Source organism: Telopea speciosissima, chromosome 1, assembly GCF_018873765.1.
Source record: "Telopea speciosissima isolate NSW1024214 ecotype Mountain lineage chromosome 1, Tspe_v1, whole genome shotgun sequence".
In the NCBI taxonomy this organism is placed as follows: Eukaryota; Viridiplantae; Streptophyta; class Magnoliopsida; order Proteales; family Proteaceae; genus Telopea; species Telopea speciosissima.
The window spans coordinates 60,855,111-60,927,199 of NC_057916.1; the positions used below are offsets into that span (position 1 = coordinate 60,855,111).

Here is a 72,089-nt window from a genome sequence, read left to right on the forward strand (position 1 = left end):
AGTTGGCTTGGAAGCTATGGAGGTTCCCCTCCTCTCCTTGGGCTACTTTTATGAAGCAGGTGTATTTTCCCCACTCGGATTTTTGCAAGCCAGGATCGGCTCCAACCCCTCGTGGGCTTGGCGGGACATCTTAGAAGGTCGCAAGTGCCTTATCGATGGACTCCTCTGGATTGTAGGGAAGGGGGATCAAATTCACATTTGGGAAGACAATTGGATTCCTACTTCTAAAGATTTCAAGATTCAGTTCAAGTCAAGACGATCTCCACAGAGTCCCTCGCTTGTATCTGAGCTCATCGATGGGGAAAAGAGAGTGTGGAACACAGCTATTTTGAACCAGTTCTTTCATCACCAGGACGTGGCAGCCATCTTAAAGATCCCTCTTGGAGTAGTCCCTGCGAATGACCTTCAAATCTGGGGAGCCTCTAGAAATGGTCTATATTCTGCTAAGTCCGGATATCACCTTCTTTGCAAACAAAGGGATGCTCGTGAGCAGATGGCAGCTCCATCTTCATCGAGTGGCCCCTTACATCTTGTCCCCCAATGTGTGTGGAAGAAGATCTGGTCTTGTCACACTCTCCCTAAGATACGAACTTTTCTCAGGAGAGTTTGCAATGATGCTCTTGCTGCCGGCGACTTACTTCTCAAGAGACAATCCTCGATCAACCCTTCTTGCCATAGATGTGGTGCCCCCCGGGAAACGGTGAACCATATCCTTCTTGAGTGTCCCTTCTCACAGGCTGTTTGTTTCGGTTCCCCACTGTCCTTTATTCCCTCTTCTTCTTCGCCCTCGATGGTGTCCTTTATTGGAAAATGGGGAGAGCTAGGTGGGAGAAACAAGCAGGAACACAGGGAGATCTCTTGTCTTTTGTCCTTCCTTTGTTGGGGCATCTGGTGTGTTCGCAATGAACAAGTCTTCAATGGCGCTTCTAAGTCGCCATCAGACGTGATTAAACATGCTCTGCTAGCGTCCCGGGAATTTCTAGCCGTCGGAATCGGCCAAGTCCAGCCTGCCATACACTCCGGCAATTCTCCTGAAGATACCTTGACATGGACTCCCCCCCCCCCCCATCTCCTCTCTATAAACTAAATACGGATGCGGCTTGGCGCGATGGAAATGGGGGAATTGGCATTGTGATTAGGTCACATCAGTCGAGTTGTGTGGTGGCTGTTTCTAAGCCTGTGTCCTTTTCCTCTATCTTGCAAGGTGAGGCCTTGGCTATCAGAGATGGCCTTCTCTATGGGATCGCTGAGTGCATTGATGATATTGTGGTAGAATCCGACTGCCTCGCCATCATTTCAGTCCTAAATGATAGGGTATCCCCTCCCCCAATCGAAGTCATTTCAGTAGTCCAAGATATTTGGGCATTTTCTGGTTACTTTCTTTCATGTTCTTTTCATCATATTCCAAGAGAGATTAACAGCGTGACTGACTCTCTTACTCGGAAGGCCGTGTCTTTAGCGTGTGAGACATCGTGGCCTACTTCCTATCCTTGGATTTCGGACCTTTGTACTTCGTACTCCTTGCACTGGACACGCTTGCATAAATAAACCTGTTTATACCAAAAAAAAGACTTTGTTGTAAGAATATACCACAATTTTATGAATTTCATGCCTTCAAGTACGACCACCATCGATCATTTTCTTTGATATATGAATGTGTCTCTATAGACGGTTGGCCATTGATAAACTGATCTTGCATATCGAGAACAAAATCCAAAACCATATTGGAATACCAACTAATAGTCTCTCCTGATCTCTTCCAATATTGTCTATTGCAGCGGTTTTGAACACCAAATGCAATAGTGTGTAAAAACATAGCCACATGTTCTTCAACCCTACAATAAGTTGTGTCACGGAGCCCTCTGATTGGGCCATATTTATGCATAAAAGTGTTATTTAATTTTTTTTTTATTAGAAATTTAAGATTAAATTGATTCCACTTTGTTATTTTCTTCTGATCGCAGGATTCCAACAGTGATCGAAAATTTTGAGATAATTGGTTGCAATTACGCGTGCATGGAACTATTTATGAGATTCCAGAGATTTTGGTACCAATCTGGCACAGAGGAGATGTGATTGAAGGGTAGAACTGGATTTTCCAAGAAAGAAGAAGGGAGTTAGTTTTGTTTTAGGGAAGAGAAGAGAGGGTCGGTGGAAAGTATTCTCCATGTTTTCTCTATCCCAAATCTTCTAAACCTCTCTTTCCTAAAATCCCTCCCTCTAAAACCCTCTCATTCTATCTTTCCTAATTCCTCTAAAATCTCTCTTTTCTCTCCTAAGAATTTCTTACGGTTATCTCTACTCTAATTCCCCTAAAATATTTCCCTCCCATTGGCCCTCTAATATCTCCACGGTTTCTCTCTCCCATTTCTCCTAAAAATTCAAAAAGCCCATCTCTATTAACTTCCCTCCATGTTATCTCTGCCCCCATCTTTCCAAAAATCCTATCTTTCCTAAATTCCATCTCTCCTAAAATCCCTCTAACTTCTTCCACATGCTGCCCACATATCTCTCCCATCTCTCCTTTAAAATACCACCATGGTTTCCAATCCGAATCTAACTCCCTCTCTTGGTTTTCTTTTCTTTTCTTTTTTTTTTTTTTGGATTTTGGGTTCGGCAAGGGAAAAAGAGAGTGATCACCGAACCAGCAGCCTTCTCATCACGTTACGCACAGTCTCATCACGTACATCAACCGCATCCATCATCGCATCGCCATTTTAGCCGCTCTATCAATCCTGCATCACCGAACGGCTGCGCATCACGTTCCATGGAAGATCACCGTTTCTGCCCCTTGTCAATTAGCCCCGTGAGTGGCTAAGTATCTTCTGTCTTTAGATGTAGACAAAACATTGAACTTTGTTAATTAAATTCTGGTTTGTAGTACATTTGATTGCTTGATGTGTAGACCATTCCATGTGAATGATTTTAATTTATTAATTTAGTTTAGAAGATTTATGTTTGTGATTCATATTTTATATTCAAGCAATGGTTTTTATTGTGATTATGGTTGTACCGATGATAGTCTATATCTGATTGAACTGAGCGTGCTAAGCATATACGAAAGACGATAATGATCGGCAAGATAAGTTATAACTAGGATGAATTATAATTATCATTATGTGGTTTCATTAGGCTTGTAGCTGTAATGAACCGAAGTGTGCACCAATAGTTAATTAATAAAGATCAATGCAGACTCGAAACTTAAAGACAATCTTCTCTCGTCGTTTTCTTCTCCTTCGTCAATTTTTATTTGTTCAGTAGTTCATAGTTTATTTTTAATTGCATTCTAGGTATTGTTTTTTAAATCACTTTACATCATCTTAAGTAACTTAGCCTTGCAGTTCCCCATAGATTCGATCCCTTCTTATCACTGTCCTAGCAATAATTTAGGGTTTATTTTTTATCTCTTAACGACACGATCAAATTTTTGGCGCCGTTGCCGGGGAACCGACTCACGGTTTGCTATCATTGATTTAGTTGTTTCGTTTTATTTTGTTTTAGTTTTAAATTCAGAATTTTTATTTTTATTTTCTTTTTTACTTTAATTTTAGTTCAGCCTAAGTTGCTTTTATTTTGTGTTTTGCAGGCAGCCAAGTTCGCAAAGTAAGGAAGAGTGCACCATCTTCGGCCCAACTTGTTGAACTCGCATTCAGCCCTCCTGCGGATCTTGGTTGTGAGTCTTTTTGTCATTAATTTACTTTCTTTTTATAGTTTTTAGTTTAGTTGATGCATGGTCGTTGTTCCTGTCATCCTAAATTGACCGATTTAGATCCTGAAATCAAGAGAACTCTAGCACTAATTAGGAAAATTAAAAAAATGGGGGACAACGAAACCAACCAACGCCCATTGTGTGAACACTTCACCCCATCGACTTATACATCAACCTCATATATTAGGGTAACTACTGTTCAGGCAGCCCAATATGAAATTAAGTCTAGTGTATTCAAATGCTCCCATCTTTTTATGGACTTAACAATGAGGAACCGTATACACATCTGGATGATTTTTTAGAGATATACTCAACTGTTAAAATCCAGAATTTTTCTGAAGATGCTCTTAAATTGACCTTGTTCCCATTTTCCCTCAAGGATAAAGCCAAACAATGGCTCAATTCCTTGGATGCTGTAATGATTACTACTTGGGCACAAATGCAACAAGAGTTTTTGAAGAAGTATTTCCCCATAAAAAGAACAAATCAGATTAGGCGCGCCATCACCAGCTTTTTGCAAATTGATGGTGAGCAATTTCATGAAACCTGGGAAAGACTTAAGGACCTGATTCGTAAGTGTCCCCATCATGTTGTACCTAAGTGGCAATTAGTTCAATGTTTTTATGATGGACTGACTGATAGACATAGACAGATGGTAGATGCTTCTTGTGGAGGTACATTTATGCATAAGAGTAAGAATGAGGCATGACAACTGTTTGAGACCCTTAGTGAAAATTCTTTGCATCATGTGTCAGCTTCTAGAACTGCAACCCCCATTATTGTACCCCAAAAGAAAGTTGGCCTCTATGAGGTAAGTCAATCTGTGGCCATAAACACTAAGGTGGACATGTTCTCTCAGAAGTTAGATCGTTTGTTGTCCATAGGGCAGATTCCTAGGCAAACTGACTCACCTCAAACCTTTCAGGATGTGTGCACTCTTTGCTCCAATCCTTCCCATTATATGAGTGATTGTTCTTTAGTCATGTAATTCCTTAAATATGTTCAAGAACAAGCCCAAGCTGCGTAGAGTTTCTCTAAACTGGGTAATGATCCATTTTCTAATACCTATAACCCTGGCTGGAGGAATCACCCAAACTTTGGATGGAAACAACCTAATGGCTTCCAAACTCCACCCTATAGGCAGAATTTTTTCAATCAGCAGAATTCCTAGAGACCCGCAACAACCACTTCCTCCACCACTATTTAGTTCTTCGTTAGAGGAAAAAGTGTTGCGCGCTTTGAATGGGTTGGATTAGAACACTCAACTTCTCCACTCACATACCCAATCTCTCTCCAAGTTAGAAACACAATTGGGTCAGCTAGCTGATGCCATTAGTAGGAGAGAAGGCCAACTACCAAGTCAAGTAGTAGGTAATCCTAATAGTCAGCCTAGTAACAAGATTTTCCATGAGCAAGCTATGGCAGTCATGACTTTAAGGAGTGGCCGAGTGTTAGGAATCCTTGATAAGAGCTTCCTTGAAGAGAGTTTTGAGAAAGAGGCTAGTCAAGAGCCTAGTCTTGAAGCTCTTCAAGGTTCCAAGGACCATGAGATCGAACAATTTGGGGAGGGCGATAAAACTGATTCTTACATACCCAAAGCTACTTTCCCACCTTGTTTAGATTCTCCATCATCTTCTTTATTTGGTAAGAAGGGTGCAAAGATGGAAAAATGATGGAACTATTCAAACAAGTCCAGATCAACGTTCCCCTTCTTGATGCCATTAAGCAAGTCCCAACTTATGCTAAGTTTTTGAATGATTTATGCACTCATAGCATAAGCTGGAGACCCACATTCCTAAGACTATCCATCTTACTGAGCAGGTGAGTGTAGTACTTTCCAATCGACTTTCCCTTAAGCTTAAGGATCCAAGAGCCCCTCTTATATCTTACACCATTGGAAACCTTCCCATTGAGCAAGCGCTTCTTAATCTAGGGGCAAGTGTCAATCTTTTGCCTAGCTCAGTGTATGATCAATTTGGGTTTGGAGAGTTGGAAGACTACAAAAGTCATTCTCCAACTTGCTGACCGTTCCATTAAAGTGCCTAGAGGTTTCATTGAGGATATGTTGGTTAAAGTAGATGACCTCTATTTTCCTGTGGATTTCCTAGTCCTTGACATGTGAACATCAACTAATGGGAAACCACAATCGATTATCTTAGGACACCCATTTCTGGCTACCGCCAATGCATGTATCAACAATAGATCAAGTGCAATGGACATTTCCTTTGGTAACAAGAAGCTCTGTTTAAATATCTTCAATACTTCCTTAGGTCCCCAATGTGAGGAAGACTGTTTCTCCGTAGATGTCATAGATGAAGTAGTAACAAGCTGCATTCCAGCGATTTTAGAAGACGACCCATTGCAGTTGTGTTTGACCTCCTTTAGCGGTAACGATTTGGATGTTGAGGCTTACACTGTTGAGGTCAATGCTTTATTAGATGCCCCTATTTCATCAGATTGTCCCACTTGGACTGTCAAGTATGAGTCACTTCCTCCCCTGGCTGAGAAGCCAACATTGAGTTTTGTTGAGTCCCCACCGGTGTTGGAATTGAAACCATTGCCTGAATCATTAAAATATGCTTTCTTGGGATCGAATGAGACGCTATCTGTTATCATTGCTTCCAATTTGACATTTGATTAAAAAAAAGCCAACTGTTGGACGTTCTCAGAGAACATAAGGTTGCCATTGGGTGGTTTGTGATGGATTTGAAAGGAATTAGCCCATCAATTTGAATGCACTGTATTCATTGTGACAATGGTGCTAAGCCTTTCAGGGATGCACAGAGGAGATTGAATCCTAATATACGCGACGTTGTCAAGAAAGAGGTAGTGAAATGGTTGGATGCATGTATTATCTATCCCATCTCAGACAGCAAGTGGGTGAGTCCTACTCAAGTTGTGCCTAAGAAATTTGGCATCATTGTCGTTGAGAACATCCAGGGTGACATGGTCCCTACTTGCACAACCATAGGTTGGCATGTATGCATTGATTATAGGAAACTGAATTCCATCACCCGCAAGGATCACTTTCCATTTCCTTTTATTGATTAGATCCTTCAGAAATTAGCAGGCTAAAGCCATTATTGTTTCTTAGATGGCTATTCAGGTTATAATCAGGTGCCAGTTTGCCCTGAAGACCAAGAGAAAATAACTTTCACATGCCCTTATGGTACATTCGCTTTCAGACGAATGCCCTTTGGGTTGTGTGACACACCCGCCACCTTCCAAAGATGTATCATGTCGATTTTTTATGACATGGTGGGGGAGTTTCTCAAAGTTTTCATGGATGAATTCTCTGTTTTTGGCTCTTCTTTTGATGATTGTCTCTCCAAATTGACTAGAGTTTCGAAACGTTGCATGGAGACAAATCTTATCTTGAGTTGGGAGAAGAGCCATTTTAAGGTTCAACAAGGGATTATTTTAGGCCATATTATTTCCCAACGTGGAATAAAGGTTGACAGGGCCAAGGTTGACTTGATTTCTAAACTTCCATCTCCCACTTCGATCCGTCAAGTTCGTTCTTTTCTAGGCCATGCAGGTTTTTATAGGCGCTTCATTAAGGACTTCAGCACTATATCTAGATCCTTATGCAGTTTCCTTGCTAAGGATGTTCATTTTGTCTTTGATGATGCTTGCCTTAACACCTTCCATACCCTTAGAGATGCTTTGACTGTAGCGCCTATTATGCAGCCCCCAGACTGGTCCCTACCCTTTGAGATTAGTGTGATGCCTTTGACTATGCTGTTAGAGCAGTTTTAGGTCAAAGAGTGAACAAGAAATCCATTGTAATATACTATGCTAGTAAGACTTTCTTTGAAGCTCAAATGAATTACACTACCATTGAGAAAGAGTTGCTAGCAGTAGTGTTCGTTCTTGATAAGTTCTAGTCATATATGTTAGGATCTAAGGTTGTGGTATTCACTGATCATGTCGCCCTTAGGCATTTGCTTGCCAAGAAAGATACCAAACCTAGGTTGATTAGATGGATTCTTCTGCTTCAAGAGTTTGATTTAGAGATACAAAACAAGAAAGGTTCCAAAAATGTGGTAGCAGATCATCTTTCTAGGATCCTACTTGAGTCTCCTACAACCACTGAGTTGGTTAGAGAATCATTCCCTGACGAACAATAGTTCGTTTCCCATTCATGTACTCCTTGGTTTGCGCACATTGTGAACTACTTAGTTGTTGGGAAGATACCCGTTGGATGGTCTAAGCAAGAGAAAGACCACTTCTTTTCCCAGCTACGGTTCTATTTTTGGGAGGGCCAGAAATTATTCCGATATTGCCCTAATCAGGTCATCTATCGTTATGTCCCTAAGAGTGAGTTTAGTAGTATCCTTACCTTTTGTCACACTCTTGCTTGTGGTGGACACTTCAGTGGCAAGAAAACCGCTGCCAAGGTTTTTCAGAGTGGTTTCTTTTGGCCTACACTTTTTTAGAGATGCACATGAGTTTTGCCGCCATTGTATTCAATGTCAGAAAGTCGAAAATATGTCTCGTAGGGACACGCTACCCCTGAATACGATTTTAGTTGTTGAGATTTTTGATGTGTGGGGTATCGACTTCATGGGCCCTTTCCCTTTATCATTTAGGTTCGAGTAAATACTTGTAGCAGTAGACTATGTGTCTAAATGGGTTGAAGCAGTGGCCACTAGGACCAATGATCATAAAGTGGTAGTCAAGTTTGTGCAGAGTCACATTTTCAATCGATTTGGATGTCCCCAAGCTATAATCAGTGATGGTAGCTCTCATTTTAAGCAATGGAAATTTGGGGCATTGTTGACGAAGTACTCCATCACCCATAAGATTGCTACACCTTACCATCCGCAGACCAGCGGTCAAGTGGAAGTATCCAATAGAGAGATCAAGCGCATTCTTGAGAAAACGGTTAGGCCTGATAGGAAAGATTGGTTTTTGAGTCTTGATGATGCATTATGGGCCTATTATACTACATACAAGACTCCTATTGGCAGGTCACCATACCGCTTAGTGTTTGGCAAAGCTTGCCACTTACCGATTGAGTTAGAGCACCATGCTTATTGGGCTATTAAGAAGTTCAATTTTGACTTGGCAAAAGCAGGTTCCAACCGCCGTCTCCAAATCTCGGAGTTAGAGGAGTTGCGTAATGAAGCATATGAGAGCGCACAAATTTACAAGGCCGGGACCAAAGCATTTCATGATAAACACATTGTCTGCAAGTCTTTTGAACCCAATCAAAAAGTATGGCTTTTTAACTCTAAATTGTGCCTCTTTCCAGATAAGATGCGTTCTCGATGGGATGGTCCCTTTGTTGTCACCCAAGTGTCACCCTATGGGGCTATTACCATTCAAAATTCGCAAACAAGGCACACTTTTACAGTTAATGGGCACCGTCTGAAGCCCTATGTGGACGGTATTACAGATAGGCAGGTCATTGAGTCTGCTGACTTGATTGACCCGATTTATTAGTTTTCTTGAATTCGCACTCTTTGTCTAGCTGAAGACAGTAAACTTAGCATTTGGGGGAGGCAACCATTTTACTTCAGTTTTTGTTTTTCTTAGTTTTTCAGGTAGACAGTAGATAGCTATGGCAGCTGCAGGTTGCTGGTCATAGTCCTCCACTTCACAAGGTTGTATGTTCCTTCCCTTTGTTTTTATTTGTTTCAACTTGTTTTATATTGTCATAATCATTGGCATGCCATTGGGGACAATGTCATTTAAGTTGGGGAGGGAGAACAATGAGAACAACTCTGATTTTTTTTTTCTCAAATTCATGCTTAATTCTTCACCTTTAGAGCATACAATGTTGTTGTCAAGAGTCATAGCATGAGATTCTAAAAGTTTGTTGATCACTTCAACAGTTAGTTAAACATAGAACACTATTTTTCTCTCATTGTTTGTTAAATTTTTAAGATATAAATTTTCCATCTTTTGTGAATGCTAATGATGATTCATGTGTAACTATGCAAGCCCAAAATTTTAATTTTTATCATGCTTTTAAAAAAATAAAAAATAAAAAGGCAAGCACCTGCGACTTCCTTCTTAGAAACCGGGCCTCTTTGCCACCAGCATTGAGTTTCTCGTCAAACGGTTGGAATGTCCAAAAAAAAAATTTCGCTCTTTAATCCAGTCTTGGCTTGTAGCCTATTTAGCTAGAGTAAGTAAGCCCGATGGGTGTTTTACACCTAATTCCTTAAAACCATCTGATTTGAGAGTGATTGGTCTAAAGCTCGTTACAAGAGCTTGCTAGAAAGCTTAAGAGGTCCAGACATTGCACGGATTGGAGTAGTATGCTAAATTTACAAAAAAAAACAAAAAACAAAAAACAAAAAAAAACAAAAGAAGAAAATACAGCTTGACAATGGTTGCATGTATAGTGGGCTTTTATAGCGCTTAGACATTATGGCTTAGCTTAAGATGAGTGGACTTGAGTGCATCGGTGGAAATTGGTTGATTGTGTGAGAATTTCTTGTTCTTTGTTTAACTTTGTGTTAAAATTGGATTAACATTCTAAGGGATCCATGTTATAGATTTATTGATAGAATTTTATCTTCTTTGAAGTAGTTGAATTAAGATGATTTTTCTTGAATGAGCAGAGTAGTTTTTATTTTCTTTCACTTGGGACAAGCAAAAGTGCAAGTTGGGGAGTGTGATCGGGCCATATTTATGCGTAAAAGTTTAATTTTATTTTTTATTTTAATTACAAATTTATGATTAAATTGATTCCACTTTACTATTTTCTTGTGATCGTAGGATTCCAACGGTGATCAGAAATTTTATGATAATTGATTGTAGTTATGCGTGCATGGAACTATTTATGAGATTCCAGAGATTTTGGTACCAATTTGGCACAAAGGAGATGTGATGGACGGGTAGAACTGGATTTTCCAAGAAAAGAAGAAGGGAGTTAGCTTTGTTTTAGGAAAGAGAAGAGAGGATCGGTGGGAATTATATCCTCCACGTTTTTTCTATCCCAAATCTTCTAAACCTCTCTTTCCTAAAATCCCTCCCTCTAAAACCACCCTCTCATTCTATCTTTCCTAATTCCCCTAAACTCTCTCTTTTCTCTCCTAAGAATTTCTCTACGGCTATCTCTACTCTAAGTCCCCTAAAATATTTCCCTCCCATTGGCCCTCTAATCTCTCCACGTACGGTTTCTCTATCCCATTTCTCCTAATAATCTAAAAAGCTCATCTCTATTAAATTCCCTCCATGTTACCTCTCCCCCATCTTTCCAAGAATTCTATCTTTCCTAAATTCCTTCTCTCCTAAAATCCCTCGAACTTCTTCCACATGCTGCCCACGTATCTATCCCATCTCTTCTAATATCTCTCTCTCCCATCTCTCCTTTAAAATACCACCACGGTTTCCAATCCGAATCTAACTCCCTTCCCTCTTTCGATTTTCTTTTCTTTTCCTTTTTTTTTTTTTTTGGATCTTGGGTTCGGCAAGGGAAGGAGAGAGTGATCACCGAACCAGCAGCCTTCTCATCGCGTTACGCACTGATAAACATAACTTCACCCTGACCAATCAGGGAGCGCCACGTGACAAAGCCCAACCACACATGATCACCACATGCGCGGATCGCGGTCAGACCATGGACGCAGATCGCCGACGGGCGCAGATCACCACAGGCGTGGACCACCCAACCACGGGCTCAGACCGCGGTCGGGCCACGGGCGCGGATTGCGCTACCACGGGCGCAGACCGCGGACCCGGGCGTGGCATGCCCGAAACACGTCGTGCCCATACATGCCATCCTCAAGCACAAGCTCCCGCGGATCACCGTCAGCAAGGCAACATGCCAAGGACTCTAGGCCACTGCCTATCGAGTCACATAGTTTGAACGGACTCATTTACTAGGAACCTCATCTATCACATAGATGAGGTCTATCCACCAAGGATGCCAAGTCTATCAAGGACACTACTTCTTACAGGAAGACAACTACCAGGTCTACCGTGACACCACGTCTCACAGGAAGACAACCTATCAAGGAGGAGCCCTGCTACTCAGGGACTCTATCACCCACGGCAAACACTCTACATCAACTAGGACTCTCCACCCCGCCATACACTGCTATAAAAGGCAAGGTACACAACCCCATAAGGGACCTCTTAACTCATATTGAATACCACTATTCATCTGTTTGCTCAGAGAGATCTAACTTAGGCATCGGAGAGTCCTAGGCCGGAACCACACCGGTTCTCCTTTGTCACCCCAGGGTCTTTTGCAAGTTACGGCACTCGAAGGACCGCTGAACGATTTCTTAACGCAACAGATTGGCGCCGTCTGTGGGAAAGACGCTAGCCATTACCTTTACTAGCTTGTTTCCATATTTGATCAACCATGGCACGCAGGAAGACCACTCCCTCCGCCAACAATGCCCCAAGGGAGGGGAACGGATCACCTCCTCCAGAGAGCTCACGTCGCAGAGCCACAGACCATATCTCTCAGGAGAGGGAGGTCCCAGAGAGCCAACAGGTTGAGGGAGACAACCTCAACCCCGAAGCAGCCGCTGAAGGTGTCGTGGAACCAGTACCTGATCCCAATGCACCAGCGACTGTAGGTCAAATCAACGACCTGCAATGTCAGATCCTCGATGACCAACGACTCTTCCGCGAATATCTAAGGCAGAAAGCGGTCACCCATCGTCGTAAGCAAGAGCAGAGGCGAGAGCAAAGCCCTAGGAGATCACCTCCCAGGGGTGATAGATCCAGAGGGCACACTAGGCAACAGGGAGAACTCTCCCAACATCCAAGGAGAATGGCAGACCTCCCAAGCACGGTCGGACGAGGAAGAACACCATCACACCGATCCGGGGTACCTAACCCTAACGGGTCCATGCGGAGGTCGGTGTTTGATGGTCGACTAGAAGGAAGTCATGTACCAGAGCGAAGCCAGACTTACCGTGCAAGAACCCCCTCGCGGTCAAGACAAGATTCGTCACGACGTGACCCTTCACCATCTCACCAACAGTCAAGACGGGAAGGGACTTCCAGGAGAGGATGCAAACGAGCTCGCAGCGAGCGACCAGCAAGGCGTGGGGAACAAGCACGGGATGAAGAGTTAGACAAGAGACTCCGAGAGTTGGACGAGAAACTGGAAGGGTTGAAGAAGCAAACCAAGGGTGAGACACACTCAATCCCTGGACAACACCCCTTCTCAGAAGAGATCATGTCAGCCTCACTGCCATCCAGATTCAGGTTACCTACCTTTGAACTCTACAGCGGTACCACCGACCCTAATGACCATATCAACTACTTTAATGGCATGATAACTCTATATGGTGGATCAGACGTGGTATCTTGTCTAGCATTCCCTGCATCCGTCAAGGGCGCAGCAACTTCATGGTTCTCCTGACTACGACCACGGTCGATTGGATCGTTTGCAGAGCTATGCGAACAGTTCGTGACCCGCTTTCAGAGCAGTGTCAAGCAGAAGAAGACCACGGTCAACTTGCTGAACGTGATCCAAAACCCTGAGGAGTCTCTCAGGGAGTATGTCAGCAAGTTCACCAAGGAATCCCTGAAGGTCCGCGACCTAGATGACCAGACCCAGCATGCCGCCCTAGCGGGGGGTATCAGAGACATAGAACTAATCAAGGACTTGGCACGTCATCAGACCAAGACCATGAAAGAGCTCCTGGAGCGATGTAACCAGTTTGCCAACATGGCCGAAATAGTATAGTCACGGACGAAGGCAATTAAAGGCAAAACCCAAGACAACAAGAGGTCAGCACCAGATGACCGCAAAGATATTAAAAGATCGAGGACTGAGCGGCGACAAGAGAAAGGTGATCGACCACCCGGAAGGGGTGACCATCAATCAGAAAGAAGTGAGAGGGCAAGCAGCCCCGAGTTCACACCCCATAACACCACCAGGTCACAGATCCTCATACAGATACAAGACCGTGACCTACTCAAACGGCCACGACCTATGCTGGCAGGACCTGAGAAGCGCAGCACTAACAGGTACTGTCTCTTCCACAAGGACTACAGGCATGACACGGAGGAATGCTACCAACTGAAGAGAGAAATACAGAACCTTGTGAAAGTCGGAAGCCTAGACAAGTACGTGAAGGGAAGGCGCAATGGCCGTTCGGGCTAAGGAGATCGAGATCGAGGTCGAGATCAAGGTCGAGATCGGGAAAGAGAAGAACCCAGGAGAGAAGAAAGGAGAGCGGATCGAGATAGAGAAAGAGACCGCACTGACGAGAGAAGAGATGCAGCAGAACCAAGTGGCACCAAGGGAGCCCCCATCGTCACCATACTTGGAGGACCGGGGCAAGAGTCAACAAGGAAAGCCAAAGCTCATGCCAGGTTCATGGGAGTAGCAGAGAAGCCAAGCAAAATAGCAAAGACCGAGACGGTGATCTCCTTCTCGGATGCAGACTTGGAAGGAGCAAGCTTTCCGCATGAGGACGCCCTGGTAGTGCAAGCGGAGATAGACACAGGGGCATCCGTGGATGTACTCTCACTGGAAGCCTACCGCCAAATCGGGTTCGAAGACAATCAGCTCAAGCCAGAGGCTACCTACCTCCATGGATTCTCGGGCGCCACAGCCCCCATTAGAGGCACTATAGAGCTACCCGTCACCTTTGGGGAATACCCTCGACAGTTGACCATCATGGTAAACTTCATGGTCGTCAAGTCCGTGGTGTCATTCAATGGCCTCTTAGGACGACCATCCCTGACAGCCCTTACGGGCATCGTATCTCCAATCCACCTGAAGCTGAAGTTCCCCACTAACAATGGAGTGGGTGAAGTACGAGGCGATCAGAAGAAAGCCAGAGAATGCTATGCCACCTTCGTAAAGAAGAACAATAGCAACACACAAGGGATGGCACTATGTATAGAGAATCAGGTCAGTGACCAGAGAGATGAATTGACAGAAAAGAGAGGAAGACCAGTCGAGGACCTAGTTCCATGGCCACTCAGTAAGGATGACACTTCCAAGGTCATACAGGTTGGCTCACTGTTGAGCAACGAGCAGAAAGAAGAACTGGGGCACCTCCTGCAGACGAACATGGATGTCTTCGCATGGTCGACTGCAGACATGCCAGGCATACCCAAATCCATAGCAGAGCACAAGCTCCATGTCGACCCAACCAGGAAGCCCGTCCAGCAGAAGAGAAGGAATTTCGCCCTCGACCGACAGGCAACCATCAAAGAAGAGGTCGAGAAGTTGAACCGAGCAGGGTTCATTAGAGAAGAAAAGTTCCCTACCTGGCTCGCAAACATGGTCATGGTACCCAAGCCTAATGGCAAGTGGAGGATGTGCGTCGACTACACTGACTTGAACAAGGCATGCCCCAAAGATGAGTACCCACTACCCAAGATCGATCTGTTGATCGACGCTACTGCAGGACATGGGATGCTAAGTTTCATGGACGCCTACTCCGGCTACAACCAGAGCCTCATGCATGAGAATGACGAGTCTTACACCGCCTTCCGAACGGACAAGGAGAATTACTAATACCGTGTCATGCCGTTCGGACTGAAGAATGCAGGGGCCACCTACCAGAGGATGGTCAACAAGATGTTCGAGGAACAGATTGAGCGCAACATTGAGGTGTACGTGGATGACATGCTCGTGAAAAGCGTCCAAGCTCATCAACACCTCGTCGACCTAGACGAGGTATTCGCCGTACTGAAAAGGAACTAAATGAAACTCAACCCTGCGAAGTGTGCTTTCAGAGTAACGTCCGGAAAATTCCTAGGTTTCATGGTCTCAGTACGAGGAATAGAAGCCAACCCCTCCAAGATCAAGGCCATCCAGGAGATGGCACCCCCGCGGACAATCAGGGAAGTATAGAGGTTGAACGGAATGATCGCCGCCCTATCAAAGTTCGTGTCACGGTCCGGAGACAAGAGCCTGCCATTCTTCAATACGCTGAAGAACCTCCGAAGTCCAAAAGACTTGGAATGGACTGAGGAGTGTCAGAGGGCGTTTGAAGAGTTGAAGCTGTATCTAGAGAACCCACCATTGCTTGGGCGCCCAGAGCCCAATAAAGAATTGCAAGTCTACCTGGCAGTGACTCCCGTCGCGGTGAGTGCGGTACTGCTAAAAGAAGAGGGTAAAATGCAAAGACTCGTCTACTATGTAAGCCACGTTTTAATTGATGCAGAGACCAGGTACACAAGAATAGAGGTCGCATATGCACTGGTGATTGCGGCAAGGAAGCTCAAACCATATTTTCAAGCCCATACCATCACAGTCCTCACTGACCTCCCACTAAAGAAGGTGTTGCACAAGCCAGACGTCTCAAGACGATTGATCGCCTGGGCGGTCGAGTTGAGTGAGCATGACATCAAATTCCAACCCAAGACAGCCATCAAAGGCCAAGCTCTGGCGAACTTCGTCGCTGAGTGCACTCTACCAGAGACAGAAGTACAGGAACCGGAAGAGCAGGATCGAGGGTCGTGGGAGATGTTCGTGGACGGTTCAAGCAATGCCACAGGATGTGGAGCTGGTTTCATGCTTACCAGCCCTGAAGGATTCCAAATACAGTATGCTCTCCGGTTCACCTTCCCAGCATCTAACAATGAAGCAAAGTACGAGGCACTATTGGCTGGACTCCGGATGGCAAAAGCCATTCAAGTCACACACTTATCCATCCGGAGTGACTCCCAGCTTGTAGTGAACCAGGTGAACGGGCGAATATGAGTCGAAAGATGAGCGCATGGCATCATACCTAGCACGTGCTCGGGAATTGATTAGGCAGTTCGTGAAGTTCGAGATGGTTCGAGTACCCAGGATAGAGAATGCCACCGCAGATGCACTGTCTAGGCTAGCCAACAATGAACTCAAGAACCTAGCCAGTGCAGTGTACGTGGAAATATTACATGAACCAACGTATCAAGAGAAACTGGTCAACGAGATCGAGGAAGGGCCTAGCTGGATGGACCCTATACTCAACTACCTACAGAACGACGTCTTACCAGAAGACAAGGTCGAGGCAAGAAAGATAAGGATGAGAGCTGCAAAGTACACCGTCCTGGACGGAGTACTATACAAAAGGGGGGTCACAGCACCACTGCTTCAGGAAGGACCCTATATAGTTTCCAAGCAGATATGTCTAGGGACTTACCGCCTGAAAACTCCTGGCGGCAAGAAGGTAGACCGCACCTGGAACTCGTAACACACGAAAAGGTATTACAAGAGAAGCAATACAGTAGAAGCATTGTGAAGAAGCACAATGTAGCGATCAAGTAGAAGCAGAGTGGTAATAATAGTAGTAGTAGATGATGATGCAGTAGATGGCATCCCTGTTTCAAGTACAATTTGAAAATTTTCATTCAAAATGAAGAGGTGTTTCAGAAAATACGTTTCTTCTACTACTTAATTAAATCATTGCCACGACATCAAGGCAGTCCGCCACCATCGAGGCTTTAAGCCTAAGGCAATCCGCCACCACTGAGGCTTTAAGTCTAAGGCAGTCCGCCACCATCAAGGCTTTAAGTCTAAGGCAGTCCGCCACCATCAAGGCTTTAAGCCTAAGGCAGTCTGCCACCACCGAGGCTTTAAGCCTAAGGCAGTCCGCCACCATCGAGGCTTTAAGCCTAAGGCAGTCCGCCACCACTGAGGCTTTATGCCTAAGGCAGTCCGCCACCATTGAGGCTTTAAGCCTAAGGCAGTCCGCCACCACTGAGGCTTTACGCCTAAGGCAGTCCGCCACCACTGAGGCTTTATGCCTAAGGCAGTCCGCCACCACCGAGGCCTCATGCCTAAGGCACCATGCCACACCCGAGGAGTTATGCCACCAAGGTCCGCGGACCACCCAACCAGGGCATCCCTATGGACCACCAGCTACATGGGGTTACATAGTTGAAAACCATCAAAGCAAGTGGAATCAAATGCATGTCATACCAACATCACCAGGAGAAAATGTCAAATACATATAATCCAAGGAAAACAAAAAGCAAGCACCACAATCCGGAAGTAAACATCGTCATCCAAAAAGTCACAATCCAAAAGCACAATATCCAAAAAGTCATCATCCAAGAAAGAACATCCATAAAATCAAGGAACATCTGGGGGAGGAGCAGCCTCTGATCCAAAGGGAGAGATCAAATCAGCATCAGCAGAAGGAGCAGCCCTCTCCTCTGGGGCGACCACACCCTCCTCTGCCACCGCCGAACCCTCCTCCGGGGAGGCACGCGCCACCGTACCTACCCCTGACAGCAACAGGACAACCTCTGGGAGCCCCGAGAAATCATAGTCAGGGGTCCTCTCCAAGATGCCAACCGCCAAGGCCCTCATACCACCATCATATATCTCCTGGTTGAACTGGTGGAAGTACACAGTAATCTCAGGAGACAGCTCGTATGCCGCTACGGCTCGCTCCTCGGCCTCAGACAACTCTGCCTCATGCCTCTGCCTCAACATGTTGAGCTCCTCCTCTAACTCCAGAACTTGGGAAGAACTTTAAGTAGCAGCAGCAATGGCCGCCTCAAGCCCCTCCAGCGCCTTCTGCTTACGGGCCACAGCATCCTCAAGGGCAACCTTAAGCCCCTGGACCTCCTTCTCTACATTCTGCAGTGCACGCCGTATCTAATGATCATGGTGAGCATGACTCTCCAGTCGGAGCACCGCCTCAGTAGCACGGTGCTGAACCTACAATCAATGAAACAAGTAATAAACATCCCAAGTACAAAAGAAACGATAGCATGGAAGGAATGAGGAGAAAAACTTACAGAAGCCATGTCATAATAAAGACTCTGAGCGAGCAGGGCGTCACTGATCTGGCGAAGGGTTGAACGCTTCGTGGGAAGCCTACCCTGGTCTAACCACTCTCGGCTCACACCCTGGGAGGCCAAAGTAGCTCCCTCCAGAAGATCCCACGCCAACACTAAGGGCGAAGAAGTCGGCAGATCGACGGCAGAACCAGCACGAGCAGAGCTCACCCCTTTCCCCTTCGCAGAGGGTGAAACAACGGGCCTAGGAGTGGAAACAGGACGAGATGTCCGGGGAAGAATAATGCGGGGTCTAGTCCTCGTCGAGCTGGGGGGACTAGGACCCCCCTTCCTCTTGGTCCCGACAACCGTAGAAGGAGAAGAAAAAGCCGGGGGTACAACACCCGAAGAACCACCCCCAGAAGCAGCAGCCAGAGCGCCCCTCCTCTGCAGGTTGGAGCTGAAAGTACCAAGGTCCGGCCTGATATCCACTATACAACAACCAACAACACAGAGCAGGTCAAGCCATGAGTGCATATAAAGACAATATGTGAACAAACACCCAAGGAATCAAATATCTTACCAGGACTCAACTTCCAAAGGCACAAGAAGGCCTCAGAATCCAATAGGCGGACGTTGAACGGGTCGCATCCCTGACACCGCTGAAGGGAATTGCGCTCAAAATCGCTCAACTCAAGAAGGCGGTTCACCCTCTTGATATCAACAACCCCCCAAGTGGACCGCAAGACACATCGAGGGACCATGGCAAAAAAGAAGCGATCCCTCTAATACTTCACCGAGTCCGTGATCCCCACTAGAGGATCAAGCGCGGCAAGTAACCCCTTGGGAAGACGACGGGCGAAGTGGTAACACCCCCCTTCCCCCTTCTTTAACACATAAAAGTAAGAGAGCAATGGCACAGTCGCAGCACGCCCCAATAGGGCGAAGAACACATAGAAGCCCAAGATAACCCGCCAGAGTTGGGCAACACTCGCCAAGGGTAAGACACTGCATTTAGTACCAACCCCACGAAGCTGGGATAGGGAAGCGAAGGCCATGAACAAAAAAAATGCGATACAAGCAAATCTCATCTTCTCCATGGGAGTAGGCACGATCGTCCGGTCCGGGGACCCGAAGCACGACCTCAGAAGGAATGTAGAACTCCCGACGAAGAGACACCAAGTCCGCAGAAGACAAGATGCTGGCAATATGAGCCAACTTACTCCTACGGTCACCAATAGAAGTGGAAGCTCTAGAAGCTCGACGACCTCTACTAGGAGCAGAACCCCCAAAGACCTCTTCCCGTCACTGGCGACGGGAAGGTGGGGGAGAAGAAGTACCAGTGGAGGACGACCCCGTAGAAGATTCCTCAACAGATCTAACCTCGACCGAGGCTGGATCAGAGTCATCAGATGAAGACATGAAAAGATAAGGAAGTGAACTGATTACTTACTCAAAAAGGCAATCTCCCAAAACCAAGCAACCAGGAAGGAGAAGGCCCACCTGCAACCAACAATGCAAGGCCAACCAAAAGAAAGAAAAAAAAACAAAAGAGAGAAGAAAGGGGAATACAGAGGCTACAAGCAAAAGAGGAAGAACAGTACTCACCAAGGACGACGACCGAAGCTGGGTAGGCGCGGATGGCCCACGGGCGCGGACCACCTACCAAGCAACAGGCGCGGACCGCCGACCAAGCAACAAGGCGCGGTCGCCTACAGGCGCAGACCACCGAGACCAAGCGATAGGGCGCGGACCGCCAACCAAGCGACAGCCTATGGGCGCGGATCGCTGCCAGGAGCGGACCACCGTCAGACCACAGGCTCGGATGGCAGTGCACGGGCGCGGATCGCTGCGAGGCTCCAACCACCCAACCACAAGCGCAAGCCGCGGTCTACCTCGGGCTCAGACCGCCACTAGGCGCTGGTTGAAGAGCACAAGAACACGAGCCGAGGGTCAAACCCCAAACAAGGGAGCCACAACAAGGCACCAAGCCAAGGCAAGCAAAGAGTATATGGCACAATAGGCAAAGCCAAGGGCACCAAGCCAAGGCAAGCAAAGAGTATATGGCACCATAGGCAAAGCCAAGAGCACCAAGCCAAGCTAGACACCAAAGGCAAGGCTAAGTGACAAGTGAAGCAAATCTCATTGTGGCAAAAAATCAAGCATGTGGGGGGCAAAATCAAGAGCCACAAAAGCTAAAGATCAAGTCAAAAGGTGAAAGAAGAAAAAGCAAGGGAAGAGAAAAAGTTAGAAAGAGAAAGAGAAGATGAAAAGCAAAAAGTAAAAAGTGAAATGAAGACAAAGACATATATATCTACAAAAAAGAGTGGGAAAAGACAAAAAAGATGAGAGTGGGGGGTTTTAAACCCCCAACCTCCACATCATCAGATAAACAGCATGGACACCCCTAGTAAGAGAATTATTCACGAGACACCCCTCGATAATACATGAAGACAGGGAATACTCTCTTGAGCACGTTGTTCCAAGAGAGTGGGGAGCAAGTGATAAACATAACTTCACCATGACCAATCAGGGAGCGCCACGTGACAAAGCCCAACCACACATGATCACCACATGCGCAGATCACGGTCAGACCATGGGCGTGGATCGCCGACGGGCACGGATCACCACAGGCGCGGACCACCCAACCACGGGCGCGGACCGCGGTCGGGCCACGGGGGCGGATCGTCACGAGCGCGGACCGCAGACCTGGGCGTGGCATGCCCAAAACACGTCGTGCCCATACATGCCATCTTCAAGCACAAGCTCCCGCGGATCGCCGACAGCAAGGCAACATGCCAAGGACTCTAGGCCACCGCCTATCGAGTCACGTAGTCTGAACAGACTCATTTACTAGGAACCTCATTTACCACGTAGATGAGGTCTATCCACCAAGGATGCCAAGTCTATCAAGGACACTACTTACAGGAAGACAACTACCAGGTCTTCCGTGACACCACGTCTCACGGGAAGATAACCTATCAAGGAGGAGCCCTGCTACTCAGGGACTCTATCACCCACGGTAAACACTCTACATCAACTGGGACTCTCCACCCTGCCATACACTGCTATAAAAGGCAAGGTACACAACCCCATAGGGGACATCTTAACTCATATTGAATACCACTATTCATCTGTTTGCTCAGAGAGATCTAACTTAGGCATTGGAGAGTCCTAGGCCAGAACCACACCGGTTCTCCTTTGTCACTCCAGGGTCTTTTGCAGGTTACGGCATTCGAAGGACCGCTGAGCGATTTCTTCACGCAACATGCACAGTCTCATCACGCACATCAACCGCATCCATCACCACGTCGCCGTTTCAACCATTCTATCAATCCTGCATCACCGACCACCTGCGTATCAACTGGGACTCTCCACCCCGCCATACACTGCTATAAAAAGCAAGGTACACAACCCCATAGGGGGCATCTTAACTCATATTGAATACCATTATTCATCTGTTTGCTCAGAGAGATCTAACTTAGGCATCGGAGAGTCCTAGGCCGGAACCACACCGGTTCTCCTTTGTCACCCCAGGGTCTTTTGCAGGTTACGGCATTCGAAGGACCGCTGAGCGATTTCTTCACGCAACACGCAGAGTCTCATCACGCACATCAACCGCATCCATCACCACATCGCCGTTTCAACCATTCTATCAATCCTGCATCACCAACCACCTGCGTATCACGTTTCATGGAAGATCACCGTTGCTGCCCCTATTAATTAGCCCCATGAGTGGCTAAGTATCTCCTACCTTTAGGTGTAGATGAAGCATTGAACTTTGTTAATTAAATTCTGGTTTGTAGTACACTTGATTGCTTGATGTGTAGACCATTCCATGTGAATGATTTTAATTTATTAATTTAGTTTAGAAGATTTATTTCTATGATTCATATTTTCTATTCAAGCAATGATTTTTATTGTGATTGTGGTTGTACCGATGATAGTCTATATCTGATTGAACTAAGCGTGTTAAGCATATGCGAAAGACGATAGTGATCGGCAAGATAGGCTATAACTAGGATGAATTGCAATTATCATTGTGTGGTTTCATTAGGCTTATAGCTGTAATGAACCGAAGTGTGCACCAGTAGTTAATTAATAAAGACAAATGCGGATTTGAAACCTGAAGACAGTCTTCTCTCATTGTTTTCTTCATCGATTTTTATTTGTTCATTAGTTCATAGTTTATTTTTAATTGCATTCTAGGTAATTATTTTTTAAATCACTTTACATCATCTGAAGTAACTTAGCCTTCCAGTTCCCCGTGGATTCGATCCCTTCTTACCACTATCCTATCAGTAATTTATGGTTTATTTTTTATCTCTTAACAACACGATCACCTACCAGATGCTCTGAACAAGAATGTGAACCTATTAAAGCTATTTAGGTTCATCTGGAGCATTTCAAAACATTGTGTGTTGCTCCTTTCAATGTCTTCTAAAAAAGTCCTTGGAGTTAAGTATTTCTAGGTGGTGCTTCTTCCTTGTCCTAGTCGTCATAGTCACATCATCCAATATGACAAGTATGACATTTATGGCAGCTATAGCTGCCATACAACAAGCTGCTGCTGCAGCTCTTCTTTGCTGCTGATATATTGCAACATCCATAGCCCATATCTGAAGGAACAAACACTGTACGCAACACTATTGAAGTAACACCATTTCACTAGGAAGTATGTAAACTTAATTAGCTTTATCAATAGGATAATGTATTACACAATCCATTTATAGATAAGTCACTTGTCAGACCCCTAAATGCCAACCATTTTTGACTCATGAGAGATAGCAGGATTTAGAAATGGATAATGAGCCATATGAAATTAGTTCTCTCACAGTGTTTCAAACAATCCTAACCATTAAGCGTACATCAAAGATGCTGCTATAACAATACAATTTCAATGCAACTAAAAAGCAAAAAATGACCATTAAATATTTAGCTCCTTAATCTTGATTTGATAATACTATTGTAGGCTAGGACTTCTGTTGTAGGGAGATTAAACTCTAACAAGGCTGGTTGTTGAAGGATGGTTTGAAGGATTCATTTGGTCAAGCAAGCAATTATACTAATACAAATTGGAAACAACAAATAAATCTGAAATTGAAAGACTGTAATAAGACAATGTTTATCTAAGTGAAATCAAAACTCTTAATCACACACTTAGCCCTTTATATAGCCAATAGAGAAATTAAAAGTGAAATCGAGTGAAAAGTGGACGTGTTTGTAGAAAACTGGAAATACTCAGAGTATAGAGGAGAAAAAGCATGAACTCACCCTTTCAGAAAAATGGGCAGCACTTTCTTTTTCGTTCTGAAGAGGTGAAACAATGGGAAGTTATTCAATCTGTCAAACCCAGAGTAAGACCACTACATTAAAAAATATATAGTTAATTCTATTATCTCAAATAGAATCTCAACCATTATAAGAAGATTAGTGTGCAATGAAAGAAATCTAACAAGCAAACAACCACTAAAGATAAATATCATTGTCAATGTCATTGAATGAAATTTTAAAAAAAATTGCATGGTGTTAAACATATTAAGAAATGGTGACCCCCACTAACAACAAAATAGAGTTAGGAATTAGCCAAATTATTATCCAGTTGCAAATGATGATGAAGTTGAGCTTTAGCCTAGGCAAGCATTACATCAATGTGGAGTGTAACAATTCTGATCAAATGTATGCAGCCTAAGCTAGAAACTAGAGACTGGTTTGCAAACACAGGATCTGCAATAACAGAAAAAAAAAAAAGATAAATTGATGTTTAGAGAGAGAAAATTATGTTATAACAACAGCTAGAAGCTTCAGATTGACCTGAAACTCAAGTTGAGTGTTCAACATGATGGCATTACTTGACTGCAAAATATTTCAGAATTCTGAGTTTTGGATGAAAGTTTTACAGGCCACTCAAGGCAGTGATACTAGAACTGATATTCTAGCTAATCAAACTGAGGAACTCACACCAGAATTCAAGAGAACAGATATGCAGGAACTTAGGTATCAAATCCGAAGCAACTCTAACCTGTTACTAGAAACATAAAACTACTCGAAGCTAGTTGAAAATAGAAACTTAAACAGGGCTTTGTGGGCTAATTCTAGTGAAAGACATAAATTAGAAAGCAGAAGAAGGAATAGAAGACCATGAAATCCACCTGTGATGCTATTGGAATCCCACGTTCATGGAACATAAAAAGTGAATTAGTTCCCATGATAAATTAATCAAACAGTTCCATGGAAATTAATCACATTTTTTTGTAACACACTCATTGATTCATGCATGCATGAAACAAGATTTCTATGGCAAAAACGAGAATCCCATGAATCTGTAGAGAGAGAGAGAGACTCTGTTGGGGAGTAATCCAGCCTCTCCGGGAAACCAGAGGCTCAACAAAAAATAATCGCATAGGCTCTTTCTTTGCAAAGTCTTTGGTTGCTGTTTAGGAAACTAAAATAGGGTTTTGAAAGAGGAAAATGAAAGAAAAAAAAGTAGTTGAAGATGCTAACGACCTACTTACCCCTTGCTGGTTGAAGAGGACGACCAAGGTTGAGATGGTTCTATGGAAGAGGGTTTTGACAGAAGAAAACCAGAAAGGGAAAAAAGAAAGAAAAAAGGCATAGTTGAAGAAGCCAAAGGTTGGAGAAGATTCTGTAGAGAGTGGTTTTGAGAGAAGAAAACCAATGTTGCAAAAATAAAAACTTAGTTGAAGATGCCAAGGAATGTAGAGGGTTTTGAGAGAGGAAACCCAAAAGAGGAAAAACATTGAAAGAAAAGAGCATAAATTTGAAGGACTTTGAAACCACAGCTGAATATGTTACCATAGATGATGAAACCACAGTTGAAGAGGACGACGAAGGTTGGAGACGATTCTGCAGAGAACGGTTTTGAGAGAAGAAAACCAATGCTGCAAAAAACAAAAACTTAGTTGAAGATGCCAAGGAATGTAGAGGGTTTTGAGAGAAGAAACCCAAAAAAGAAATAAATTGAAAGAAAAAAGCATAAATTTGAAGGGCTTTGAAACTACAGTTGAAGATGTTACTACAGATGATGAAACCACAGTTGAAGAAGAGGGCAACGAAGGTTGGAGACGATCAGTTCCCAACCGTTGGAGATGCACCATCAACTTCCTTTTACTTTCTCACAGGAAATCTGAAGGATTTTGAGACGAGAGAGGCGGAAGAAGCAGCGACCCGATAGGAATTACTGACACATTGAACGTTTTCCTCCCCTACTATCCAGACATCCCAAACTTTGATCTCTCGTGGAAATGTTGTCAGAGAACCCCCACAAAATTATTGGGTAATTCACACATACCGCCCCTGAGGTTTGACGAAAGGATAATTTTACCCCCCCCGTTTTGAAAAATTTTATGTATCCCTGAAGTTTGCAAATAATAACAAATAAGCTCATTCTGTCAGTTCATGACTAACAGTGTTAAAAATAAGAGGTGAACTGACAAAATTACCCTTGTAAAAAAAAAAAAAAAACCTGCAACTCATCTTCCCCAAATCGATTGGGGAAGATGAGTTGTAGGTTTCAAAACCCTTTCAATTTGAGATCCTGGGGGCACGACTAAACAGGCAAGTTCACAATGGATTCAATCATCCTGGTCATGCATATTGTGGCGGCGCCAATCTGAATCGTCTTATTCTGCTCTCCTATTGCCTCAAACAGTCACCTCTATTTCGCAGTCTATGGACTCTGTAGCTGGGCGTGCTTTTTTCCCCCTTTTCCTGGAAGAACACTAAGTTCCCAAAAGCCCGAAAGGACCTACGGTGACCACCTCTCTCTCTCTCTCTAGTCCTTGATAATGCTCTTGTTTCTTGCCTTCCCTTCCACCGGAATCCCCATAATGTAAGTCCGAACCATTTCTTCACCGTGACGATGAAGACTTCGATCCTTAGACACTGATAAGGGTAGATTATAGATAAAAACAAATTCTTGGCATAACTGAGGAAGTAATTTAGCCTGTCCCATTGATAGATAGCAATTATAGCCCCGTTTTCATATCTACCAGAAACCCTATTATTAAATTGCATCTGTTAGCAATGGACGTTTAGGGTTTATTTTCAATTGCATTACATATGACTTGAAAACTGATATCCCAAACATCCCCCGTAGTATGTCAATCAAAATCAAACTTATCAAAACATGTAATTGATTGCTTACTTTTGATCTGTCGGTACTGATTGAAGTTTACATTTATCTGTGTGATTATCTCCAAAGCAGTTTCCTGTCTTTCAAAGAAGCTTTGATGGCATTCACCATGAGTTTGACCTCTTCAACCCTCCTGAACCTCAGCCTAACCCCAAGAATTACAGTCTCACCTGGGAGGTGCAGAGCAATCAATTCGAGATCCTCACTTGGGTATCTTGGGTATCTTGGTACCCGAGCGGTACAAGACAATTAGGGGCCAAGGAGGCTGGTTGATATAATCTGGTTTGTGCTTGACCTCTTCAACCCAATTTGAAATCCTAAATTCCTTAAGGGTTGAAAGGGTTTTGAAACCTGCAACTCATCTTCCCCAATCGATTTGGGGAAGATGAGTTGCATTTTTTTTTTCTTTTTGTAAGGTTAATTTTGTCAGTTCACCTCTTATTTTTAACACTGTTAGTCATGAATTGACGGAATTGACTTATTTGTTACTGTTTGCAAACCTCAGGGGGGTACACAGGATTTTTCAAAATTAGGGGGTAAAATTATATTTTCGTCAAACCTCAGGGATGGTATGTGTAAATTACCCAAAATTATTCCCACCCCATCAAAACCCCATCAAACAAAGGTGGCCTAAGAGGCTTGCACATTTGGGAAAGGAAACAAAGGATTATTTTGAAACACTCATGCATGCTTAGGTCGTTTGTATGTTACGGAAATACCCAATTGTATTACCCAAAAACAAAAAAGAAGAAGAAATACCCAATTAGTACCTCCAGAGCATAGTTGGAAAACCAGGATTTCTGACTCGACTCACCTTTTAGAAAACTTGGTGACTCGGCATGGATAAACCTGGTCAAGCCGAGTCATGTTTTTTTTATTATTATAAAATAACAATAAATGCTACATTGTTATAGATTGGATGATAAAGACTGCAATATATATATATATATATATATATAGAGAGAGAGAGAGAGAGAGAGAGAGAGAGAGAGAGAGAGAGAGAGAGATGGCTTCTTTTCACTTATATATAGAATTTTAAATGCTACATGGCAATTTCCAAGAAGAGAGAGAGAGAGAGCGAGACGATTTCTTTTCATTTATATATAGAATTATAAATATTACATGACAATTTCCAAGAAGAGAGAGAGAGATCCAAAACGTTAGTTTTGATAAGATTTTTGGATTTTATTGTAAGGGGCAGGTATTAATACACATTTAGTTTTACTTTTATTAGTGGTTATTTATTATATTGATTGATATGTTGACTCATAATCTAGTATTTATATTACCAAAAACAAAAAGTCAATTTACATTTATGTATTTAAAAATTGACAAGACTCACCTAGTTAAAAGTGATTCGGGTTAAAAAATAGAGCCTTGCTTGACATAGGCGAGTCAATATCGAGTCACGTCATTTTTCATCATGGCTGGGCCTATATGACTCTTGATCAGGTTTTCCAAAATTTTTACTCGACTCGGGTGATTCGGCCGAATCAAAACCTAGTTTTCCAATTATGCTCTAGAGATCAGAAGTTCATAATTTCATATACGAATATCTGATTCCCAAAATACCCTCCAACAAAACCCCAGCCATCGCTCCAAAACACGAGATCCCTTCTCTCTCTTCCCCTCTTCATCTCTGTGCCCGTGATCCCTAGATCTCGCCGGCATCGGGCAAGCTGAGAATATTTGTAGCGGAGAAATTCAAGAATCTCTCTGGCGAATCTTTCATACAGGCATAGCTCTCTCTCTCTCTCTCTCTCTCTTCAAATTGAATGATTAGTGTTCACCGTTTCTGTCTGTCTCCTCTTGAAATTTCTTTTAAATCTTGCAACTTCACAGCAGTACCAGTATAAGTTTCTAAACGTCGAGAAACGTTGTATTGAATTAGGAGAGGAAGTATACAAATGTAAGCAAGCCTCATCCAAAAATAAATAAATAAAAGCAAGCTTTTCTCTGCCATTTATGCTGTTTTATGTTCTCTGATACTGTGTTGAGAACCATGATGCTGTGTAATTTGAATGACTGTATCCCGTTTATTTAAGTAGTGCCCTAACTTTGATCTACCATTGTCGTGGGGTTGGTGGTTACCCTTGCCACTCGTGGGTGGACTGGTGTTGATTAGGGACTGAAGAATGGTTTTTGTTTAGATTATGCCCAGCCCGAGTCTTATCCAATGTTGGATACCTATTTTATGACATGTTCTGTTCTGTAACACCAAAGGGATGTTGTTGCCACCAGTATGTAACATATCTAAGCTCATTCTAAACAGATAAGATGCTGCTGGTGACAGAGGGCAGAAAGTGTTAAGCTCGTTTGTGACATGCCCTGATAGAAACTTGAGTTTTTAAACCTTGCAAGGTCACAGCTATCCGAAATTGAGTTTTGTTCTAACCGATGGGGGACAACCTCCCTTTCAAAATCAAGTGGTAGGTAATTTCCCTTGATAGAATGATTTTATGTCAGTTTCTCTTCCCCCCCCCCCCCCTCACTCGAATGGTTCAGAAAGAGAAGAAAGTAGAGAAAGAAAAGGACTGATGTGGTAGGACTGTAGGATTACATCATATTCCAATGTTCTTTTCAATATTTTTGTCCCAAAACTTATAAAACAATGTTGCAGTGTGTGAGTGGGCGAGACGGGAAGAGGATGAAATAGGAAGGGGACTGGGAGATGAATGTTCCTACCTGTGAATTATACATATGTAAGAAAAAAATATTTTTCAAAAGGGGGGGGGGGTTAGTTCCTATTTTCTTTCACTTGTAAATTAGGATCAAAGCCTTTGAGTTGAATGTATCCAGTCTCAATTCACTCAAGGGTTCTTCTTATTTTTTTGAATTACAAAAAGGAAAGCTTAATCTCAATTTATATCCTAATCAGCTAAATTGTTTTCATTTTTAATTTTTTCTTTTCTATAGAGGATACAAGGAATCTTAGTTTGGATCAATAATCTCCGGCTTGTCTCCATGGAGAAGGGCAGTGGATGGTGCTTCCCCACAATGTGTCGAGAGTCCATAATTGCTCTTATAATCATCACGCTTACCACTTTTGCAATTCGTATGATTTATGTCATATACTGGAGTGGCAAACCCCTCCCTACCTCATCTTCTAAGCTTAAGAGCACCCTGATTATCCTGGGTTCAGGTGAGCTTATGGTCCCTATATCGTCTTCATCACCGTTGTGATCATCAATGCTAAACGCTATGGTGATTATGTAGGGGGTCATACTGCTGAGATGCTTAATCTAGTCTCTCTTCTTCAGAAGGACAGGTTTACACCAAGATTTTATATTGCAGCTAAGACTGATAACATGAGTCTTCAAAAAGCTCGTGTATTGGAGGACTCCCTGGTTGATCAGGTACCTTGTTTATGACTTGAGAATTTTTGGTCCTTATGAGTGTTTATCGATTCTTATGAGAGACCTTTTTTAATGGTTATCATCACTCTTATTATGCCATAGTTTTTCTATGTAAAGCTTTCATCTTTGCATAAGCAAGTGTCTTTATGTGCTGAAATATTATTACCTACTGAATAAATACATGTTAGCGTATATGATGGGGATAGGTATGCTGAACACAAGGGTTCAGAAAACTCACCCCTTAAAACAAACAAACAAACAACAACTCAGCCTTATCCCAACTAAATGGGGTCAGCACATGGATCATTGCCCTCCAATCAGCTCTATTCGAGGTCATACTTGATCCCCTTAACAGGATCACAAATAGCCTCAAAACCAGAATTAGAGAGATGTATAGAAGTCAAAGTCAAATTTCCAGATGGGGCTCCAAATCTGGTCGAGTTTAGTAAGCCAACAGTATATCAAATCCCCAAAATAAAATTATAATCCAATGGCTGGATTTAAAACAGTGATTAAATCTTCAGAATCTGGTCCCAAAAGAACCAGATTTGGAAGATTTAGAATAACTTCAGATCAGAAGATCTGACCTCCTCAAATCCCTAGTCGAAGGACACTTTGAGGCAGCTCTCTAATGCCTTGAAATCTCTCTACGATCTGATAGCTAGATTCCCTTTAATGGGGAATCTCGATTCTGCTCAAAAGACCCTAAAAAAAGAGCAGCCAGTGGTTGCTCTTGTAGGGATTCTGATATATAATAATACCTGAGTAAACTCACTATGTAAACAGCAGCTTATTTAGAGATTATCCTACTGAAATCACAAGTTTAATCATATCACAGCAAGGCCAATCAATGTTAGGAGAAACAGCAACTTACTTGTATAAAAAAAAGAGCAGAGGATGGGATATGACCTTTGTTTCCCTCTAATGGTCTGGATCTGATTCTCTCCAATCGTGCAGAGTTTCTCACTCTGTCATTTTATCTCACAGCACACTGAAACTCTCAGTAGCAAAGGCACAATTCCAGAATTCACTCATCAACATAAAATCTTGGGCAAGCCCTTACAAGCTATGTTTTTAAATAAAAAACTCCCTAACAGTTTAAGTTAACTGTCTACCCACAATAACAACTCAATTAGGAAACCCAAACTAAAAAGAAACCTCAAAAACAAACCCCCACGCATGGTAGAGGAGTTCTCCACAATAAGACCCAAATATAAAAGCTTAAACAACTAATTTTGTAGGCCTATCTTCCACCCCTATTATAGGCCCAGGCCCATTACAATGAAAACACATTGGATCAAAGGCTCAACACATGCATACTGATTCCATTCAAATGGTTCCCAAAGACGTTAAAGGTATCCTCTTACAATTTCAATTCACTTCGTTTTTACTTCAAAAAGAGAGACTTGTTCTTGCTTGCAAACTCTGGAAGAAGGAAATTGTCCGTTGGGTTGGTCCGACCAAGAAAGGCATGGGACCCAACCCAATCTTATTTGTATTAGAGTAAGCCCATTTGTGTTTTATCTGCATCATTACCGTTTAACCAATGGTGGGCACATGTTCACTCATAATTCTTTTCTAGTCTTGTTAGAAATTCAATGTTTCTAGCTGAGTTTTTATTTGTTTGTTTGTACATGAAAGTGATGGATTTTTTCTTTTTGGTAGACGTAATGAAGTTCATTGAAGAGAGAAATGCTTCTCATTGAGGTAAAAAAAGAGGACCATCCTCGATGTTATCTCTCAATCAGAGAAAATAAAAAAAAAAGAAGAAAGATTAAGGGATACAAGGAGGGTAAGAATAAGATGAGTTGAATGACTTCACATAAAAAGAGACAGTTGAGCAAGTTCATTATCCGCAGGATTTTATTTGGTTTTAAATCATGTCTCATCCTGTGAAGGTGGTCTGGATCTGTAAACTTCATAGTTAGTTTGCATTGACCTCATTACTGTCAATAACCTGATAAATAGAGGACTCATTATTCTTATAGATGTTTCCTTTTAAGTCTGAGTTGAAATGGGTATGTGTCATCTTCTTATCCACTGCCTTTTCTTGAAATCTGTTTTTGGTACTCTCTGGATTTGTTTGCTATCAGCCATTCCTTTCCCTTTTATGTTCTAAGAGTTCCTCCACAAGGAACATTATGGAGCTCTACTCCCTGGACTATAAACTTCTAGGGTAGAATAATTTGATTGGAATGAAATTTGGGTGGGTACACTTGATACCCATTAATGCAATACGGGGTTCCAATAACCTGGTTTGGATCACTTATGGGCCCATCCGAATACTACACAACTCAAATAGTGAATGGATGGTGTTGAGGATGAAGGATAGTTTTGTCATTGTTATTTTGGGTTTTTGGGGTTCTATGTTCTTTTCTTTATTTTATGTCTTTATTTGTTAAGATGTAATAGGTGAGGGCTTAGGGGTAATTTCATTATAAACCCCTAACCAACTTACCTAAATTTACATGTCTCTTTTATAAATAGAACCCAGAACCTGCGATAGAATATATCTTCTATTGCAGGCTGCCTTTCCTTCTCTTGGCACTGTGCTTCATCTCCTTTTTATCTCTTTTGCTGATTAGTTAGATTCTGATTTCTAACATGGTATCAGAGCTCTTCTAATCAGCTGAAAGTTCTTCCTTGATCTCCTTCTGCTGATTCTCCTATATTGTTTTTGGGTTTCTGGTGTGCTGCAACCTATTGCTGCTATTTTTAGTTGATGGATTGAAGACTCCTTTTCCATATGAATGGAGTGTTTATTGGTGATAGTTGTTGGTGATGTGCAGACCTTCCCTTGGAGTTTCAATTGGAGGAAGGGAAGGTTTCTATTTTCTGCAATAGTCATGCTTCTATTTTCAGAATTCAAAAGAATGGAGTTTCTTCAAAAATTTTGGATCTCCTATTTCTGAATTTTGGAGGACTATTTGTACCTGCATAAAGGGAGACTCGACCTGTTTTTCACTCTGGTTTGGTGGCCTGATCGATTGCTTTTGGTTTTTCTCCATATACACCAGCGGCTGCTCTGTTTTCTGAGCCATACAGTTGGCTTCACAGTTTCTGCTCAGCTTACTTCCTCAACCTGATCTTTTGGGGTTTCATTCCCCTCTCCAGGTACTAGCTTCGATCATCATATAGGTCCTTCTACCTTGCTGATTGTAAGTTCTGCAAAATCTCCCTTATAACTGCCGCAAGTGCTCTGTTTTGGGTTATTTGGTTGGTTCTGCTGGTTCCAAGCTTGAATTTGGGTCTTTTTTTATTTTTCTCTACTGCCTATTACTCTGGAATCCTGCTCCAGTTGGTGATTTTTGTTCCATTATTATTGTGTGATTGCTGCCCTATTGTTGGCTTGCTACAGTTGGTGATCTGTGCCTATTATTTGGTTGCTGCCCTATCGTTGGCTGGCTGTTCCCTTGTGGTATTTTTTTTTGACTGGTTTTATTGGTGCTATGGGAGAGAATAAAAATAATCCAGTGGTTACATCTCAAACTGACACTTTGAATGTCACTATTACCTCTACCAAGCTGAAAGGGAGTTCGAATTATTTGTTATGGGCTCAAGCTGTGAAGGTTTACATTATGGCCAAGACGAAACTCAAGAATCTTACCTCCGATCCACCTGCCTCCGATTCAAAAGATTATGAGGATTGGATGCAAGACAATGCCATTATTTTGATTTGGTTGTGGAACATCATGGAACCAAAGATTGTTGTAAATGTGATGTTTCACACCACTGCTAAAGGTGTGTGGGATGATTTGAAGGATACCTATTCACAAGAGAAAAACATGAATCGAGTCTATGACTTATATAGGAAATTCTTTCAGCTCCGGCAGTCCAACAAGTCTTTCCAAGAATACTACAACACTTTTAAAGGCCTTGTTGAGGAATTAAATGTTTTTGAGCCCATCACCACCGATATTGACAAATTAAAAGCATAGCGGAATGAATTTTTTTTGTTTAAATTTCTGGCTGGGCTAGATTCTGATTTGAAGTCTGTCAAGGGACATATTCTTGCTGGAGAAACTGTCCCTACTCTTGCTGACACGTTCTCTCGCCTATAGCGTATCTCTTCTCCTGAAAAAACTGACTCTACTCTCAAGGAGAATTCTGCCTTTGTGGTTGGTCGTGGATGTAACTCAGGGGGAGGACGTGGTGGTGGTGGTGGCACTGGTGGTCAGTCAGGTGATAAACCTTTTCAGAATTGTACTCAGTGTGGCAAAACTGGTCACACTGTTGATTTTTGTTGGGACAAGCATGGCAAACCCGATTGGGCAACTCAATCTGCCAATCATGCAGCGTCTGAAGGAGGTAGTGATTGTGCTGCCCATAGTGATTCTTCACAGGTTTCCCTACCAGGTAGTGGTTCTACTACAACTCCTCGCCGTGATGATATCTCCCAGATATTTTTACAACACTCGGAGGCATCCAATTTTACATCCACCAGACCCTCATCTTCTGCAACTCTAGCTCATGCTGGTACACCTGCTCTTCTTACCACTACTACTCTATCCTGGATTATTGACTCTGGGGCCTCTGCTCATATGACTGGTGAGTCATCATTATTTGCCACTTATTCACATACACATTCATCTTCACCTGTTATTCTTGCAAATGACTCTTCTACTCCTGTTTATGGGCATGGTACCGTCTCACCCACTCCCTCAATGAGTCTCTCATCTGTGTTACATGTTCCTCTGTTACCATTGAATCTTCTTTCTGTTAGTTAAATAACTAAAGCTTTACATTGTTTTGTGACTTTCTGTTTTTCCTTATTGTGTTTTTCAAGATCTTTACATGAGGAAGAAAATTGGTGAAGGGTGTGAAAAACATGGACTTTACTACCTTGACCATGGTGCTCTTGCCTCGTCTGTTGTTGCTGCTTCTGTTGGTGGGGTGTCTTCATTCTAGTGGCACTGTCATTTAGGCCATTTGTCTTTAGTTAGATTAAAGTTGTTATTTCCTTCTTTTAAGTCTTTGTCTTGGTTAGAGTGTGAAGCCCGTGAGTTGGGAAAACATCACCGTGCCTCTTTCCCTTCTCGTACTATGGCTCGTAGTTCATTTTTATTTTCTTTAGTCCATTTGGATATTTGAGGTCCTTGTCGTGTTAAGAATCGGAGTGGTTTCATGTATTTTGTCACTTTTGTAGATGACCATTCTCGTCTCACATGGTATACTTAAAGGATTGTTTCGAGTTTCTCTCTGTATTTCAAAATTTTAATAATGAAATAAAAACTCAGTTTGGTTTATCTATTAAAATTTTTTGTTCTGATAATGCTTTGGAGTATGTTCAGCGTGATATTTCTGACTTTGTGTTTCTCATAGAATGATTCACCAAACTAGTTGTTCTTACACTCCACAACAAAATGGGGTGGCGGAATGTAAGAGTAGACATTTACTTGAGGTTGCCCGTACTATAATGTTCCATGTGCATGTTCCCAAGCAATTTTGGTGTGAAAGGGTATTTACTGCATGTTACCCGATTAATCGAATGCCTTCTTTTGTTCTTACCGACAAGTCTCCTTTTTCCATTGTTTTTCCTGGTCAAGCAATTTTGGTGTGAAAGGGTATTTACTGCATGTTACCTGATTAATCGAATGCCTTCTTTTGTTCTTACCGACAAGTCTCCTTTTTCCATTGTTTTTCCTGGTCAACTAAGTTTTCATTTAACTCCTTGTGTTTTTGGGTGTATTTGTTTTGTTCACAATCTCCATACTCATTTTGATAAACTCTCTTCCAGGTCCACTAAGTGTGTTTTTCTTGGATATTCTTGTACCCAGAAAGGGTACAAGTGTTATGACCCTGTTGCCTATAGGTATTTTGTGAGTGCTGATGTCACCTTCTTTAAGGACCATTCTTATTTTTCTTCATCCTCCTCTATCTCTGATGATGAGTGGCATGTTGATGCCCCTCCTGTCCATGCTCTTGTTCCTTTCTCTACACCACCATTACAGGTTTATCAACGGTGTGACAAGTCCGTACCACAACAAGAGTTCCCACCGGTTCCACCTGTTTCACCACCTTTGCTAGCTTCTTCGTCTAGTGAAGCTCTACCTTCGTCTTCCACTGATGACTTACCAATTGCTTTTCGTAAAGCTACTCGCTCTTGCACTCAAAAGTCCAATGTTTTATATTCTATTGATAAGTATGTGTCCTTTGCTCACTTACCCTCTTCTATTCATAACTTTGACTTATCCTTGTCTGCCAACCCTATTCCCAAAACTCATACTAAGGTTGTTCGTCTTCCTGGTTGGAAGAAGGCCATGGATTTAGAAATGGCTGCGTCACACTTGGAGTTTGGTAGATCTGCCTCCTGGGAAAGAACTTGTTAAGTGTCTTTGGGTTTACACAATTAAATACCTTCCGGATGGTTTTGTTGAGCGGCTTAAAGCTGGTCTGGTTGCCAAAGGGTATACACAGATTTATGGTGTGGACTACTTTGAGACCTTCTCTCTTGTTGCTCGGCTGAATTCTGTTCGCCTTCATATTTCTGTGGTAGTTAATTTTGATTGGCCCTTGTTTCAGTTGGATATTGAAAACGCCTTCTTGTATGGTGATCTTCATGAGGAAGTGTATATGGAGCAATCTCCTGGGTATGTTGCTCAGGGGGAGAGTAGTACTCGGGTGTGCAAATTGCATAAAGCAATCTATGGCCTCAAACAATCACCCAGAGCATGGTTTGAGAAGTTCAGTGCCACAATTGTATCGTGCGGTTTTTCGCAGTGTTACTCTGATCATTCTGTGTTTGTTTGTCGTCGTGGTGGCAAGTTGGTGGTTCTGGTTGTGTATGTTGATGATATTATTGTTTCTGGTGATGATGTGTCAGGTACTGGTGAGGTAAAGGCTTACTTACAATAGAATTTTCAGACCAAGGATTTAGGTGATCTTCACTACTTTCTTAGCATTGAGGTTGTGAGAAGCAAAAATACTATCAATTTTTCCCAAAGGAAGTATGTTTTAGATCTTTTATCTGATATTGACATGCTTACGTCTAAGCCAGTGGATATTCCCATGGATCCTCATCAGAAGTTTGGTGTAGATGATGGCGATCCTCTCAAGGATGTGCATTGGAGTTTGGTTGGAAAGTTGATTTACCTCACTGTCACAAGACCAGACATTTCTTTTGCCATTGGCGTTCTGAGCCACTTTATGAAAACTCCTCAGAAAGCTCACTGGAATGTTGCTATTCGCATACTCCGTTATTTGAAGGGTGCTTCTGGTAAAGGATTGGTTTATCATCCAAATTGGCATATGGATCTGGTTGCTTATTCTGATGCAGATTGGGCTGGGTCGGCAAGTGATCGTCGTTGCACTATAGGTTATTGTACATTTATTGGGGGTAATCTTGTCTCGTGGCATAGTAAGAAGCAGACTACTGTTGCGCGGTCGAGTGCAAAGGCAAAGTACCGGGCTATGGCCCACACTACAGCTGAATTGATGTGGCTTAGGTCTCTTCTCCTTGAGATGGGATTTTCTATGTCTACGCCGATGAGGATGTATTGTGATAACCAGACAGCGATATATATTACTAGTAACCCGGTTTACCATGAGCGGACTAAACATATTGAAGTAGATTGTCACTTTGTTCGCGATGCCGTCTTGAAGAATCTAGTTGAGACTCCGTTTGTTTCGTCTTCAAATCAGCTAGCTGATGTCTTCACCAAATCTTTGTTTGCTTCTAATTTTCGCACCTGTTGTAACAAGCTGGGCATGGGAGACCTATACGCTCCAGCGTGAGGGGGAGTGTTGAGAATTTGGGGTAGTTTTATCATTGTTATTTTGGGTTTTTGGGGTTCTATGTTCTTTTCTTTATTTTATGTCTTTATTTGTTAAGATTTAATAGGTGAGGGCTTAGGGGTAATGTCATTATAAACCCCTAACCAGCTTACCTAAATTTACATGTCTCTTTTATAAATAGAACCCAAACCTACGATAGAATATATATTCTATCGCAGGCTGCCTTTCCTTCTCTTGACAGTGTGCTTCATCTCCTTCTTATCTCTTCTGCTGATTAGTTAGATTCTAATTTCGAATAGATGGCAATATTGTAAATTAAAGAAGTCAACCTAACAATGAAAAGTTGCAATTCATGGGTGTAAATCGAGACTCTGCAAGTCTCGCCAGTGCTAATACCGAGATAGGTAGGGGTAGTTTAGGTTGTCTTTTTGTTTCTTATTTTCTTATTTCCATTTATGTCCTTTGTTGCTTTTAGTTATTATATATATTGAATAGAGTTGGAGTTTCAACCAAGGTTCTAAAACTCGGGTCTCGGAGGCATCTCGGCCCAGCCAAAAACCGAAACGAGTCGAGATCTCGGCGAGTTATTGCATTTTTTTGTTTTGATTCGGACTCCCAACTTGGTGGGTTTTACACATATTTTGGGTCTGAAACTTGGTATTCAGCCTATTTCAGGCCATTTAAACATAATGTCATGCCCAGATTTCCCAAAAAACAAGTCCAAATATGAGTTTCACTTTGGACCATAGGTTGGTAGGCGACGAGTCGTACTAAAACAACCTACTCTACACATAATTTAGTAATACATAGCAAATTAGCAATCAAAACATTCAATTTAGTACATATCAATCAAAACATTCAAATAAAAAGTACATTACATCAATGTTCTCTGAATTTGTTACATAAAATGTGATCGAGTAATAAATTCTTCCCCGTATTGATCCACAAAGAATTCCCATGTCATAGAATTGCTGAAGTGTTGCGCATAGTGTGACACAGCCTTCATATAAGTGTTGTCATCAACATATACCAAACTCCCTATCCTAGGGTACATGGGAGGCTATTGGTATGGCTGGTTTGGGACTAGGAATATGTACCCAAAACCGGACCCAGTGCTTTGATTGTCAAAATCAACTGCTGACTGCCCATATTGACCATAGCCACTATATTCAGAACCGGTACTCTCCTGGCCATAGTCATAGCCATGATGATGCTGAGATGAATGCCATGACTGATGCTCACTAGTAGTATCTATACTCATGCTTCCGAAACTTGCAAGCATGGTGTTCATACTGCTGTCATCATCCTGAGCATGTGAGTGTTTACAACCCTTCTTTCTGTTGTATGTTTTAGTGTGGCCATCATGCCCATGGTCTTGATCTTGAGTGGCATGCGTAAACTGAGACTCACCTGTGAAACGCATAGGGTCCTCTTGTGTTCCCACTTCATACTGGTACTGCTCGCGTATCCCCTCATGACGATCATCATAATAACCACCACTCTGCATGCCACCACCACCACCACCACCACCATCACCACCATCACCATCATCACCACTGTCGTCATCACTACCATCATCATCATCAGCAGGACTTCCTACAGCAGGCTCAAAAGGTCTCGGTGAGTCTAAATGTGCACGCCCCTCTTGCGATACATATTCTTCAACATCAGTACTGGTTACAGACGCAATGGTGGGGTTGGGCCTACCCCCAGGCTGATCCATATCGGGTGTACCACGATCTCTCACCCACTAGAATAGGGGATCCTCATCCTCATCAGAGTCCTCCTGGAAAATGTTGGACAGTTCAATGGGTTCTTTATCATTGGCTTCAATTCCTTCACGTATGTGCCTCATCCTTAATCTCATATTGTAGTGCACATACACAAGCTGCTCCAGTCGTTCGCTACCCAACCTGTTCCGCCTCTTTGAATGTATCAATAAGAATGTACTCCAGTTGCACTCACATCCGGAGGATGAACAAGTTTGTGAGAGCACTCTCATTGCTATCTTCCTCAGGTTGGGTGAACTTGTACCATAAAACACCCACCAGTCAGCTGCATTACAAATATAGAATATTAAGAATATGTACATTCTAAAGGGATAAAATTATAATTCATAAATGTAATATCATTCCACCTACCAGGGTCTGACTTTTGTCTACCCTCCACTGCAGCTTGTCGACCGAAACTTGCTGAGGCCTCTCTGAAGTTTTTGATCTATTTTCATTTTAAATTTCAAACAGTGTTAGAGGCATTAGTATTTGCTATTTAGTAATTACATTCATAAACTAACTACCGAAGTACCAAAGTCCCATACTCTCACCTCATCATTGCAGGTAGCTTGTATCTTTGGATTGGGCTCCAACTTCTCAATAACAGCTTGAACTGCCACTAACAAATCTGTGTCTAACCCAAGATCATGGGAGTACTGATACTTTGGATTCAAATAGTATGCTGGTAAAGTAGACACCACAAATATAATTTTTTAGTGACTTAATGCCTTTGGGCTTTGAATATGTAAATGTTAAAAAGTTTTAACATTTAAAGTGTAAAGTATGTTGAACTCACCAGCTTTATACAATGGATGACTCAAGTGCTTCTCCCACTGCTAATCAATGATGTTAATGTAGGACTTTGCACTTCGAGGTATAGCAGCTCTAACCATTTCCTTCATTTTTTGAATGGCAGCATAAATGTAGGCCAAGGTAAGCTTCTTCTCTGTATCAACCATCCTCAGTACTGCCACCACTGGCTCTAATATGGCAACCACTTTATGCAAGTCCTTTCAAAATCCATCACTTGCAATGGTCTGTTGTGCTGCCTTCCCTTCTTCTGACGTAGAACCTTGCCAACCAAATCATTGTTCACTTGCAAACATAGACCTCAGACCTATCACCTTCGTCTGAAAATTCTTCAATGCAATGTAATTGGTGGCAAATCGAGTGACACCAGGCCTCACTAAATCTCCATTACATTTGTCCCTTAACAAGGCTAAAGCATAACCATGGTTACACACAAAATTGGTTACTTGTCTTGCCATATTTACCACACTCGCCACCAAAGTCTTTTTCCCCATGTCCTTCAGCATTAAATCAATAGAATGGGCTGCACATGGAGTCCAAAAGAGCCGGATCCTCTTACTCTTCTTATTCATCAACTTCTCTCCAGCCTTTTTAAAGTTGGAACCGTTATCCGTCACAATTTGGATAACGTTCTTTGCTCCTACCTCCCTCCACTACTTGCTTCAACTTCTTATACAAGTATGATGCATCCTTTACATGCTTTGATGCATCGACAGACTTCAAGAATATAGTCTTCCTATTGCAACTCACCATGAAATTTATGATGGACAGTCTAGTAGGTCCAGTCCAGCCATCAGCTATAAGAGTAATCCCATATGTCTCCCACATTGGCTTCAAACCATCAATGTAATCTTTCAGCTCTTGTACCTCCTGAGGCAAATAGACATTGTATAATTCATGTGGTGAAGGCCCCTTCCATCCTGGGCCAGCCCTCCCTGCAGCATTAAGGAATGCATTATAGTATGTTCCTTGTGCTACATTAGCTGGAATGCCATGGTAAAGCATGAACCTGTTGAAGGCTTTTCGTGCTTCTTCTTGTTTACCACCAAACATTTGCGGGATGGTTGGCTGGTAGGCATCTTGTCGCCTAAAAATTGTTGGATCCTGCTAAAAAATGGGATATGGAGAATGTGCTTGTAGTCGGGTTAAGGGTCGTGGTATATTTCTTGTCCCGGTGCTTTTCCTCCTCTCATCTTCTTGCATTGGTGTAGCTGAGCCAGATCCACCAGCTCCTCTTGCCTGCTCATATCTTCTTACATTCTCAAAATGCAAACTTTGTCTACTCTCTGCCAAAGTTTGCTGGTAAATTCTCCATTCAGCCTCTGATTGAAACTCACCAGGTGGAGGCCTAAAGTCAGTATTATCTCCTCCACGGACCTCTATACCAGGCCCCTCTAGTACTGCTTCATCAAACTGTTGTTGCATTCTTTCCCTCTCAGCTTTCTTTATTCTTCCTCCTTTCAAGTGTTGTGCCATTGCCACTTTTACTTGGGTAGGAGCAGTTGGGCATGAGGCAACATCCTTGCTTGTACCAGACAAATGTTGCTTTAACCTGGTGGCTCCTCCAGATAGCAACTTTCCACAATAATTGCATTTAGACTTCTTTTTGTCTTGGGACATTGGGACTCCATGTTGCCATGCTATATTAGACATGGTGTACAAAATGTCTTATATTTTACACTGTTACATAAAAAATCATATATTAATAACCATGGTTCACTTAAAGTAATGTATCCAAGACTTAAAGTATGCTATTCATAACTGTTAAACATAATGTCAAGTTACTAGAATTATGAAATAACTATCTCTTATTTATCCCCTAACCCTAGTATTTATTTCTTAATTAAAAATAATATTTAAAATTTTTATTAAAAATATTTATACCTTAAAGTATAAGAAAAATATAATGTAATGATGTATTTGACACCATTTGAAGTTGAACATTATATACATATGTTGTACATAATTTTTCATAAACAACAAATATTTTTCCTTAATATTATATATAGTTTTTTAATTTTAATAATATTTTTATTAATCTGAAAAATAAAATAATTTTTTTAATGGGTGAAAATAAAAAACTGATCCATGAGGCTGTAGAGCATCCCAAGTTGTTCAACATATATGAAAATCATTGTCAAACAATCATTATTCATCCTATTTTTTTCAATTTATTTTTCAAATAAATCATTTATTTTTTCAGAAATTATAATAAAAAAAAATAATAACTGAAAAATAATTCCGACTCCATCAAGTGATAGATCGGCCAAAGATGTTTAACATATCTCAAAACCACATGAATCTATCAAGGATTGCACAAATTTTGTTGAAAAAAATAGATTTGAGGAAAACTAGAAAATGCCTTCAAAAAATCTTCAGATAGGTGATGATTCTTGGACTGTTGGAGTTGAATCTTCAATTTAGTACTTGAATCACACTTGAAACCATGCAATCCATCCAAGATTTGAAGCAAAGAAGAAGAAAATGGAGGTAGATGGGTGTTTTCCTATTTTTTAGAGCCTTAGGACAGAACTCGCCGAAATTTGTGAGTTCTGTCCATCTAGGTTCTTTTATAAAAGGGGGTAGATGGGTTAAAATGGGTTAAAAAATGGGTCAAAACCATATCCTGACCCGATACCGAGATCTCGGCGAGAAATTGTAAAATTATAATGGAAAAAAGCAGGAAAAACCTTCAAAATATGGGTCAACTGCATGGGTTGAGACGATACCGAGATCTCGCCGAGAAAGTGTAAAAAAATAATGCGTATGATGTATCGACTTGGTTTTTTGAAATACCAAGAAACTCGGCGAGATCTCGCCCTCGTGAGTTCGAGTTCTCGAACCATGGTTTCAACATTAAGTTGTATCCCAAGGTTACAGCTGAACTATCGATTTTCTCTGTTCTCTCTCTTCTCTTATTCTTTACATGGTATTAGCGCAAGATCCTTAGGCACTGCTACAACTTTCCTAGTATCTTGTTCTCCTCTCTTTCAAGGTTTCAATTATTATTGATTGATTCGTCTCAGTTTGATTTTGCGGTTTCTTTCGTCTCTCGTTTGAAGGGGTGCAACACCCTATGCTGTGTTTTGGGACTGTTTGAAGGGGTGCAGCACCCTAGATTTATGATCAAAGATCATTACAAATCTGGAAATATATCCTAACATAATTAACATGTGCCACATGTGCATAATGAACCTAGACACTTTAGTGTATCTGGGTTTGGGTCTGGGTCATGGGTCACTAGGTCATCCGTTAACAAACCCAAAGCCTAATTGGACCAAGTTTATCTCGGTCTAGATTGTCAGAAGGGTCAAGCCAATTTAGCCACAATTCTGCATCAACTACCCTAGTGTTGAGAAAAACTCGCTCTCGAGTTTTATAAAACGAGAGAACCAACATCAGTCGATCGACATCCATGATCAACAACTTTGATGGGGCGATGATCTGGCGGAACTCACGATCAACCATCACGATCTCTTGATGGTCATTAGTAAACCACATCCTTTTGATTAGAATCTGATCATGGGTTTTCACAATTGCAATTAGACCCTTGATCAATTCTTCAACTGCATCCTTGATCGAACTGTTCAATTCATCTTAATCATCACTTCCAGTGTCCACCAATTCTGCTACCTCTGATCCTCTGAAGCTTCTATCATGCTTGACACCTTATCACTGAAGCGGTTAGTAACATTGGTAAGCTCTTGAAAACCTCATTGAGGATCCCTGAAAGTGCAATCGGAGATCCAACAATACATCCTCAAATTGTTTCGTAAACCTCTTTGAAGAGCAAGAAAATCAGGGTCGATCACCAACGAAAGTAAAGATTTTCACTCTGATACCAATTGATGTAATCTAGGGTTCCATTAACCCAGTTCGGATAGTTTATGGACCCACCTGAGTACTACACAGCTCAAATAGTAAGTGGATGACACTTTTGTAAATTAAAGTAGGAAGGAAAACTAAATGATGCTGATAAGTCGCCTAAAGGGTTTATTTTATTAGAAATAAGCCTTGGGTTGGGTTATTTAGGTGTTGGGCCTTTGATCCCATGGGTTTTCTTTGTAATGGACCACTTTAATGCACCTAAAATATCGGTAGAAAATAGGAAAACTGGATTTACTTCATTAGTTTAGTTAGAGTCCTGTTTTGAGTCAGTTTCTTTCATTATTTTAGTTTTCTAATCAGTTTATGTTACCTTATTAGTTAAGAATTGAGTTATGCCTTTCCTTTTTAGTGTATAAGTCTTCTATATAAGTTTGTAAGGGGCTATAGCCTGGGACTTGAATTTGAATTTATGAGATTGAGAAAAAAAAACATAGTTTTGTGTTTTGCTCTGTGAGAGAGCATGATGAGATGCCATTGGTGGGAGGCCAAAATATGGTGAGAGGCCGTGGGTGAGAGACCCAAGTCTGAAATAGATTACCCTATCTTCTTCTTCTTCCCTTCTTCGATTTTTTTATTTTTATTTTATTGTTCTGAAATTCACTGCAAATCTGAAAACTGATCGAACTATTTACTGTTTGCTGGACCTGAAGTTTGCGATCCTCTTGTGGACTGGTTATCACTTGTGACTGGTCTATAAAATAAGGATAAGATGGAAATACGGAAGAAGGGAAGGGTATTTTGGAAACCCAAGGAATAGTATTAAAAAAAGACTGAAGACTCGTGGGATGAAGGAGTCTTCTTCAATCTGACGACACAAACAGAAAACCAGTGGTAGGAAGGAACCACTCAAAGAAGGAATCCCTTCTTTAAGAGGTCCAATGGATCTAATACTTCAGATACCAAGTCGCACTACCATCCCCTTACTAAAACTGGAAAGGTTTAATTCGAGAAAACAGCCAGCAATCGAGGGTTAACATCTGAAATCATGGCCTGGTGGTAAAACGATACCAGCTGAGATATAATCTCGATTCTCTCAGCAACAAGGGTTTGAGGATGCGAACTCTTAGGATTGAAGTGCCTCTGGTCAGTCATCACACGCCCAAAATATGAGAACAGAAAACAGGAGTAACAACAATGATGTAGAAGGAACAACAAAGAAAAAAGTGTTGAAAGAAAGAGAATACCTGGAATGAGAGAGAAAATTTAGAGGAGAAGAAGAGGACAACAGCAAGGTTGAACAGAAACCAGGAGTAGCAGCAACGATGTAGAAGGAACAACAAAGAGAGAGAGAGAGAGAGAGAGAGAGAGAGAGAGATCCTAATCCTTGACCAAAAAGAGAGATCCTAATTCTTGACCAAAACTAAAACACAACTTAGACTCTAAATTGGACTCAAAACTGAAATAAAACTCTACAACTAAAACATAGAAAGGACTCTACCACTATATAGCCCATTCAAAGTAAAAGATTACAAGATAAAATCCCAATCGAAATAAATAAAGAACTATCATATCCTACTGAACCCAATAACCCAATTGAACCCAGTTCATCTTGCTCTAGATTTCCAGACGGTTCAAGCCATTCAACCATGAATCTGAATCACCCATTAGAGCCATCATTAACCATTGATCCTTGAGGCATATTCTCAAAACATCTATATTTACCTCTGTGACAATGGGGGCAGTTGCAGTCCTTAGATTTGCGAAATAGTGTAACAAGAAGTGCACCTCCTGAAATCGAAACATTTTTCAAATACAAAAGTTCAGTATCTTCCCACGAATTTAGTGAATTATGCACGATGAATATTCAGACGCAACTTGTTTCTTATTCCAATTATCAAGATTTCATGGTCTTGTTTATCTGGAATTTTTTTTTCCTTGAATTGGTTGGCAATGCAGACTGGTGATCGGAAAGTGCTAGAGGCTGCTCAGTTCATGCAGATATATCGAAGCCGGGAAGTTGGTCAATCATATTTAACTTCCGTTGGGACAACCCTAATTGCTACTGCTCATGCCCTCTGGCTAGTTGCTAAAATCAGACCCCATGTGGTATTATTTCTTTTTATTTAAATCTTATTTATTTGAAAAGATCTTAAAAAATGAAATTTAGTTTGCATTTTCTGATTGAGGAATTCAATGAGCCTTCTTTGTCATTTTTTTTTTCAGATACTGTGCAATGGCCCTGGGACTTGTATCCCTCTCTGTGTAGTTGCTTTCACGTTTAAGGTTAGAAACCTGTACTTTGCCTAGTCCGGATTTGAAAGTGATATTCTTGCAAATATGTAAAGACTGATGTTAGAATGATTCTGGTTTGTCTCAATTTTTGGTAGTTTCTAATTTTCGAAATGCAATAGAACACTTGATTGGAGCTTACCAGTATATTTGTGGGACACTGACTTAATTGGCAGGTGGTTGGGATTAGATGGTCATCCATTTTTTATGTCGAGAGTATAGCAAGAGTTAGGAGGCTCTCTCTGAGTGGCTTGCTTCTCTACAAATTACGCATGGCTGACCAGTTATTTGTGCAATGGCCACAACTGCAAAAGAAATACCCCCGAGCACAATATGTTGGTTGTCTCATGTAATTGGTTCAATTCTGCTGCTGCTAGTGGTATATTTCTCTCCTCTGCCTCCATGTTTTTTAAATCTTACTGAGCATCTTAAAATTCAATCAACTTCACTTCTCCCATTACTGTCAAGCGGATTCTACTTCATGCATCTGTTTGTATATAGGAGTTAACTATAGATCTCTCTTTCTAGGTGAGCTGACAGATTGTCTGATGATTCACATGCGCATGAAGGTGATGCAGCAATGATTTATATTGAGTGGATGCAGTTGAGTTGCAAAACTAGTGACTTTTGAATACAAAGTTTTGTGGAGCTTAAGCTCTCCAGGCTTGGTAGTAAAGTATGCATTCTTGTTTTGGACCACATAGACTGGGTGAACTTTGAAAGAGAACTGGTGAGGTTCATTCCTAAATCTCTCTTCATTCATAAAGCCACTTAACCTCTGACAATTACCAAGTTGTAGAGTCACAGCCTGGAACAGAGTCTTTTGGTTTTCTGATGAATAATTCTTTACCCAATGTTTGCCCACACTTCAAACGCATGTACCTGTCCTCTTTCATAGGGAATGAAATAACATATAGTTTCCTTTTTAGAGCAATTAAATAGCATATGGTCTAATTCAAAAGGTTTCCTCTGCAAGGTGGTTGCATCTTGTTTTTTTAGTTTGGGATTTGTCTGATATCTTTTGATTATTAGTGAAAAATATTATTAGAAGTACAAAGTTTAGCTGGGTTTCCACAATCTTTGTGCCAAAATCGAAGTCACTTGTTGATGGTAGTCTGTTTCCAATGAATGGTGCTGAGGAAGAGGGAAATTCTTTTTCTGAGGATGTATTGTCACTTATCCGTTAACTCTACTAGCTGTATAGATGAAATGAAACTAAATACAGTTATCTTTAATGAATAAGGTTCATAAAAATGTATTTGATGTTGTAAGGAACTGTCATCTTGGCATATGGCCTTCACTGGTGGTATTGATGTTGTCATGTAAGCACAAATTATTTGTATTAATGGTCTGTTTGTTCTTAGCTCCATCACTTAAAAAGACGATAGCAGGTGGCAAGAGCAGAAATAGAAGTAGGGTTTCTGATTTATCAAGGGTTCCCTCATCTGTGTTAGTCACTCTTTTGACATCAAATCTCTAGATGCTGGTGGTTGCAGGGCCTCCTCTTCTCACAGCTTTAAGCCCATTATTACTCCATGAAGCTGAGGGGCAGTAAGAGTTAGAATCTTGTTCTCAGCTTCAATTCAATTCAGGGCTGTCCTCCAGTGTAAGTGTTGGCAGCTTGTAAACTGGTCCTGATTTCTATTCCATGTTGCAGCTCGGTTGGCACTAAAACTTGGTGCGCATTTTATCCTTGTCATCCTCTAGCCCTCATGTACTGAGTTGGACCCCACCGCAAAATAGAGGTCTAAGAATAGGTTGAGAAGGGGAAGAGCTCAATTTATTCTTCACTAGAAGTTAAAGGACTTTTCTCAGAAATCCAGTGTAACCTAACATTTGAGTCTTGCCTGAAAGAGGTCACTTTCTTCCTTCTAGCTAACTAAGTTGAATTTCCAAAACATTTGATTGTACTATTCAAGTGTAACTTCATAAAACATCTAGCTAAGCAGTAAGCATACCTTGTGACAACAAAAACCTATTGAGGACTACTAAAAATTTCCTTCCAATGAATCTGTCTGAGATAAAATTGCCTCTCTTGATGCTTCAGTAAATGATTTTGCTGGGTTAGACTACATTGAAAGTTCCATTCTTATTCCAAATCTTTTTTTTGTGCGAAGTGTTCATCTCATGAAGTGCTTATACCTGTTAAAGCACTAAAGAGAAAAGTTGTTTAGTAACAAGTGCTTTTGCAAGGCTTTTAAGCTCTAGTAATGCCAAACACCACCTTGAAGATTGTTCAAGCCCTCCATTTGGGATGAATTTGTAGTATTTTTGTTTGAGCAAAAGAAGAGAAGATTCAGACAGTTTTTTTTCTTGCATTTTGTTCCTTTTTCCTTCTCTCCCTAAGCCATGGAAAATAGGTAGGGGTGTTATTGGGAAGAGCTGACATAAGTTGGACAATTAATGATGCAAGATGAGAACTAGACCATATTCTCAGTAGTGAAGTCAATAATATAACATAGACTTTGCAGAGAACTTTTGTTTCAATAAAATTGATACTTCCATTATTGTTTAGTATGACAAAATGACCTTTGATACAACTTAAGACAACAAGATGAACTAGAAGATGATTTATCCTCAAGAAGCTCTCAAGTATTTGAACTTTCATTTGCTTCTGTTCTTGTAGTTTTCGACTTCAAATCGTCAAGATAATTTTGATACATGTAAGAAATGAACCCCCAAATAGCCAAAATCAAAGCAACCACCTTCACCCCATCCATTTTGTCATGAAAAAATATCACACCAAACACTGGAACAATGGGCAAAGACACAGTACTAATGACATTGGTAAAGAGAGAAGACACCTCAAATATTAAACCCAGTAAACCAACACAAAAAACTTGCCAAGCTACAGCAGTCCAAACTAAGATCATCACATAAGATACCCCTCCAATTTTTTCCATCTCTCCCTTTAGACTCCACCATTCCCCAGTAGCGAAAAGGCCCACAAAGCAAACACAAGTTGCAACTATTGCCGGATATATCTGCATCTCCAATATCACAGAAAATGTTTTCTTTTTCAGAACTTTCTCAAATGAAAGTTGGAAAAGTGAAAGTATTAGGGAGAAAAGGGCAGATGCACCTAAGGTGCATACAAATCCAATCACATATTGTGCCTTTGTAACTCCTGTGGATCCATCGGACTCAGAATGGAGAGCAAGGAGTGAAGCAGAGATAGTGAGGATGATTACTGAATTAAGCAGAACAGGAGTGAATTTAAGGGAGTTAATGAAATAAGAGAATATTGCATTAAAAGCCAATTGGGTTGCACAAACAAGAGAATATGTAGAAACAGGGAGATATAACAGCCCATATGCATACAACAAGTTATCACCAGCACTGAATATACCTAAGGAGGTGTAAAGGAGTACAAGGGTGATGATAGAGGGTGACCTTTTGTTAGCAGTATTGGTATAGTTTGGGATAGAAGGTTCATAGGAGAAATAGATTAGAAGGGGGAGGACAAATGGAAAGCCTGCAGTTGCAACAATTGTTTGCATCCACTTACTATTTCCACCTTTGTTATAGTAGAGTCTCCCTAGAAGAGTTGCAATAGATTGGCCTAAGAGAACAAAGAATATGTAAAGTGCCATTAAGAGCCACCACTTATAGCCTCTTTTCAGTGTAGGAACTGGGGGTTGGTTGATGACAGCAGCTTCATCTTTGGCCAAGTTTGGTTCCTGTGCCTCTGAATCATTAAAAAAATCAAACAAAGGAAGGATTAGTAGACCACAAAAAGTGAAACCCTGCATCTAAGATTTTGCATTTGAGCATAAACAGATCATCTTTGTGTTTCAGATGCATCTTAAGGATTGTGGGTGTGTGTAATTTAATTCTCTTTGCAACAAAAAGGATAATAGAGAATTATAGCCTTCACCATTGATTGATAGAAAACATGAAAGATCAGTTTCTTCATCTTAACTTCTCACAGATTTTGTTTCAAATAAAATTTATAAATTGGATGCCTCAAAATTTCATTATGATCAAACTACATAAAGTAGATTCTTATATTGGAATAGAATTTGAAAAGAGAAAACAACCCATTTAGTTGGGATAATCTTGGAACATCATATAAAAGATAGAGCTTTCAAGAGCATGGTTTTCCATCCATAATTAGTAATAAACTCTTTATTTAGCCAAACAGTCAAGGAGAGATCCATTCTTTTCCAAATCTATGAAGTGGTAGTTAGTTATTCTAATATGACAAAAAGGATTCTTGTAGTGCCACTGAAAGTATGACATGAACTGATTCAATAGAAGAAGGAAAACCATATATAAACTTACCAATGACATGGAGTTGCCGTTCTTGAGCTCCCCCCATGGAGAAGAAGAAGAGAATAAAAGAATAAAAGAAGAAGAAATAATCCAAGCACAAATGGTTTCTACCCAGCAATTATGTGAAGAGTAAATAAAGCCCAGCAAATAATGGAAACATGAATTTGTTGTTTTATACTTGTGGTCCTAGAATTGCAGCGCATTAATAACAATTGCTACTCTCCTAGGCAACCGAACCAGACCGACTTACCAAGTTCCTTTTGGGAATCAATCATGTTCAGTAGGAGCATGAGATCACACACCCTGTGGTCCCAAGAGCCGCATTAGCTACAATTTTGGTGTGGAATTGTGAATCTTTTAATGAGTGGATGGTAGAAAAGGACATGCAAGTTAAAAGAGTTAGGCGGCTACAGTAGTATGCCATAAGGTTCCAATTTTTATTTATTTATTCTCTTGAACTATATAAGGTTCCAATTTATAGCACTAAGAACATTTAATGTTGAATGTAATATCATGTTCAAGTATAACACCTTTTTCCTTTCGAAGTTAATTGGAAACATGTCATGGGTGTTTTCTAAACCAATTTTTTTGAAAAGGGAAAAGGAAGCGCATGCCAATGTGCAAATTCTTGTATTACCAAAAAAAAAAAAAAAAATAGGGTTTTCTTCAAATGCTCCCCTCAAATCGCCCAAACGTACAAATGTACCCTTACTTTCCAAACTATGTAACACTTTAGTCCAGTCCGTTAGTCTGGGACGTTATGTTCAAACGTCTGGCATTTTTTGTAAATGGTTAGACCATTCTACCCTTGATACAGTAGAATGACCAAGTTGCCCTCTATGTTGCCCAAGGATGATATAATGGAATCTTACATGTCCCTAGAGACGTAGGCACCGTGTATTTATTATCCAAGATGTATCAATAGGAATCTTAAATAGGTCCTTTTATTTCTGCGCAACAAACCTCTCTTGGCCTAAGAGATATCGAGCAATAAAGGATTCGAGGTGTGATTCCCCCTATCCCTCACATATCCCTCACATAAAAGGAAGTTTTTCTTGATGGCGGATGTCAGAGGTCTTCCCGAAGTAAAGGATAGAGTCACATCATTGGTTACCTAAGCAAAGATGAATCAAAGACCAAGGACAGATGGTTATGCAAACTGACTTGTCGTGTACCTTCTGTTTTATGTGTTTCCTCCATTAGCAAATAGGTTCCTCTCTTCTAGTGTCTGAAATAGGTTTTTCTTTCTATGTAGAGGCACAATTCCATACCAAAGAAAGCTCCCATTACCTGTGTGGATCCGACATGACGACAGACATACTCAAATCAGTTTGTCATCCTCTTCAAACACTCACTCATCTTCTTCTTCATCTAGTTCCTCAACCGAACTATCATTTGAAGTCAACAACATGGATCCAACTAACAGTCACCATCCTGAGAGTGAAATGGAATAACAAGTAGGGCGATTGCAGGCAAACATGATAGAAATGAGGCAGCTCATGGCACAGTTACTGCAAGTTGTTCAAGGGTTGTCCTTGGGAGATACAATACCCTTTTCCACGGAGTCGAAAGTACGAAAGACCGCTCCAAATGTTTCCAAGTCACCAGTTGCGATAATAGTGAAAGAAGGGGAAGACATTGTGGTCAGTGTATCACCTGAACTTCTCGAGACTGAAAGATAAAAGAGAATGAGGGAAAAGGTCGAGAAGCTTGAAGTGGCAGTTAAAGGAAAAGGGAAGGAAAAGTTTGAAGATGAGTTGGTCTTCTTTCCTGAAGGGAGGATACTTGAAGACTTCATATGGAAGCTCGACAAATTCAATGGTTTGGGTGACCCCAAGGCCCAACTTAAAATATTTATCACCGTATCCAAATCTTGGGACCTCACAGAGAATCAGATGGGACAGACATTCTTATTCCTTGGCAGGATTAGTTTTGAGATGGTTGACTCAATTAGACCAGACTCAAACTCAAGCATGGTCATCAGTGGTTAACCCTTCACAAAACAATACTCTTATAACATTGAGATGGACATCACTAGAAAAGAACTGGAGACTTTGAGGCAAGGGACAATCGAAGAATTCTCAATTTCATCATGAGATTTCGAGAAAAGGATGCGAAGATGTGGAACCGTCCGACAGAAGAGGAACAAGTTGAAATGGTGCTCAAAAACTTGTATGGAGAGTACCATGATAAACTGTGTTATCAGCATATCAACCTTTGAGGCTTTCATGGCTATTGGCAAGAGGATTGAAGATAAAATATTCAAAGAAAGACAAGCACAAGGCGTGACCAAGGAACTAGCGGGTCTTATTCTGGAAGAAAAGTCTCGAAGGCAAAATGTGTGAATGTGGCAGGAACAAGTCGTCAATCAACAGAAGTGCAGATGGTAGCCGCAATCACTCCACCACTCATGATCCAACCTGAACCTGAATCTCCCAAGAGGACCTTCAATTTCGGGGGAATGACACCAACTGTACTTTTCACCAAATTGAAAAGAGAAGGAATGATTGGCACAGTCCCACCTAGGTATGTTGACATGGCAAACTTACCAACATGGTACAAGCCCAACTTATATTGCCACTATCATGATAAAAAAGGTCACTAGATAGATAAATGTATACATCTCAAGCATGCTATACAAGACATGATAGATGCTGGAAAGATTGAGCTCCAAACTAAGCAGCAACCGAATGTAACTACAAATCCTTTACTAGCCCATGGAGTGAACATGTTGTAAGAAGACTCAAAGCAAGGAGACCCTACTCTCCTAATCAAGCCTGTCAATGGAAAGAAAAGCTTATGAATGCCCAAGTTTACAGAGCTACTCTCATAGCAAGAAAGGGAAAGGAAAGGAAAGGAAAAATGTCAGATTCTCAAGGAGGTTTCCCAAGAAGTGGATCTGCCCGACTCTCCTTTTTATTATCCAAGGTCACCAGGTACTATACGGATGGAATATCATACCCTGTCAAAGAAGGAAATACAACTCCTCCCACGAGGATCCTATTCTCCTGAATCTTCAACAGAGTCAGTGAATGTGCTAGGAGATGAAGAACCTAAGCTGGACCCAACAACATTGATTCAACCCAAGGTACGAAAAGGTAAAGAGCATTCTATGTCGCTACCTCTTGAAGTCGAAGAATGGTCCTTACCATTCTGTGAAAAGAGCAGACACGCTCAAAAAAGAAAGGCTAGACAGATGCAAGTATGTGCTCACTACGCCAGGACAAATTATGATGGCAAGATGCGGGAGGGTGGACAACGATGTGATCATGGCAAAGGGATGACATCCACTAAACGACTACAGAAACTGGAATTCTTGGAGAATGGTTTAGATGGGCTTGAACCAGAGGTGCCCCTGAGGAAGTATGGGTTCACGGCATATGAGATCAGTCACCTAGCACCAGAGGAAGATTCAGATGATGAAGAGGAAGGCGTGATAACCATAGAAAAGGTGACACCTAAGTTAATCAAGACTATGTCTGCATTGGCTATTAGACAATCCCTATCTAACGAAGTCTCCCTCATTCAAATTGGAGGGGACACAGATGACAGCAAAGAGGACGAGGAAGAAGCGGAATCTACTGAAGTGTTCGAAGAATGGATGAGTTATGCTAAAGAAGAGGTTTATTGGGAACCTTCTGAAGATGAGTTCCATGTGGAGATAGAAGCAACTGGATGGATAAATAGCATCAGAGCCGATGGCGATCACACTCATCCCATTGACCATATCCATTCAGTCCCGTTGGAAAGTGATGAAAGTAGAGATGATGAAGAAATAAGATCCCTCGAGGATCCTAGAGGAACATGGTTCATAACAAGGTGAGATTTTGATCGATGGGGCATGAACATTTACCATCAAGTGCAAGATGTATTAGAAATTGCCATAATGACTCAAGAGATCCTTTACAAAGCAACTTCCCAATTTCCAGACATTGTATGTAGTACTTTTGCAAAACAATGTGAGCAACTGGAAATGCCAAATGAAGATGATCTACTCCTCCGAGCACTGCATGAACTAAGAAATATGACTTGGCTCACTTATGCCCTAGCACAGGATTTATTCGGGAAACCCCTACAAGCCCCTATGCTCTTCTCAGACATAAATCTTTATTCTGGACCATCCAAAAGAGTAGAAGAATGGGAGACTAGGATGAATAATGTGAACACAGGAGACCCATACTTCGATCCAATGGATGACATCCGACCCATGGATGTTGACGAGGATGAGGAACTGAATGAGGAAGACTAAAGCGAAGAAGAGCTAAATTGGGAGGACTCAGGCGAAGAGGAGTCCAATGAGGAAGGAGAACTGAATGAAGACAGTAAAAAAGAAGAAGATGAAGAGGAGTCAGAAGAGAGTTACCGGCCAAAAACTTCTCTCTACAAATACAAGAATATCCACGAACCAGAACCATGGGATCTGCCATTCCAAGTGAACAAAATCCATAGCGACATCGATAAAATCCAACAAATGCTCATGAAAGTGGTGTCCTCGAATGATAAATACCAGGACAAACTACAATAGTTGGATCTGGTAAGAGATTAATGGCCTTTGCCTCAAGCAATGCACAATCTGAAGAATTCAGTAACATTGACACTTGCTCTAGCATAAGACTTGTACGGAACCCCTCCTTCATCTCCTGATTATGGCAGTGAAGAGTACCATGAATGGGCACAAGTGCATGATAATTTCTTCCTCAACAATGTTAATGAGGAAGGTCAGTTCAGTGATCCTACAAGGAATATCCATCCAAGCAAATCATCTTTAACAAAATAAACCATAAGAGAACTAGCATTTCATATCACATAATTTTAGTAAACATATTTAATCATAGTAGTAATAACATAGCAATTGATATGAATGAATTATAGTAGAATGAATAAATTATAAGATTGCCAATCAGGAAATCAGATTCAATGTTATTTAAGATAATGACTAAGAGAATCATATATGGTTATAACATCAGGTACTAAAAATACAATCATGCAACAAAAACCCCACTCACTATAGGTTTTAGAAGGTTCAAGAAAAGGGAAGAGTTCTCCAAGCTTCAAGAGAAAGATCTAAGATAGTGCAAGGGCCTTAACATAGTATTACAAAAGGTTAGGGAAGGTTACAAGAGACCTAAGCCATAACCCAGCCCAAACACGGCCAAAATCCACACTCAGCAGGGGGTCGAATCTTCAAGCCCAGCCCAGAGCCGGTCGACCTCCCTTCATCATCCGCCCCCTCCCCCCCCCAAAAAAAAATATGTAGGATTTTTGGGGGTTTTTCCATGTTCTAGCTCCCAAGAGTTGATCAATGGGTCAGAATGAAGAGAACAAAGATGAGAGAATTATAATGGGGTCGTTTTGACACCATTGCATGCATGATCAAAGAATTAAAAACTCTAATCTAAGATCAATTAAATTTTAAGCTAAAATCTTAGCAATTAGCTTGAAATAATAGAATTGATAGAGATTGAAAGAGGAATTTGGCTAATGAGGTTGAGGAACTCAAGAACTAAGCACGTAGGGTTTAACTGATGTTAATCAACAGAATTGAAAACCAAAATCAAGGTTAGATGCTACCTATTGAAGGATCAACGTGATTCTTGAAAGAAATCGGTAGGATGCAACTCAAGGATAGCAAAAACAGAACTTAGAAGATGATCAAAAGTAGAATTGAAACCATGTAAGGGTTTGAAGGTTACCTATTAATGATCAACATAGTGAGGAAGATCTAGTAGCATGCAGTCCAAACAAGGGGGTTTCCAGAGTCACACTCTCCTAGCTTCTTCTCCTTCCAGAACTGATTCCAACCTTAGCATTTGAGAAATGAATTCTCAAAGCTAAGAAATGTTTATATAGTGTAGCCCTTAGGGCATGTTTGGTTAATGGCTAAAAGAGAATGAATTCCTGTAAAGTGTTTTGTTAAAGTCCTAAGGGCTTGTTTGGTTTATGGCACTAAAAGAATGAGTTATTTCAAAGTGTTTTTAAAGTCCTAAGTGGATTCCGATGCTGAAATTGAAATGTTGAGTCCTGGGTGTTATTTGGATCATACCGATATGCGACACGGGGTTCTTTAATAAAATTATAACATGCGAAGACCGCAGGGTAAAACTAAATATTGAGTCGACAAGGTCAGTCTATAGTGGTAGTCCAATAAACACGGCCGATCGGCTCAGGTTACGAACGATAGGGATTTGGCTTTAATAATTGGAGAGGATTTGTATCTAATGATCGACATCTGAAATAGATAGATTCTTTATATGCTCTGTCCCACACTTCTCGCATGTACAGAAAATGTGCGGGGCTTGACTAAGCACCATGGATTCCACAAGGGCTATTACAGATGGTTCTTCAGAGTCTGGTATTAGTGAGATGGGGAATTGATCCATTTCCTCGACAGACATTGCCCACATCGGAGGGGCATATATAGTAGTTGAACTTGAACCATGCATTACACAAGTTTGAATTAGACTTGCTTTAGAGGTGGGTTTCACTCCAATAGTTGTCATCCATCCTTTGGTTCTTATTCTGCAGAGTCTTGATTTGCTCCTTCTGGGCTGCTATTATGTTTTGGCCCATGAGGTTCAAGTCCTTATCATGGTTTTGACGTTCTCTGAAAAATGCTTGCATGTGTTGCCGTTGAATAACCATGTCTTTGACATGTCCCTTGATGAATTGGGCCAAAATTTTCAGCTCTTGTGCAATTCTTGACAGGGATCTTATGTCTTTGGCCCGCATATTACCAGGATGCCCCTCGACTATGGGGTCCAAACGGGTTGGGACCTCTGGTAACATAAGTCCGAATAGAGGCATCAACTTCTTTTATGATCTGGTAAATTTCCTCTAAGGTGGTATACAGGCTTTCATTTTGATCTTCACAATCGTCACCAAGTGCTATAGTGACATATCTTAATTGTTGGACGGTTGAAGCAAGCTCGTCCCTTTCTTGGGCCTGACCGAGTGGTTGATCGCTTCTAAACATGCTGTTAGCTAAACTATTAGGCCGATCATTGCTTTGTTTGTCAACAGCTTGTCAACGAAGTCATCACCAGGTTCTTTTCTTCTTGTAGACTCTCGATGGGACTCTCATCTTCACGATCGAAATGATCAATGTTAGAGTTTTGAGTTTTCATCTTCATCAATTCCAGTGTTTATCATGATGACATCATCTTAAAATGCTTATGCTAGATTGATGGCAGTTAAGGCTTGGACCATCTCTTCAATCCATTCTGTAATAAGGGGATCATGTTGACCTTCGATCGGTGTGATCAAGGCTTGTAAGTTAACGGGTTGATCCTCCTCTTCAAGGTTATTAATGGACTTAGAGTTCCCATCAAGCAGCATAAGGGGATTGGTTTATACATTCGGTTGACTTAACTGAACTGTAAACTTTTCCTCATTAAGCAAATCTTGAACTGCATGCTTCAGTTAGTAACACTCATCAGTCGCATGTCCATTTTGTTGATAGTACTCACAACAAAGGTTTGGCTTGTACCATTTTCATAATGGGTTCGGCAAGTTAGCCGACTGAATATTGGTCAAAAGTCCTTTTCGGATCAGCTTCATAAGGACTAAACTCAAGGGGATGCCTACATCTATAAATTGTCTCCTTTGTCGGTTTGCCTTTGCCCTTGGGGCATCGTTCTCAATCAAAAGTGGGGCTTTTATGGTCGGTGCCACCACATTCACTTTGGTGTTCATGCTTAGAAAGGTCTTTTTGCCAGCCCCAGTCCGCTGGTTGTTCAATGTCACACCTTGCTTAGGATTTTCCCGGATCAAGTTAGGAGGGTTCAAGTAAGAAAGGTCTTTTTGCCAGCCCTAGTTTGCTAGTTGGTCAATATCATACCTTGCTTAGGATTTCCCTGGATCAAGTTAGGGCTTGGACCATCTCTTCAGTCCATTCTGTAATAGGGGGATCATGTTGACCTTTGACTGGTGTGATCAAGGCTTGTAAGTTAACGGGTCGATCCTCCTCTTCAAGGCTATTAATGGACTTAGAGTTCCCATCAAGCAGCATAAGGGGATTGATTTGTACATTAGGTTGACTTGACTGAACTGCAAACTGTTCCTCATCAAGCAAATCTTGAACTGCATGCTTCAATTAGTAACACTCATCAGTTGCATGCCCATTTTGTTGATAGTACTCATAACAGAGTTGGGCTTGTACCATTTTTATAATGGGTTCGACAAGTTAGCCGACTGAATCTTGGTCAAAAGTCCTTTTCGGATCAACTTCTTAAGGACTAAACTCAGGGGCATGCCTACATCTATAAATTATCTCTTTTATCGGTTCTTCTTTGCCCTTAGAGCATCATTCTCAATCAAGAGTGGGGCCTTTATGGTCGGTGCCACCACATTCACTTCGGTGTTCATACTTAGAAAGGTCTTTTTGCCAACCCCAGTTCGCTGGTTGTTCAATGTCACATCCTGCTTAGAATTGCCCCGAATCAAGTTAGGAGGGTTCAAGGCATCTCAACTTGTTGGCCCGCTTTAAATAAGGCTTCAAAAGTGGTTAAGGGTTGGGAAAACAAGTGAGTCTTGCAAGCCATTTGGAGATTCTTGATGATCATCTTGACTTGTTCTTTTTCTGTGGGCCAATCCCACATCAATGCAGCCTTGGATCTGAATCTCATCAGGTATTGAGTGAACCCTTTGTTAGTCTCTGGCTTGGTGGTCTCCAAATCTCGGCAAGTAACTCCATCTTAGTGTTGTATGAGTATTGGCTCTTAAAGGCCTTCACCATGTCATCCCAAGTGCGGGTTTGAGAGAATCTAAGGACATAAACCATCTCAAGGTGGGCCCAGTCAAAGACACTTGGAATGTCTAGCCCATTTTCTATTCAAAGAAGTTATTGATTCTTATCTGGCCTACATATTTCCTAAGGTGGGCTCGTGGGTCCCCAATCCCATCAAATTTTTTAGATACCCACTTGAAACCCTCAGGTAAGCGTGCTTCAGGGAAGAAACAAAGTCCCTCAGAGTCGATCATTTGATCCTTTACCCCATTGCCATTCTCCATAGCATGTTCTAACTTCTCAACCTTTTACTTCAGGAGTTGGGTCTCGATTGAGTCAATGGAGGGTTGTAACTCAGATGTAATGACCTCATCCTCTAAGGCTAGATTAGGGTTAAGTGAAGACCCTCCATGGAGTCGTGTGCAACTCTAGTCTAAACTGGCTTACGGTAGCACTAGAGTAGTGACACTTGTCACCATCTTAGTCACTAAGCTTACTAAGAGTTGCATTTGAGCCTTCAGCTACTCTATGTCTATACGATTGTTTTCATCACCCATCTCTGGTTTAGGAGGTCTTGAAATGTAAACTAGTCTTCTTTCGATCCTAGCCCAACCAGTCGTAGAATCAATATCCTGCCGTCCTGAAGTAATGGTTCCTAATTAGATAGGGTCACGATTAAACCAAAAGGAAACTTCAAAAGGACCTAAGCCTATGAAAAACCTCGTATCCCAAGTACGTCACCATAGGAAAGGTATGATATGCAACATGATGCGTAAATAAGTTCACAACAAACACACCAATCCTAAAGAAGGATCAGTAAGTATGGGTGCTAAGTTGATCAAGTTCTAGATTGGCCTATATGTTAGGGGCCGCAAATTAGTGAAGTGGGCCTATGACGGGATCATGATTGATAAAGCCAGTTAAGAACAAGGTTAATAAAGTGCCAGTTCAATTTTCAAACAATATTACAGCTAGTGTGTCATCACCTAAGCGTTGGGCTCTAGATCCCTACATGATGCCTATCGGTTTAAGGAAAATAGGACCGAAAAAGGGTTCCCTTAGCAAGGTGCTCCTATACACATCTCACCACTCCGATGAGTAAGATGATCAAATGGTACGATGGTGCAAGCCTTTTTGATATACCAAATGTTACGGTATTAAAAATTATAGTTTCACCAAGGGTAAGCTGCGTGTCTACACATTGGGCCTAGGGTTACGCTATGAGGTGTAAGTAACGGGGTTAAACCATGCATTGTTGGATGACCAAAAGTGTGTGATAGTATATGCGAATCATGATGCAAGTTAGTGCATAGAAGTTAGCATCCAAAAGCATAAATAAAAGAAAAAATATGTTATAATAGTACAACATTATGCCTATCACATCAAAAGTTTGACCCAATTTCACAAGTAAAAATTAATCCACAACGGAGTTGCCACTATAAGGACAATGACATGGCGAGAGACCACTATGTGTCCTCCACCTCACCCACTCTTTTTGGGGAGAAGAGAAAGAGGTGAAAATGAATGTAGGGAGTTGCCACCTAGAGGAGGGTCTATGACCCATAATGTAAATGTAATGACTCTCATAAGAACGCCCTTTTGGGGACAAATGGTCCATTGGTCTAGGTATGGGTCAAGTTATGATCCGAAGAAGGTATTAGGCACCCCAGTCTGCCCGAACTTATCGGTCATTATATATCTAGGCAAGGTTGGGTCATAACATGCTTTTGGGAGGGAATGCAAAGTACAAGAAAATAAAAAAAAATACAAGAAAAGGTAAGAAAACATACCTGGAAGCTTGGCTGCATGGTAGGGGTTAGTATACATGAAAATAAAGAAAGGACTCAAAATCTAGACAACCTAAGTATAGTCGACACTAAGCTAAGCAGAGTAAGATGATGATCATGTGAAAGAAAAGATAATAATTAGATATATGTGCATGGAGAAGCATATGAATTAAAGGTAAAGCATGAAAATATATGCATGGCATGTGAAAAGATCAAAATGGAGATTTGCATGAGGAAGTCTTAGACTACAAGGGATGAGGATCATGGAGATATGTATGCATGAAGGTGAGATATAACATGAAAAAAGAGAAAGGCAAGGAGTAAGTGTGACCACCATCTAGAGAGATGGAATCGCATTTCTTCGGAGATGCAAAACAAAGTAGAAGGTAGAAACCATGAAAATCAAGTAAAATTAAGAGTAAAGATATCTACCAAGTTTGAAAACAATCGAAACAAAGGCGTGGAGGTTTCCCTTTTGTAACTCAGGGTGTTTGCACATGCAGCAAGTATCGCCGCTTGTGGTGGCTTCTCTTGTCTCTTTGTACGCGATGCTTCATTGCCAAAACAAAATTACCGGATGTATGTATTATGGCTTTGATCTTGAAGCTTTTAATGGTTTATGACACCCAAGGGGGCAGGGGTAGTGGTAGACTAAGGCCAAGTAAGAGGCCAAGGGCTAAAACTTCAAAGCAAGGGAATGGGGGCTGAACTGAGGCAAGCAAGCACCAACGGAGAACTGTCTAACCCTAACATGAGAGGGGGTGTATTTATAGGTGTAGAGGGGTGTATGCACTCCCAAATTCATGTAGGGATGCTGGGTTTGATCGAGATTATCCAAAGGAGTTGTCTTTGCATTGACAGTGGGTGTTTGGTCAAGGTTACGGCCAATAGGATGATAGTAAGTGGCTAGTTGCCTTAGAAAATGTTTCTTGGGGCCTAAGGAAGCCATTATATGCATCCAAGGTACCGTAAATAGATTTGGTCACGAAAGGAATTGAAATCAGAGCTACACATAGCAAGATTTTACTTCTCGAATTTGTATAGATTCGACATTGAACTGGGGTCTAGTCGACATCGAGGAGGGGTAAGGTCAAAATCGAGTGGCTGTCGATGAACAATACTCGACATTGAGGGAAATGCCTCAACTGTGAAAGTTTATTTTTTGAATGTCGAATGAGATTAGACAGTAGGGTGTTCTGCCCGATAATAAGAGGGCATGGCTCGATGTTGATGGAAGGTAGGGTCGATGTCAACTCAAGGTCTTTTAGTGTCTATCTGGGTTTTGGTATCGACAGGGATGAAATGGGCTATTTGGGTAAGGTTCTGTACTAGGCCAAACTTATTCCAAGGGGTCCGGATAAGGGCTAGCCTTTTCAGGGATTCTTGGAGGGCTTGGAGGCTTTGGTTTGGGCGTCGTTTGAAGAAGACTACTTAGGGAGGATCACCAAAAATCCTGAAACTTGACTCTGACTCAGAAGATACAGCCCCTGCCGCCAGTGTTCATAAAGACGAGGTGGTATCGAAATTACCCTTACCAATTGTTCTGTCTCCTTCCTTCAAGGCTACAGGTTCTGGCAAGCATGTTGACACCTCTAACCCTCCAATAACTTCTAGTTCGTTGCCAAATCTCTTGGTAATTCATTTTTCTCCATCACCTCCTTTCGTCTTGAGGCCGTCTGACTATTCGTTCCCTGTGCTTAGGACTTTGATTTCAACACCGTCTTGGCCAACTTCTCAGTATTAGTGGAGAGTCATGAAGACAAGATCATAAACGAGCCCATGAGGCCTGTCCCAGACATGTCTGCTATTGAGGAAGCGAAAAAGGAATTCCTCGAGTTCAAGCAGCTTTCTCCTTATGGAGTCAACCCAGACAAGCTGCTTGCCTTGATCGAACCATTACAAGTGCTCTAATCCTGTAGCTACCTTCCAGAGTCTGCAGAGGTATGGGTCACGCAAGATGCCTCCACCATTTTGGACTTGATTGCTACTGCTCCCCCTATTCTCAAATCTGTCCAAGACTTGGAGAAAGCCATCAACAATGGGTACAGCTTGAACGTACGGATGGAGGAATCTAAGTTCAAGCTCAGCCAACTGGATACCACCGCTTAATTATTCAAGACAGAACTTGCATCCTTTGACTCTGAAGTCTCACGCTTGGAGGCCAAACTCATTGCAATCCATCGTAGCTAGGATGACAAGGCCAAGTTGGTAGCGAAGACATTCACGGGGTTCAATGCTCTTGTCAAGGAAGCTGGGCCTTTGAAGGAAGCAACCATGGAAGCAAGTACGCTAAAGGTTAGCCAGACCACTTCACTAGCCGCGACACAGAAGGAGGTGGCAGAACTAAAAGATCGGTGGGATGATTTATGGGATACCTTTCCAGAAAATAGCTTTAAGTAGGCCTGCGTACCTACTAAAAATGTAGCGTGAATGTTCCCTAGTTTAACTTTGAATTTTTATTTCTTTTTCTCACGGTACAAGCTCATATGGCTTGACCGGATAAGTTGGTCAATTTTGAATTCCTCAAGGCCATACCTTTTGCCCAAATCCTATATCGTGGGATAGTAAATTTTTAGAAACTTTCCATTTATGGGCTTTAGATGAATGGTCCCTTCTAATTCTTTTAACCTATAGGCCGTTGCCTTGAGTACTTGATGCATCATGAATGGTCCCTCCCAGGTAGGGGACCATTTACCATACTTATGGTCCTTCAAGCCAATTGGTAATATAGCCTTTAGGACGAGATCTCCTACCTGGAAACTCTTAAGAACCACCCTCTTATTGTAGGGCGCTGTAACTCTTCTCTCTGTACTTGTATTTGGTCAAAGACTGCAAGACGTTCTTCATCTAAGTCTTCAAGTTCGGCCAGCATAGCCTCGTTATAAGCCGTAGGCATAAACCCTTGTTGAAATGCTACCCTAGCTAACCTTACTCTTATCTCCATAGGGAGGACTGCATCATGGCCATAAATCAGGGTGAAAGGCATGGTCCCTGTACTTGTTTATCGTGATGTATGAAAGGACCACAACACCTCAGACAACATGCCCGCCCAAGTTCTAGGGTTATCATCCACTACCTTGGCCTCGGCCTGAGCATTCCCCTGGGCATAGTAAGAGGTAGAATGTGTAATCATGATCCCAAGTTCATTGGTGAATGCAACGACCTGGTCACCAATGAATAATGATCCATTATCGCAGGTGATAGACTCAGGCAGCCCAAACCTGCGGATAGTCTGGGTTTTCAAAAACCTGATAATGTCTAACTGATTGACTAATTTCATGGGTATGGCCTCGGTCCACTTTGTGAAGTAATCTGTCACCACAATGATGAAACAATGTCCCTTAGTGGATGGAGGTGTTACTTTTCTAATTAGATCCATGGCCCATCCTCTGAATGGCTATGGTTTTATAACAGGGTTAAACTCCATTGTCGGTGCCCTCTACATTGGCCCATGTGGCTAGCAGGCTTGGCATCCTCTGGCATATCTAACACAATCTGTCAGTATGGTAGGCCAATAATAGCCATGCCTTCGAACCAGCCATCTCATCTTAGGGCCTGGTTGGTGTGGTTAGAAAATTCCTTCATGTGTCTCAGCCATGATTATCATTGACTCATTGAGGCTGACACATTTAAGCAGTAAGTCATCCTATCCCTTCTTGAAGAGGTCTTCCCTTATCAAGATGTAGCTTAGGGCTCTGTACTTGGTTTTCCTATCCACATCTACGCTGGGGTTCTTTAAATAGTGAATTATAGGTGGCCTCCAGCCTGGCTGTGTGTCTTCCACCTAGCTCACCTTTATTTGGTCGCAGTTGAGGACAGATGAAAACAACTGCTTCTGGATCACAATCATTTTTTTAAAACAGTCCTTAAGAAAATGCAAACTGGATGCGGCCTGAGCTAGGCTGTTAGCTGCCTGATTCCTTGACCGGGAAACATACTTTATCGACAAGTCATTGAAACATTGAATCAACCTACACACGAACGCATGATATTTGACTACGTGCTTACTCTCATAGTGGTACTCTCCTGGTACTTGTTTGATTACCAGTTGTGAATCTCCAATGATCTCAACTAATAATGCTCCCATTGTAAGGAGGATATTCATCCCAATGATAAGAGCCTCGTATTCGGCCTAATTGTTGGAGCAAGGAAAATAAAGGTGAAAATCCAAGTGGGTTTCTATGCCTTCTGGTAACTGTATGGCTATTCCAGCTCTTACTGCCTGCTCAGTCCTGGAGCCATCGAAAAACAAATGCCATGAGGATAAACTGATGCAAGACACCTCCTCTGGCATTTCATCCCTGATTGCTGAGATTGGAGGATGATCGGCCAAGAAATGTACTAAGGTTTGTCCTTTGACTGCCTTTTGGAGAATGTACTGCAGAGCAAACTCAACTAACGCCAATACCTATTTCCCCGTTCATCTTCTGGTAATAGGCCGAGTTAGTATATGTTTGACGAATCACATTCATCGTGGTCGGTAAAAGATAGTATCATAACTTGGAGCATGAAAAGAACAACACCATACACAATTTCTCCATGGCCGAATAGCTCTGTTCTACTTGTATCAATGTTCGGCTGAGGTAGAACACAGTCTGCTCAGCCCCAGATTTGTTATCTTGCACTAGCAGGTCATCGACGGAATGATCCGATGTCGCTATATACAGCTTTAAGGGCACTTTCGTTCTTGGTGGAATCAGAACGGGGGGTTTAATAAGGTATTCCTTGATCTCATCGAACGCTTTTTGATGATTGTTGCTCCAGTGGAAATCCTCATCTGCCCTATAATTTAATAAAGGAGGAAAAACTTTTGTTCGGCCAGCAGAATTTGAAATGAATCGTCGAAGAAAATTAACCTAACCGAGAACCTTTGTAACTCTTTCTTGTTGGTGGGCGGTTTTGCATCCCTGATTGCCTTAGTCTTGTTCTTGTCCACTTCAATCCCTTTCTAGTGAACTAAGAAACCAAGAAAGTTCACAGCCGCCACTCCAAATGCACACTTTAGGGGGTTCATCCTGAGACCATGTACCCTCATTCTCTAAAAAATTCTCCTCAAATAGTCAAGATGCTCATCCTCCATTTTGGACTTTATTACTACATCATCTATGTATACTTCTATAAAAGGCCAATTATATCATGGAAGATAGTATTCATAGTCCGCTAGTAAGTTGCGCCTGTGTTCTTTAGGCCGAACGTCATGACTACCCACTCATAAGTACCAAGTGCCGCTAGGCACTGGAAGGCTATCTTTGCCACGTCTTCCTCAGCTATGAAGATTTGATTATATCCTGTGTGTCCGTCCATAAATGACAAGATTTGGTTCTTGGCCGTCCAATCGACTAACATCTCAGCTAATGGCATAGGATATTCGTCCTTGGGGGTGGCTTTGTTGAGGTCTCTGAAGTCGATGCAGACCCTCAATTTTTTATTCTTTTTAATGACCGGTACTATATTGGACAGCCACTCAATATACCAGGCGGTTCTTATGAAACTGGCCTTAAGTAGTCACTCTATTTCGTCCTTAATTTTTAGGATGATCTCAGGCGGCATTCTCCTGGGTGCTTGTTTAATTGGCCTAAACCCTTCTTTAATAGGCAACCAGTGCTCGACCAGCGTTCGGTCTAGACCTGACATCTCAGAATAATCCTAAGCAAAACAATCTTTATAACAACTCAACAAAGTTACAAGCTTGTTTCAAAATTCACTATTGAGCAGCCTACTAACAAAAAATAGGCCCTTTATCTTCCTCCGTCCCTAAGTTGACTTCCACCAATGGATCTTGCACTTCAACTAATGTCTCCTTCATCTTGGGTTGTGTTGGCCGAAGGTCTTCCAACCTTACCTCTGGTTTCAAGAAGACTTTATCTTTAGCTCTTGGTTCGGCCACTTCATTTATGTCCTGGGACATCCTCCCTTCTAGTCCGGAAAGGGTCAGCCTTCTGAGGATTCTGCAATGGCCTGACGTCGTTGACTCATGATTGTTTTTTATTGATAGCTAGTCGCCCGTCATTACTAGATGGTGATCCTGATCCCCTTACGGCGTTCCTCATCTAAAATACTTCCTCCATTACTGTGGTTGTGGTAATCAAGGATGTTGGTCTGCCGTGTTCCTCTGCTCCTAAAAACCTGATGGGTCCAATTCGTCCTCCATACAAAATGACCTCTACATGGCTTGCCTCAACTATAAAAGGCCGGCTATCGGCTGTCACAACCTTGACCTCTCCTCCATCGTGCCAGAAAATAAGCAGTTGATGAAGTGATGAGGGGACATAAGCATTTGCATGAATTCAATCTTACCCTAGCAAGGCGTTACAATGGGTTGACTTATCCATAACAAAAATGTTGTCATAGAAGTGCATTCGCCAACCTTCAACTCTATAGGTAGGACGCCCTTCGGTTTAGTGGCTCCCCCAAGGAAATTTGTAACTGACACATCTATCGGTATGAGGTCAATCTCATCTTTCTCTAGCTGTTTCATCATTCTTGATGGCAAGATGTTGACTGTAGCACCGTTATCAACTAGCACCCTAGATATGGGCTTGCCTTCCATGTGGGAGTGGACATAAAGGGGTTTCAAATGTTGATGCATTTCCTTTGAAGGTTTACCAAGGATGTCTGGCACTCTTTTCTGAGTCACAGGAGTATCAAAGATGTACTCGATCTCCCTAGTGATGATGATCTTGAGGCTGTCATCGGTCTGCCCCCACTTGGTTTCTCTTCTATTAGAACAGTCTCGATGTCCATTACTCCGGAAGATAACTCTTTTTCTGTGTCACCATCAAGTTCGGTTGTTTGACTGGGCTGGTATTCAAATATCCTAGGTAGGACGTACGCCATTAAGATCTAAACCGGAGACTATATGGATCTGAACATCATCTATACAAAGTCTATAAAATCATCTTCCCTAGGATTGCCCATGTTAATTTGTGTGTCTGGAGCTTTGGTTTCCTGGTCTGTGGCTTGCTCTCCAAAGATGTCCAGATCATTCTCCTCCGTCTTATAATCGGATACATCTGAATCTTGGACTGGCTCCTTGTCTTTAGTAACCTTTGGTTGCTGAAGAATTACTTGACTTTACTCGATTGGCCTGCTTGAATCTGAAGAAAGGTCAACCTCTCTTTGGGAAGTCATGGCTGGATGGTGGCTCTCCCCTATACTTCTTTGAGAATGTCTAATGGTGGCTTATCTTTGTTGGCACCTTCTTCACAGAGTTCTGGTCATCTTCGACCATCCTAGTTTAGCAGGGAACTTGGGATGGCGTGCCACTATCCAGTCTTGGTCTCCTCTTGGTTTCGGCTACACCATCATTGGCCTAGAGCGTTCGATTATACTATTAAGGAACGTCTTCCACTAAAGATCATAGTTGGGTATATCGACCTTGATTGACCATACGAGAGGCGTTGCTTGACTGTGACCTTCCCCAAATGGTCTTTGGCCGATGGTCTAGCTGAATAACTCCCTTGATATGGGCTGGGACCCGACCTGTTCGACTTGGTTGATTGAGCCCCATATTCGACCTCAATAATTGGTCATTTATTTGGGAAAGAAACTGATCCTTTGTCCTGACGCCTTGATGGCCGGACAATCCCCTGTTGCGGGCCATCCTTAATCAAACGTTTACAATGAGTGCAAACACCTCATTGAAAACTGCGAGCACTCCTTGAAGAAGAAGAACAATTATTAAACGGTTTGTCATCCCTATATTTGAATGAACTAAATGGCTCAAGGATGGTCCAAAACGTTTTTTCCTACTTCTTGACTTTTAAGGAAGCTATGTCCCCTCTAGCTAGTGCTTGGCCTGCCTGTGATTGCTCTTTGGGGATGAAGCTGGGTTGTTTTGTGCCCATTTTGCCTGAACCAGAAGCTCTCACGGCCTGTGTAGCAATTGGCTTATCCTGAACTAGATCAGTTGGGGCCTAGAATGGGGCGGCCTGTGGATTCAACATGTTCTTCTGGGGTGGTGGTACCCGGTCTGAGTGATTTGCCCCTTCTGTTTGCCCCGCCACGCTAGTCGTGACATTGGCGTTAGTTGCTGGTGCAACCATCTTAGAGAGGTCTATGCTCATGACTGGGAAAGGATTTTCTTCAACAATCATTACTTTCTTTTCTTTTTCAGGGAACTTGATCCGCCCGTTTGTGTTAGCTTTCAGCAAGGCATTGCGTAATACAACACAATTAGTGGTAGTATGTGTGCGGCAATTATGCCATTTGCAATACTTTTGATCTTTCAGATCACCATTGGACGGTATTTGATGTCCTAGGGGAAGCTTAATCTACTTATCTTTTAAGAGTTGGTCAAAGATAAACTCAACCTTCAATATGTCGAAAGAGTATTTCACCCCGGCATCAAACATCCTCTGAGGTGCCGATTTCGTTTATTCGACATGTCGAGGTTGGTCATTTGACCTGGTCAACGCTTTGCAAACATAGGGCTTTCCTTCAGCTATCTCAGCCGCATCTACTTCGAATTTGACAAAGTCCACCTGTTTTCTATCACTGACCCCTAAAAGAGGCAGATTGTTGTTTATAACCTCCTTGTAATAGGTTCCTATAGAGGCCGCCTTACGTTGTTCTTCTTCTCTCAGTAGTTTTTCATAAGGAGCGGCCTGTATGATTAGCTGGCCAAGGTCAGTGAAATGTTGGTTGGTGAACCTCTTCCTAAGTTCGAAGCTCAAACCTCCGAGGGCCATCTTTGCGTACTCACTTTTGTGCAATAAGGTTGGACATTTGTACTTAGCCATTTTGAATCGTGTTATAAACTTATCTACGATTTCTCTCGGCTCCTAGTACATTTTAGCCAAGTCTCCTATCGTGACTTCCAGATTGGTGTGATAGAACTGGGTGTAGAATAACTCTTCCATTTCCTACTAACTTTACACCGAATTAGCTGGCAGGTTGAAGTACCAAGTGAAGGCTGAACCTGTCAAAGAATTCGGGAACAACCTTAGTTTGATGGCCTCATTTGCCCCTAGGTTTCCACACTAAACTGTGAAATAAGCTATGTGCTCTATGGTAGAGAGGTTGTCCTCTCCAGAAAACTTGGCGAAATCAGGGATCTTTTGGTTTTTGCTAAGATCGACCGCATCAAAATACTCAGGGTATGGTATCCTATAGACTGGATGGGTTAAGCTAAGAGCATAAATGTAATCGGGACAATGGCTGATGTTGTCCTGGATGATTCTGGCCAATTCATCTAGGTTGATAACTACCTGAGTCCCTTACAGGAAGGCTTACCTTTGCACGAGGGATGGCCATTGAATGTTGGGCAGGTTTGATCCCTGTTGAGGGCCAAGAAATAGTTTTGGCCTTTGTTCTACTCCAAGGCTGCTCTCTCCATGCATCATAAAGGTTGTCCCACTTGTCCTATAGCCTGAGGCATTAATGGGGTCTCTGCCTCTCTTTGTGTCTGATAGCCTCCAAGTGGGACAGAGTTTGCCCCTGTAGCGATGGAGTTGGTAGAATGATGACTTGCCCTAGTTGCCCCTGCTTAGGCGAAGCTGGTAGTAGCATGACCCTGACCCTCAATGGGGGGCTGCAGCTGTGGGGGTCCATTCATACCCAATGAAGCTGCATAGGTGGAGCAACCCTGTGTTCCCGCAGGAACGGTGTTACCAGCATGGGCTTCCACGGGATTGGTGATACCTTTTGGCATAGTGTGATACAGTGGGTTAATGTAGGTTGTTTGTGGGCAACTAATCCTAGGCTGGTGGTCTCCACTGACGGGGTTTTGGCTAGAACTGCTAAAGTAAGTGGTCTGCTGCCCCTGGCCTGACTGGTAAGCATTAAAGCTGCTTCCGTCAGCCTGTGTGGTTGAGGCCTCCTATGGGGTGAACCCCAATTTTTGCCCTGCCCCTACTGTGATCGGTGGCCTTTGAGCCGCCAGGATTGTGCGAAGTTGCTCAAATTGAGTCTATTGGCTTGTAGCAGCCTGATTAAGGTTTATGGTAGCCTGATTAACTGTGGCCATCATGTGGCACATATCTTTAGCGATGGGTCATAGAGTGGTCACCAAATGCCACATGTCCTCAGAAATCGGACTTATGGCATCGTGCATTATAACGGCCAGCTGATGAACCAAATCATCGCTTGCGTTGCTGCCTTGTGACTTAGAAGGCTCGTCCTTGCCCTGGTCGGTAAAATTCGAGGTCGTGGGATTGTCCATCTCAGCTCCTACCACAATGTCTTTTTGTTATTGAGTATGTCCAGGTCCTTTCTTTTGTCTGACCATTATAGCTCTTGGCTTATGAGGGTCCCACCGGGTGTGCCAAAATGTGTTGGTGATTTTTGCAGACTCAAACGAGGCTAAGATGCCTTATCTGACTTCTAATATGGGATTAGGTTCCCTCATGCCTGAGCAGCTCTAAGGACTTTTGGGTTAAGCTAGCTACGAGCGTAAATGTAATTGGGACAATAGTGATATGCAATGTAAAGAAGCTAAAATACAGTAAAGAAAGAAAAATGAACAAAGAAACGAGTTAAGAAACAATTAAATAAAGCAAACTAACATTAGATCATACCATTACTAAGTGGTGGACAAATCCGTGCCTCCGTACAGCGAGTGATACGATGATAAAAGCATACATATTGGAATAAACTAAGGAACTGAAAGAGAAAGAGAGAAAGACAAAAGGGAAGAGGAAACCATCCCATCCGAATGCACAAGGGAAAAGAGATCGATTCGGTTTTCTTTCACATCCCATGATTATCAAATAATTAAGACACTTAATGTATAAAACAAACATTAAGATTTGCTAACCTGTTGAGTCTCAAGTGTTGCTCCTCCTTTAGAAAATGGTTCTTCCCCTAACGAGCAGATCGACTAAGCCCTAATCTGGATCTCCTTGATGTAGTAGAAGCCCTAATCTGGATCTCCTTGATGTAGTAGAAGATCCCTAAGCCAAACCATAATTTCTTCTCCAGGATTTGGATCTAATCCGAAAAACCAGTTTCCAAAACCCTAACCAGATGTCAAAACTCTAAAGAGCAAGAGAGCA

The 72,089-nt window shown here is 41.9% G+C and overlaps 2 protein-coding genes across 3 annotated transcripts; one reads left to right on the top strand and one right to left on the bottom strand.

The window, feature by feature from the left end:
* Positions 1 to 28,917: 28,917 nt before the first annotated feature.
* LOC122656689 (UDP-N-acetylglucosamine transferase subunit ALG14-like) lies at positions 28,918 to 47,242 on the top strand. 2 transcript variants are annotated; one of them, XM_043851304.1, is made up of 8 exons: positions 28,931 to 28,948; positions 29,140 to 29,211; positions 29,431 to 29,661; positions 29,736 to 29,875; positions 45,976 to 46,125; positions 46,243 to 46,302; positions 46,485 to 46,687; positions 46,837 to 47,242. In XM_043851304.1, exons 3-7 carry the CDS (start codon positions 29,484 to 29,486, stop codon positions 46,659 to 46,661), a joined length of 705 nt encoding a protein of 234 aa, XP_043707239.1. In that variant the 5' UTR covers positions 28,931 to 28,948; positions 29,140 to 29,211; positions 29,431 to 29,483; the 3' UTR covers positions 46,662 to 46,687; positions 46,837 to 47,242. The 2 variants fall into 2 exon arrangements, with proteins under 2 accessions (XP_043707248.1, XP_043707239.1); XM_043851313.1 differs by lacking the exon at positions 29,140 to 29,211 and having other exon boundaries at positions 28,918 to 28,948; positions 29,436 to 29,661.
* Positions 47,243 to 48,896: 1,654 nt separating this feature from the next.
* Positions 48,897 to 50,644, bottom strand: LOC122658256 (probable purine permease 11). Its single transcript, XM_043853179.1, has 2 exons — positions 50,593 to 50,644; positions 48,897 to 49,996 (listed from the first exon to the last, which is right to left on the bottom strand). The coding sequence occupies exons 1-2, from the start codon at positions 50,627 to 50,629 to the stop codon at positions 48,897 to 48,899; spliced, it is 1,137 nt and encodes a 378-aa protein (XP_043709114.1). The 5' UTR covers positions 50,630 to 50,644.
* Positions 50,645 to 72,089: the final 21,445 nt, after the last annotated feature.

Coding starts and splice junctions, on each gene's coding strand:
- LOC122656689 (XM_043851313.1), top strand. CDS start 29,484: ATGGAGAAGGGCAGTGGATGGTGCTTCCCCACAATGTGTCGAGAGTCC. Junction 29,662..29,735: donor CCTGATTATCCTGGGTTCAG/GTGAGCTTATGG, acceptor GTGATTATGTAG/GGGGTCATACTGCTGAGATG. Junction 29,876..45,975: donor AGGACTCCCTGGTTGATCAG/GTACCTTGTTTA, acceptor TTGGCAATGCAG/ACTGGTGATCGGAAAGTGCT.
- LOC122658256 (XM_043853179.1), bottom strand. CDS start 50,629: ATGGGGGGAGCTCAAGAACGGCAACTCCATGTCATTG. Junction 49,997..50,592: donor ACGGCAACTCCATGTCATTG/GTAAGTTTATAT, acceptor TTAATGATTCAG/AGGCACAGGAACCAAACTTG.